This window comes from Pituophis catenifer, unplaced genomic scaffold (assembly GCF_029215685.1).
Source record: "Pituophis catenifer annectens isolate HBS135680 unplaced genomic scaffold, rPitCat1.0.hap2 SCAF_5, whole genome shotgun sequence".
Classification (NCBI taxonomy): domain Eukaryota; kingdom Metazoa; phylum Chordata; class Lepidosauria; order Squamata; family Colubridae; genus Pituophis; species Pituophis catenifer.
The window spans coordinates 52,447,284-52,519,372 of record NW_027256885.1 but is presented as its reverse complement, the minus strand read 5'-3'; the positions used below and the strand labels follow the sequence as shown (position 1 = coordinate 52,519,372).

Below are 72,089 nucleotides of genomic sequence, written 5' to 3'. Positions count from 1 at the left end.
ATCTGGAGACCCATTCCTCAATGTCCTTGTCCAGTGATGGCCACCAGATGTAACTCCGTGCCAGGGCTTTCATGCGGACGATGCCTGGGTGCCCGTTATGCAGTGTCTCTAGCGCTTTTCGTTGCAGAGTGCTTGGAATCAGCACCCTGTCTCCCCATAGCAAACAGCCCTTCATGGTGGACAGCTCCTTTTGCTTCCTGACGAACGGGCTGAACTTCTCCTCCGTCTTCTCTGTTGGCCACCCTCTGAGGATCCAGGATTTCACTTGGCGGAGTGTGGAGTCCTTTTGGGTGTGGACGGCCACATCTGCGGAAGAGACTGGACAGCTGGCGTCGTTGTCTATGTGGAAGAGGTGGAGCGTGGGGGCTGGGTCTTCTACTGGATCCTTCAATGGGCATCTACTCAGCGCGTCGGCATTTCCTATGGCTGTGCCTGGCTGGTGCACGAGCCTGTAGGAGTAGCCGGCTAGGAAGATGGCCCATCTCGTCATCCGCGGGGACATGAAGGTCGGGGTGGGTTGGTCGCCTGCGAGGAGCCCCAGGAGTGGCTTGTGGTCGGTCACTATGGTGAAACTCCTCCCGTAGAGGTATTCGTGGAAGCGTTTCACTCCTGCGACGATGGCCAAGGCTTCTTTGTCCAGCTGGCTGTAGTTGCGTTCTGCGCCGGACATGGTCTTGGAGAAGTAGGCTATTGGGGCTTTGGCGCCATTGGGCAGTTCGTGGCTGAGGACTGCCCCCACCCCGTAAGGCAACGCGTCGCAGGTTAGCCGAATTGGGAGCGTCTCGTTGTACTGGATGAGGACGCTTTTGGAGGTTAACAGTCCTTTTACAGCCCGGAATGCTGCTTCCTCTTCTTGGCCCCACTTCCAGGAAGCCGCTTTCCCCAGCAGGTGGTGGAGTGGCTCAGCAACTGTGGCTTTCTGTTTGAGGAACATGGCATAGAAGTTAAGCAATCCAAGGAATGCCTGAAGTTCCGTTTTGTTTTTGGGGCTCGGAGCTTCATGGATGGCTTTCACTTTTGATTTGGTGGGGTGGATGCCAGTGCTATCTATGAGATAGCCCAGGAACTCGACTTCCTGTACTCCTAAGATGCACTTGTCTCTCCTGACTCTCAAGCCCTTGGCCTTGAAACGCTGCAGGACAAGCCTGAGCCTTTCAAGGAGTTGTGCCTGTGAATCTCCGGAGATCAGCACATCGTCAAAGTATGGCACCACCCCGGAACGCCTTGGAGAAGGCGTTCCATCATTGATTGGAAGATGCCGGGGGCAGCGCTGACTCCAAATTGGAGATGGTTGCATTTGAATGCCCCCCTGTGTGTGACTATTGTTTGTGCCTCCGCTGTTTTTTCGTCCACTGGCAGTTGCTGGTAAGCCTGGGCCAGGTCCAGTTTGGCAAAAATTGAGCCAGTCCCCAGGGAATGCAGCAGTTGTTGCACCACTGGGACTGGGTATGCGCTCTGTGCCAACGCCTTGTTGATGGTACAATGATAGTCAGCGCAGATGCGCACAGACCCATCATGCTTCAGTGGGGTCACAATGGGGGTCTCCCATGAAGCATGATCGATCGGTTCCAGGACGCCCTGGGTGATCAGCTTATCCAGCTGCTCGTCTACTTTTGGCCGCAGGGCAAATGGAACCCGGCAGGGCTTCAGCCTAATTGGGGTGATTCCCTTGTCCAGATTAAAGGAGATTGGCCTCCCCACGAATTTCCCAAGCTTACCATCGAAGACTTCCTTGAACTCTTCGATGAGGTTGTCGAGTTCATCCCTGCGAATTTGGTGGATGCCTCCGATGGATAGCCCCAGCAGCTTAAACCACTCCACTCCTAGCAGGTTCGGTTGGCTGTTCTCCACGACTGTGATGGGAAGCTTGCCTTGGAACTCGTTGTAGGAGACTCGGATGTTGGCTCTTCCTAGGACTCCGATGGGGTTTCCCCCAAAATCAACGAGCTTGGAGTGTAGTGGCTTCAGGTCTCGTTTGGTGATGCTGGGTTGCAGGCGCTTCAGCTGGTGCCAATCCATAATGGAGTAGACCGAGCCCGAGTCTACCTCCATTGAGCAGGGTGATCCTTCCACGTGGATGGTCACGTGGAACTTGGTGGCATTGTCTGAGTTTGTGTGGGCGATGGTCGTCTGGTGGACCGCTCCGCTCCTGGGGAATTTGTCATCTCTGCGTCTAGATTGGCCAGAGGACCGTTTGGATGATCTCTGGTAATCTTTTCGATTTTCGTGGGGACGGTGGCTGGAGGGCTCTGGGGCTGGTTCCTCGGCTCTGCAAGCTTCGGCGATGTGACCCCTTCTGTTGCAGCGTCTGCAGGTCGCATCTCTCCACTTGCAGGTTGCCCTGGCATGGTCCCCTCTGCAGCTGGCACAGCGCTCCCCCTTGTAGCTTCTTTGAGCGGTTTCCCGCCTTGGGGGTCTGGATACCTTGTGGATGGTGGCCTCTTCCTCCGACTCTGATCCAGCTGTGGAATCCTCCGTTGATGATTGCGTGGCACTGCAAATCTTGTGGATTCCCTTTGCCCTGCTTACCGTGGCTGCCGCTCTTTCTGAGATTTCGGATGCGGTAGCTTCCTCCACTACATCCTTGAGCACGAGTTTCTTCCTGCTCAGGAATTTCTTTTGCAGGCCTCTGTCCCTCATGCCGAAGACCACGCGGTCAGCAATGGCGTTGTCCACATGGTCAAACTCGCAGCTGGCAGCAATTTGGCGCAGGGCGGCCATGAATTCTTTGATGGTCTCACCTTCCTTCTGGTCCCTCTGATGGAAGGTGAACCGGTTCGCCACTGGTGTTCCTGTTGGGGCATAGTGGTCCTCTAGGATCTGCAGCAGGTCCGTCCATGGTACTTCTTCAATGTCCCGTGGTGCCACGAGGTCGATGGCCATGTCAAGGACTTCTGAGCCACAGTTGGCGAGGAAAATGCCCTTCTTGCGGTCATCATCGGCATCCCTGATATTGTTGCCTCTCAGGTATTGCCGAAATTTGACCACGTAGGATTTCCACTTGTCCTTCCCTGGGCGGAATGGAGCAAGGGCTGGCAAAGTGACTTCAGCGGATGCCATGCCTTCGGAAATGCCTACTGGTGGTTCAGGTGCCGGTGGCTTGGTCTTGTTGGCTTGGCGCCACGAGGTTCGTTGCTTGGTTCTAGTCCTTCGTCGTCAGTGTTAGATCGGCACAGGAAATGGAAGACGCGACCAGCTCGTTACATTAATAACTTTTATTTGCAACAGTAGCAAGACAAGACTGGCTGCGCGCTGCCGGAGCTCTCCTTATATTCGCTCCGGCAGTCGCACCGCCCCTGACAGTGATTCAAACTTTCCTGCCCGATGGCTGGCAGCCAATCCGGGCGGATGTCCTTATAAGGACATAACAGAAGCTAAGCAGAATCACATCAGATACCTGTATAATTAGCACAGTTGCCCCCCAAGGCTGTGTGCTCTCTCCACTTCTCTTCTCTCTCTATACCAATGACTGCATCTCAAACGATCCATCTGTTAAACTACTGAAGTTCGCAGATGACACAACAATGATTGGTCTCATTCGAGACAATGATGAATCCGCATACAGATGGGAGGTTGAACAACTAGCCTCGTGGTGCGACCAGAACAATCTGGAACTGAACACACTCAAAACTGTAGAAATGGTGGTGGACTTTAGGAGAAACCCTCCCATACTACCACCTCTTACAATACTAGACAACACAGTATCAACAGTAGACACCTTCAAATTTCTAGGTTCTACCATATCTCACGACCTAAAATGGACACCCAACATCAAAAACGTCATCAAAAAAGCACAACAAAGAATGTTCTTTCTGAGCCAACTCAGAAAACTCAAACTGCCCAAGGAGCTGCTGATCCAGTTCTACAGAGGAATTATTGAGTCTGTCATCTGCACCTCTATAACTGTCTGGTTTGGTTCTGCAACCCAACAAGACAGACAAAGACTTCAGAGGATAATTAGAACTGCAGAAAAAACAATTACTACCAACCTGCCTTCCATTGAGGACCTGTATACTGCACGAGTCAAAAAGAGGGCTATGAAAATATTTACAGACCCCTCGCATCCTGGACATAAATTGTTTCAACTCCTACCTTCAAAACGACGCTATAGAGCACTGCACACCAAGACAACTAGATACAAGAACAGTTTTTTCCTGAATGCCATCACTCTGCTAAACAAATAATTCCCTCAACACTGTCAAACTAGTTACTAAGTCTGCATTACTATTAATCTTCTCATCATTCCTATCACCCATCTCCTCCCACTTATGACTGTATGACTGTAACCTTGTTGCTGGTATCCTTAAGATTTATATTGACTGTTTCCCTATGACTATCATTAAGTGTTGTACCATATGATTCTTGACGAAAGTATCTTTTCTTTTATGTACACCGAAAAAGTATGCACCAAGACAAATTCCTTGTGTGTCCAATCACACTTGGCCAATAAAGAATTCTATTCCATTCCATTCCATTTAGTATAGTTAGACCATGTATAACTGACAGACTGGATTTTATCATAGACTAGTTGATAACCCGGCGTTGGCCGGGTATTTATTTATCCCAATCCTGTATTAGACAGGAAGACCAACTTCACCCTGAGCCCTGATTTCAGCGAGAATTAAATTAGTTAAAAATGTTTTCCCTGTGCCCCCAGAAGTGTCAAGTAAAATGATACCAACTTGTTGTTTTGCTAGCTGATCCATGATCATTTGGTATGCTTTTTTCTGATCTTGATTTAGAAGTGGCTTCTTGTCTGCGATATATGCACTAAGCTGTTCAACATTGTAGTTCTTTTCTCGTATGTAATCTGTGTGAAGTACGTCATGTCGGTCTTGTAGTGGTGCAGGCCGGCCAAGTTGCAGTAATGTTTTATTGATCATCAAAGCCTTGTTGAAAATGTCCGGACCAAACATGATTTCTAATGTTGGATTTTCCCCCTTACCAGAGGGAGCCCCCTTGTGGAGTACTGTGAAGCCGTTACCATGGCAACTCCACTGTGCTGTACAGTAGAAGCCATTTTAAGGCAGTCCAGTAGAAGCCATTTTAAGGCACAACAGGCTGTATCTTAACAGAACACACACACACCGAGGGGCGTTAGGGGTGTCTTACCCCCACAGTATTTCTTTCCAGAGAGTAAGCCATCTGTGTAGCAAGTTTGGTTGAAATTGTTTGAGGCGTTCCAGAGTTATGCTGGAACATACACACACATCCATTTTTATATATATATAGATTTTATCTGTTATTTCTTATTTTATACTAGAATTTTTAATTGTATATTTATTGAGTGTTTTTATTTGTTCTGGTCTCTGGTCTATGACTGTAATGAATTGATTGATTGATTGGCTTATGATCATTTTTCAGACTTATGACCATTGCAGCATCCCCATGGTCACATGATTTGCATTCGGATGCTTGACAACTGACTCACATTTATGATGGTTGCAGTGTCTGAGAGTCATGTGATCCCCTTTTGCGACCTTCTAACAAGCAAAGTCAGTGGGGAAACCAGATTCACTTAACAACCGTGTTACTAATTTAACAACTGCAGTGATTCACTTAACAAATGTGGCAAGAAAAGTTGTAAAATGGGGCAAAACTCACTTAACAAATTTCTCACTTAACAGAAATATTGGGCTCAATTGTGGTTGAAAGTTGAGGACTACCTATATAGAATCAGTGGTGGGCAATTCTGGAGCTGAATGTTAAACTTCTGCAGGTAGTCCTAGACGTAGACTACAATTGGGACTGGAATTTCAGTTACTAAGCAATGTGGTCATTAAGTGAGTCATCACATGACCAGACCTAATTTTATGACCATTTTAAATGAAATCACATGGTTGTTAAGCAAATCCAGCTTCCACAATTGACTTTTCTTGTTGGCTGGGAAGTTCACAAATCAAGTTCACATGATTGCATGACACTTGAATCATCTTAAATGCGGCCTGGTTGCCAAGCACTTGAATTATGATCATGTTACCACAGAAGTGGTACAACAGTTGTAATTTTGAGGATGGGTCATACATCACTTTTTCCAAAGCTGTCGTAACTTTGAACCAATGTTCAATGAATGGTCGTAAGTTGAGGATGACCTGTACAGATGGAATGTCATTCTCAAAAGGTAGCAGTACTTCATCCTCCCATATGAATTACCATGACTTTCTAACTTGGTGCCCATGACGTATGTTGGGACTGCAACTTCCAGAATTTCAAGCCGGCATGAAGGGGACAAATCTGAGCAAGAGAAAGGTGATTCCAGGACTGTTCAAATGTCTATATTGGAAGGTGGAGCCAATGCCGCAGCGGCAAGATGAACTCTTTGGAGCTCCCAAAGAATTGTCGATATCCCCGCTGCCCGAGGGTCCGCTGTGACCTAAGTCGTCCTGTAGGGATGACCACCAAGAAGAGCACATACCGATCAACCTAGGGAGGTGGCAAACTCCCAGGAGAGGTTCAGCATTGCAGGTACAGGAAATCTTCATTTAGTGACTTCCCTTGTTTAGCAGTTATTTGCAGAAGTAACTTTGTGATCAATTCGTACATTTAAAAACCTTCACAGGTCTGCAAAGCTAAGGACAGCTGAAGTAAGATCATAACTCAGAGTTTCATTTAGCAACCATTTCACTTAAGAACAGTTGCTGGTCCCAATTATGCTTGCTAAACAAGGACTTTATATAGACTTCATAAACAAGGACTTCATAACACTATATTTACTTCTGTAAAAAGGAAGAACTCCTTTGACTCAAGATCAGATCTTAATAACTTCATGGTCATATCATGTACTTTTTGTGACAAAAATACGAAAGTGGCTTACCATTGCTTTTTCTGGGGTGCTTTTTGACTTCTCACTCAACCTGCTGCTTGGAGATTTCCTGTTGGCTTCTCATCCAAGCAGGTTTTATCCTGCTTAACTTTTTCAAGAGCAGCCAAACCTTTTAATTTATTGGTACTTATTTGTTAACATAATTTAACTTAACAAGTAAATGCAAATACGTTTATAAAGTTTATTTGCAAATAATTTACCTTAGTAAATGCAAATTATTTTTAAAGCTTATTTTTATTTTAAAAATGCATTACAGTTTTTGAACTAGTATTTTTCATAATTTGTAACTTAGGTTGAATTTATTCAACCTATTCATGTGTACCTGAATGAGTTTTATATTTATTGATATGATATTATGTTGTATAGGATGCTTTGGGAGCTGAAGTTAGTATATGCCACAAAGATGTGGTTTGTTATTGCTTCAATACATATTATTGTCCTCTGCAGAATCTTTGTCTTGTACCTTTTTTAATGTTAACCTTCTCTGTCATATCTCCATTTACCATCACCTTTGCTGTTTGTTTATATCGCCTTAATCATATTGATAAATCTCTCCCCAAAATCCATATCTTTTAATTGTGCTAGCATAAACTGCCAGTTCACATTATCAAATGCTTTCTGTGCATCTATAAAAATCAACGCCATTTGCTTTCCTGGATGTGCTTCATAGTACACCAGTGTGTTTAAAATTATTCTCATATTGTCTTCAATTTGTCTCTTAGGTAAAAATCCATTTTGATCTGAATGTATAAATTGGTTTAAGAACCTTTTTAGTCTTTCTGCAATTATTGAAGCATATATTTTATAGTCAGGATTCAGAAAGGATATCAGTCTGTAATTTTTTATCCATTGTAAGTCTGAATCTTCTTTTGATATGAGAGTAATATATAGTTCCGTCCATGAATTTGGTACTTTTGCTTCTAGCAGTACTTCAATGAACACTTCCAACATTGGTATACTTAAAATATTTTGTAAGTCTTTATAGAGTTCTGCTGGTAGACCATCTGAGCCCGGTGTTTTACCATTCTTTGTCTCTTAATTGCTTCTGTTATACATTCATTAAACATAGCTTTCACTGTTTCAGGTATTTTAGGTAATTCCGCTTTTTCTAAATATTTTTTTATTTTATCTTATCTTCTGAAACTGTCTCTTGATCATATAATTTTTCATAATAGTTTTGGATCACGTTCTTTTTATTGTCATTTTGATGATGGTTTCCTTCCTCGTCAATTAATTGGTATATCAGGTTTTTTTTCCTTCTCCTACAGTGATTTCACCAACTTGACCAGATGTGCTGGTACCACCTCCCCCCCCACCCCCGGTCTTGTAGGGCTCTCAATAGTGTTTCATGATCAACACAATCAAAGGCTTTCTTGTAGACAATAAAGCACATGTAAATGATGTTACTGTCAGGTTTCGATGCTATCTCAAAAATAAATGAATTTCCAAACTGCCGATCTTTAAGGAAATTTTCTCTTTATTCGAGCACAGCAATCTGATCCTGACTCTTTCGCGGTCAGTACTGACCTTTGCCCCCCAATCCCTCCCTTTCCGATCCCCAATTCTCTGCTTCTCATTGGCTATCTTCCAAGTCACTTTCCTGATTCCTTCTTTGTCAGATCACAGGAATGTCTCCCCCCTCCCCATCTCCGAGGAGACCGAATCTTCAAAGGGATTTAGCAGGCAAAAGTTCAGGCTTCTCCTCCCTTTTCTATGTCAGTGCTGGGACGCTGACATCTGGCCCCTCTCCCTTCACTCTCCCAGTGAGGCCTGCACGAGACAAACAACAAGTTTAGTACCTTTACCCCGTCCGAGGGTGTGTCCCACCCCCTCCCGGCTTGTCTGGGTGATCTGCATGGAATTTAGCTATAAGGCGGTCAGCTTGAATGTTTGTGCTCTTCACCCAGGAAGCTTCTGACAAGGGGTAACCCTTCCACTTAATTAAGTATTGGAGGTGCCCTCTGTGCCACCTCGAATCAAGAATTCGCTGTACTTCATAGTGGGTGTGGCCTCCAATAATCAAGGGTCCTGGGGGATCACGTGGCACCGGCCTCAAAGTTGACCCTACCACAGGCTTCAGGAGGCTACTGTGAAAAACAGGGTGTATCCTCCCTAGTAACCGGGGCAACTGCAATTGTACTGTAACCGGGTTGATTATTTTTACTATCGGAAATGGTCCTATGAATTTCGGGCCCAGTTTCCTGGTCGGGAGTCTGAGTCTTAAATACTTGGTGGAGAGGTAGACCTTCTCTCCTACTTGGAATGGCCTTTGGGGGGCTCGGTGCTTATCTGCTTGTTTCTTATAAGACCGTGCCGCCTTGTCTAATGCCTTCTTGATGTTCTCCCAGGTTTCTCTCAGCATTGCCATCCATTCGGTCAAGCTAAATGAGGAAGGAGGTTCCCTTGGGTACTCTGGCATGGGGACGAAATCCATGCCGCTCACTATCTTAAATGGGGTTAGTCCTGTACTATTGTGGACAGCATTGTTATATGCGACCTCCGCAAATGATAAGAGGTCCGCCCAGTTCGATTGTTGGTAGTCAACGTAGCACCTCAGGTACCGCTCTATCATGGCATTCAATCTCTCCGCCCCCCCCCATTGGTGCTCGGGTGAAATGCTGAGCTGCGGCCTTGGGATGATCCTATGGATCGAAGGAATTCCCTCCAGAACTTCGCTGTAAACTGGACACCTTGATCGGAGATGATTCTTCTGGGTACTCCGTGCAGGCGGTAGATGTGTTTTATGAACAGTTTGGCCAATTGGCGGGCTGAGGGTAGTCCACTGCAGGGTATGAAATGTGCCTGTTTGGAGAATAAGTCTATTACAGTCCAGATCACTGTGTTTCCGCCGCTCCTCGGCAGTTCGACTATGAAGTCCATAGCAATCTCCTCCCATGGCCTTGACGGTTCAGCTACTGGCTGCAGCAGCCCCGGGGGTCTTCCTGGTCGGGTTTTCATCGTGGCACAGATGGTATAACTTTTTACATAGCTGTCTACGTCTTTTCTCATGTGGGGCCACCAAAACTGTCTCCGTGCTAAATGCAGAGTCTTTAGGAAACCGAAATGCCCCGCTGGTTTAACGTCGTGACTCCTCTTTAGGACCAGGGTGCGTAGAGTCTCTGGGACATAAAGTTTCGTCCCTCTCCATGCTAGGCCATCTCTCTTTGTCAAGAGATGTTGATTGTCTCAGAACCAGGGGTCCGCCAATGTTTCTGCCTTGAGTCTTGTTGTCAGGTCACTTGCTGGTTGCCCCTGCTGGTCGTGATGCTGCTGTCTGGTGGTTACCTGACCCACTCCTTGGGCAGAGGGGATGATGGCATTCACCACCTGCTCCCGTTCACTGTTGTATTGGGGCATTCGGGAGAGGGCATCGGCCAGAAAGTTCTTCCCCCCTGGGATGTGCTTCAGCTCGAAGTTGAAACGATTGAAGTATTGGGCCCACCGGACTTGCCTGGGCGATAACTTCTGTGGGGTCTTGAGGGCCTCCAGGTTTTTATGGTCAGTCCAAACCTCGAACGGTGTTTGGCCTCCTTCTAGCAGATGTCGCCAGGTTAATAGCGCCCACCTCACTGCGAACGCTTCTTTTTCCCACGCTGCCCATCGTCTCTCTGTGTCGGTGAGTTTGCGGGATGTGTAGGCACAAGGTTGTAGATCCCCCTGGCTGTTCTTTTGGAGTAGGACTGCCCCCACTGCCGCATCGCTGGCATCTGCTTGGATGATGAAGGGTTGTTCAGGGTCAGGATGCTTCAAGACCGGTTCTTTTGCAAACATTTGTTTTAGTGTTTCGAATGCCTGTTGGCAGGCCGGGTCCCACTGTAGAGGTTGTCCCGGGCGGGGTTTCGTTGTTGGACTCCCTGTCTTTAGGAGGTCCATCAGAGGTTTGGCAATTCTTGCAAAGGAGGGGATGAATTGCCTGTAGAAATTTGCGAACCCCAGGAAGCTTTGCAGTTGTTTGCGGGTGCGAGGGGGTCACCAGTCTAGGACTGATTGTACTTTAGCCGGGTCCATCTCTATCCCCTCGTTTTACACTCGGTAGCCAAGAGCCTTGGTAGCACAGTGGTTTAATGCACCCTGTAATTAACACAGCTGCCTGCAATTTCTGCAGGTTCGAATCTTACCAGGCTCAAGGTTGACTCAGCCTTCCATCCTTTCTAAGGTAGGTTAAATAAGGACCCAGTTTGTGGGGGCAATAAGCTGACTTTGTATAAATATACAAAAGTATGAAGGCTATTGCTTAACGCATTGTAAGCCGCCCTGAGTCTCCGGAGAAGGGCGGCATATAAATCAAATTTAAAAAAAGAAAATAGTCTAGCCGCAATTGGTGGAACTCACATTTTGACAGTTTGACATAGAGGTTCACTTTCAGCACTTTTTCCAGCACTTTGCGGACGAGGGATATGTGTTCGTCTATGGCAGTGGTTCTCAACCTTCCTAATGCCGCGACCCTTTAATACAGTTCCTCATGTTCTGGTGACCCCCAACCAGGGGTGGGCTCTAAATTTTTTTTACTACCGGTTCTGTGGGCATGGCTTATTTTGTGGGCGTGGCTTGGAGGTCATGTGACTGGGTGGGCATGGCTAGCTGGTCATGTGACCGGGTGGCCATGGCTATGTGTATAGGGACTACTCAGAGGGCTGAAAAAAGTCATTTCTGACAGGTCCTCACACTTTTGACTGGTCCTCACACTTATGACCATCCTCACATTTATGCCTGTGCAGCATTCTTAACAACCATGTCACTCATTTCACAACTGCTTCTCTTCAACATGGTGATAAGATAGGGCAAAAAACGCAAAATGTGAGGACAGTCGTAAATTCGAGGACTGGTCAAAAGTGCGAGGACCAGTCAAAAATAACTTTTTCAGCCCTCTGAGTAGTCCCTGTGCACAAAAGGACTACCCAGAGGGCTGAAAAAAGTGATTTCTGACAGGTCCTCGCACTTTTGACCGGTCTTCGCAGTTATGACTGGTCATCATTTATGCCCATTGTAGCATTCTTAACAACCATGTCACTCATTTCACAACTGCTTCTCTTCACCATGGTGACAAGATAGGGCAAAAACATAAATTGTGAGGACAGTCGTAAATTCAAGGACTGGTCAAAATTGCGAGGACCAGTCAAAAATAACTTTTTCAGCCCTCTGAGTAGTCCATATGCACAAAAGGATACAGCAATAGAGAGGGATGAAGGAAGGGAAGGGAAATTAGAGTAGGAGTGAGGGTAAGAGATGGTGGAAGAGAGGAGGAGAAGGAGAAAGGAAGAGGAAGGAGGAAGGAGAAGAAGAGGGGGGAAGAGAAAGTAAGAAGGAAAGAAAAGAGAGAGATGGTAGGTTTGAGGAGAAAGATTGCTGTACAATAAAAAAGATGAAAGGGAAGAAAGCCAACCCCAAACAAATATAAAGATATTAAGATAAAGAATGAATTGTTAAACTTTAAAGAATAAAAGAGAACAAATATGAACAAATAGCAATAATTAAAAACACACGTACAAACATACAATGTATTTTCTTTGAACAGAGTATTTGGCCGGTTCACAAATTTAAACAGTGTTTAGTCATTTCAATTAAATTTACAATTTCTATATTTCCTTTTTGCCATATTTATTCCTCATCTATTTTTTTAAAAATCCAATATTAGCCTTCATCCTCATCTCTAATCTTAATTAAATTCAATTTTCCCTTCTATTCTATATTATACCCCTTCCCATTGTCATCTATTTTTATATCCATCCTCACATTGTTTAATTATGTAATTATGTAATACAGTTGTTTAATACAAATTCAACATTTTAATATAAATCAATTAGTTATATAACTATCTTTTTTGTATATTAATCAATATGAACATGAATATTCCAATTATTTCCATGCAATCCAATTTCTTACAAATCCATTAATTATATTTACCAATAATAATAAACCAAATAATTTCCCCCATATATTCCTCCAAACCACAACTTAACCATTTCTGCTTTCAACACAATATACAATTAATAGTATCTCAATTATTACAATTCCCTAGTTAAATTTCTTTTGTGTTTTAAAATCTTGAATTCTCCTCTTTTGCCCTAAATTTCCCATTGTTTGCACCTACCTTTTTTGGTGAGCAAAAAAAAAAAGAAATCTCATTTTGTCACGTTGCAGCAAAGACCCTTTCAGTTTCGTTTTAGCTACGGAAAAAAAATTGCTCCAGCACTTTGCAGCTAATCAATTTATGCTAATTAACCTATGCTGACGCTGAAAGAGGCTGTTTTTTCTATTTTTGCAGGCACCAATCTTTTCATTTGTTTTCTGTTAACACTGATCACCTGTAGGGTGGCCCTTTGAAGCCCTGCAGCAAGAATTTAAACAGTTTTTTTCCCTCTAGCCATCAGCTGGGACTCCGGAGGCAGCAATAGATTGGGGGTGGGCGGGGTAAGCGAACGGCAACCGGCGATCCAACAGAGGCAAAGGGTGAGGGTGAGTGAAGGCGTGGGGGGGAGGCGAGAGAGGGCTTTGGCGACCCCTGTGAAATGGCCGTTCGACCCCCAAAGGGGTCGCGACCCCCAGGTTGAGAACCGCTGGTCTATGGTCTCCGTGTAAATGAGAATGTCATCTAGGTAGACGAGGACCCGCTTATAGAGGTGGTCATGTAGAACTTCATTTATTAATTGCATGAACACCACTGGGGCTCCCTGTAGCCCAAATGGCATCACCTTGAATTGGAAACTTCCCAGGGAGCAGTTGAATGCTGTCTTCCACTCGTCTCCTTCCCTGATGCGTATTCGGTAGTAGGCTTCGCGGTGGTCTAGTTTGGTGAAAATCTTCCCCTTGGCCAGGTGGGCTAGCATGTCTTTCATGAGGGGGAGGGGATATAAGTTGTGTACGCAGACTGCATTAATAATTCGAAAGTCAACTACCAGACGCATAAAGCCGTCTTTCTTCTCTTTGAAAAGGACCGGCGCTGCGACTCGCGGTTTGGCTGGCTCAATGAAACCCCTTTGTAGGTTCTTGTCTATGTAGTTTTGCATTTCTTGCATTTCACGGGGCATCATGGCATACAATTTAGGTTTAGGTAGTTTTGCCCCAGGGATGATTTCGATGGCACAGTCGGCATCGCGGTGGGGGGGTAGGACGTCACACTCGGCCTCGCTCAATACCTCTGCTAGGTCTTGGTACTCTTTTGGGATCTGTTCTGCTTCATGGGAGCTGTTGGATGTGGCCCCCAGCTGCTTCACAGTGCCTTTCAGGAGGGGCCCTTGTGTCGGCGCCATCTTCTTTTGTTCAGGCGGGAGAAGTTGGGGCTCGAGTGTGGGGGGGGCGTCTCTCCTGGTTGGAGCGGCAGAGGTTGGGGCCCCTTTGCTATCCTCAATCTGCTTGTCCCCTCTTGCCACCAGATGATTGGACCCCACTTGTCTAGCCAGGAAAGTCCAAGTATGACTAGATTGGTCATCTTGGGGGCTATTATGAACCGAATCGTCTCCCAGTGATCCCCTAGTTCTAGCTTCACTGGCTTGGTCAGGTGTGTGGCGTAAACTCCACCTACTAGGGTCCCATCAACTTGCTCAAATCGAATTGGGTGGTTGAGCTTCTTAGCTCGGATCCCCAATTTTAGGACTGTGGGTAGATTAATCAGGCACCTAGTGCAGCCCGAATCTATCAGGGCTTGGAAAGTCTCTTGGGTCCCTGTTTTTGGGGCTGTTAGGCGTATGGGGAAAAGGAAAGGGTGGATGGGTCCACTCACCATTGGGTCGTCTTCACCATCGTCCTCGCTGTCATACGAGTCGGGGGATTGGTCTCCATCATCTGGGACTCTCCTTGTTTCGGTCAGGTGGGCGAAGACCTCTGTGCCTGGGGGGAGATTTCGTGGTGCATCAGTGGCTCGCTTGGGGCCCCGTTCCCATCGTGCCTTTGGCTGTGGGTTTGGCCTCGGGCCCGGGGTTCCACACGCTGCTGCTAGATGGCCCATTCCCCCACATCTGTAGCACCTCATTGGGCTCCGCGGAACGAAGGGCCTTTGGGTAGGCCGTAGTGCCGTGGTTCCTCGTCTGGTATGTGGTCTCAGGTCCGATTGGTATCTTTCCCTGACCTCTGGTTGCTTTAGCATGTCGTTGGCGCGCAGCCCCCTTTCAACTTGCATCGCCACCCAGAACCATTTGGAGAGTCGGTTCGGGATGTCCCGATAAGCGGTCACTTGGGCGATCTGCTTATCTAGGCTTGTTCTGAAGAAATACACTAGTAATCGCTCTGGTGGGGGAGGTAAGGTGCCAACGACTCTTCTGAACTCACGAATGTGCTCCTTGATGGGCTTCCCTCTCTGCATTAGGTTTCTGAGTTCATCTTCCACATAGGGGTCCTCCCCTGCCTCCTCGAACCTAGCCCGTAGTAGTTGCAAGAATCCATCTGCGTCTTGCAGTTGGGGGGCTCTATTCTTGTAGAGGGCTGCTGACCAACTCTTTGCTTCTCCCTCTAGCCCTTCTGAAATGGCATTGACTAGGGCTCTGGGGAATGGATAAAGGTGCCCATAGCGCTCAATATAGATCTCAGCTGCATCGAGGAACTGCGCTGCCTGGTCTGGATCCCCATCGAACTTCCCTCTGAACCGGGGTGGCTCCGCCCTCAGTGGCCCCTCCTCCCATAGCGGGGCTCTGTGAGCCTGTCTAGGGTGCCGTTGGACTTCTTCCTCATCTCTCATTCGGGGGCGGGGGGGCGATGCCTTGCTTAGGCTGGTATGCTTGATGGACAGAGGAGGAACCCATGGATGTACACTGGGATTTTCTTTCCTTTTGCTGTGGGAGGGGGGAGGGCTGTGCTCCCATCTATGGTGACTTAGTTCAACAGGGTCGGCTGGCCTTCCCCTTTCTTTGGGCCTGCAGGATGGACCCTCTTCCAGTCTGACGGCACTTTCAAAATCTTGCTTTAATTTCTCCATGGGGCTCTCGAGTGGCAGCTTTGAAGCTTTCTGCTGTCTGGCTTGCTGCCAGTCCCATAACCAGTCCGCCCTCCCCAATTCACTCAGAGGCTTCCCCTTACCTTTAGCGTCTGGAAAGGGGAACTCAGCTTCTGCAGATTTTGGCAAAGTCCACCAAGGTTCTGTCAGGGCGTTGATTAATCCCATCCTGGCTATGAGATAACTCACCCTGATTACGAGGAGTGGATCGAGACCTTTCCTTGCGAGTATACCTTAAGAAAACAAAACCCAAAGATATTTCTTCTAAGAAAACTCATTTATTTGTTATAAAGAAAATAAAACATCTCACTAACTAAGAAAATTAATTGTTACATTTTGAATATAGTTCATGCCAGCTGCTTTCTCAGCAGCCGGACCTCCTGGCAAGAGAACAAAGGAAAGAGTGTGAAGGAATGTGGGTGGACATGCGCAGTTTAGCTTACTGATAACAATTCTTGGCAAGCTATGGAAAGTCTGATAATCCAGAAATGAGAGCTCAGCTGGTAAAATAAGAACGCCGTGACAGGTTCATCATTTTTTTCTTCTCTTGGGCTGGAGCATGATCGTCTGACCTTGGTAATTCTGTGGCAGTGGTGGAGGAATGGGGGGTTGCAGCTTTGCTGGGGGAGGGGGGCCCGTTACATCCAAGCTGGCTGGAGTAGGGAGGGGGGGCTGGTTCACAGCCTCTTGAAGTAAGCTTTCAGTAGAGAGTTGGCTTTCTGCCATTGTTCGGAACCTTGGCGCCACTCCGTCCAAACATCTGGCAGGGAGCTGGAGGGCTGGAGGTTTGCCAGTTTGGCTTGGAAAGTTGTGAGTACTGACCGTCTGTCAGGTTTTGATGCTATCTCAAAAATAAATGAATTTCCAAACTGCCGATCTTTAAGGAAATTTTCTCTTTATTCAAGCACAGCAATCTGATCCTGACTCTTTCGCAGTCAGTACTGACCTTTGCCCCCCAATCCCTCCCTTTCTGATCCCCAATTCTCTGCTTCTCATTGGCTATCTTCCAAGTCACTTTCCTGATTCCTTCTTCGTCAGATCACAGGAATGTCTCCCCCCTCCCCATCTCCGAGGAGACCGAATCTTCAAAGGGATTTAGCAGGCAAAAGTTCAGGCTTCTCCTCCCTTTTCTATGTCAGTGCTGGGACGCTGACAGTTACTGTTACTGATTACTCCATTCCTAAGAGGTCTATAAGGGGCGTGCATAAGTGCACCAGCGTGTCTACTGTCCCTGTCCTAATATTCCTTTTTTACTTACTCCTTTCATGTATTCCAATTATGTTTATACTTTTACCTGTTATCTTATATATGCTTGACAAATAAACTTATGATTATGATTATGATATTCCTGAGATTTTTCCATGATCCAGTGCCGATCTGCAATATGGTGTTTGCTTCTGTGGTGTTGCAATGGGATTTGGCTCTCCTGAACAGTGTTCTGATGCAGCTTTGTTTACCACTCAAAATGTCATAAACAAAGCTGCGTCAGAACACTGTTCGGGAGAGCCGAATCCCATTGCAACACCACGGAAGCCAAATCAGCAGAACAAAAGCACTTGTACAAAGTCTTCGAGAGAAACGGATACCCACAAAACTTCATCCAGAGATGCCTACATACAAACAACACAAACATGCAAAGCAACACAAGAACTACCACAAAAACAATGACCAGACATATCACAATCCCCTACGTGCAAAATGTTTCAGAAATGATGGCAAGATTGCTGCACCAACATGACCTCACAGTAGCCCAACCTCAAACCAACCTCAACCCTCAGACGGACCCTGTCATAACCAAAAGGACAGACAGAAACAAACCAAAGATCAGGCGTTGTATATCAGATCCAATGCACCAACTGCAAGAAGAACTATGTTGAACAAACAGGAAGAAAACTATCAACCAGACTGCACAAACACTTCCTGGCCATCAAGAGACATGACCCTCTATCCCTCATGTCCATCCATGAAGACTCAAAAGGACACAAATTCGACCTAACCAGGACCACAGTTGTAACCCAGGCGAAGTCAAGGAGAGAAAGGGAATTCCTGGAAGCCTGGTTTTCCACCAATAAATCAATAAACAGACACATTGACATCAACCCAATCTAGCAACCACTTAGAACAGGGGTGTAAAATTCTATTTCGTTGAGGGCTGCATCAGGGTTGTGTTTCACCTTGGGGAGCCAGGGTGGGCATGGCCAACTTGACGTCAGTCATGCCAGGGGCGCCTGTGGTGGCCCGAGCACTCTGCCAGCGAAAATGGGGTCCCAACCTCCATTTTTGGCTGCAACGACCTCCTGCAACCCTCTGTCAGCAAAAACAGAGCTCTGGTTTCACTGGCAAAGGCACCACAGGCCAGTCCTTCACTGCTTCCAGGGTGGCTGTGCAGGCCAGATCTAAGCACCCCGCAGGCCAGATGTGGGCCACGGGCCTTGAGTTTGACACCCCTGACTTAGAACATCAACCATGATCCCAAAGGCAGCATCTAAAGACCAATGAACAGCCACACTGCAAACAAAGTTATAACTCGACAGATCACAAGAAATCAGACATCACACACAGCCGATAAAATCAACCCGAAACCAGACCATGACATCATCAGAAGACAACCAAACAACAACAGCACTAATTTACATCACACAGATGGTACTTAAAACCAAGGACTATGACTCAGCAACTACAGCCAGCCAATCACACAACCCGAAATCAGACCAGGACTCAGAAAGGTAAAGACCAGTGCTCCCCCAGAGAAGCACAAGCCAAAGCACACTGAAGATGTCTCCTCGAATGGGGACGAAACGTTTGCAACCAAATCGTCAAGCTCGGAGCTCAAATCAACAACATAACTACCAACCCGAGCTACTAATATTTAAAGACATTTCATTGTTGTATAATTTTAAGCAGAATCTTGCTGATGTGAAGGATGAGAGCAATTGTGCGATAATTGGAGCAATCTTTAGAGTCACCCTTTTTTGGTAGTGGAATGAACACTTAAGTGTTTCCAGTCCTGTGGCCGAATGTTGGTTTCCCAAATTTTCTGGCACAGGTCTCTTAATGACTGTGGGTGATACAGGTCTCAGTAATTCTGCAGGGATAGTGTCAGCACCTGGACTCGTGTTGTTTGGTAGTTGGTTCATCGCCCATATGATCTCTTCCTCAAGGATGGCCAGTTTTATTTCTACTTCTCTTTCCTCATCATCCCGAGGCTGGGCCCCTTCACTACCTGTGTACAGCTCTTCTGTAAATTCTCACCATTGCTTGATGCTTTGTTGGTTGGACAATTCTTTCCCTTGCTTGTTTTTAATGATGCCTTTACAGGCAATAAATTCTGTTCTGATCTTGTTGGCTTGCATAAATGCATTCCTGGTATGACCCTTCATGTAGTCTGCTTCAAGTTGTTTACATCGCTTATCCCAGTAAACGTCATTGCCCGTTCTTGCTGCCCTCTGGAAAGCTGCATTCAGTCTTCTTACTTCTTCCTGTTTGCCTGCCACCTTGGCTACTTTTCTTTCCTCAGCTGTTTTGATGGTTTCATCTGAGAGCCTGTGATGACCCGGGACAAGGCACGAAGGCAACACAGCCAGCTGATAGTTCAAACTCCCTTTTATTGCTCCAACTTTCCCCCAAACACTCCCTCATTTATGGCAAGTCCTGGAGCAAAGCGCTCACACACATACACAGCAGCCTCTGGCTGTGAGTAGTCCAGTAAAATGCTGTTAGCACAATGGCTTCAAAGCAAGAAGTCCCGCGAGGCAAAGGAACAAGACAATGAATTCACGAAGCTAGGAATAAGGCAAGCAGTCCTGCAAACTCCAGACAACGGCAACGGCACACAAAACTCCACAAATTCAGTGTTTGTTCCCGACAAACGCCCCTCCCCACAGCGTCTCCTTAAGTCTCAGTCCCCAGATGTGCCTTGTGAAGAGGGGCGGGGTGCTCTCCTCCTGAGTCGTCAGGTTGGCCTGCACTGTTCCCGCCTCCTCTCCACTCTCTGTGCTTGGGGATCAGGAGGGGGCGGTCCTTGCTCATCACCTGAGCTCCGTCGCTCCTCATTTCCACTGCCTGCCCTCTTGGTTGTCTTGCCCCCATTTCTCCCTGCTGGCAAGCTGTCCCAAGCCTGAGGGGCCCAAGGTTGCCTCGTCATGCTCCTCCCCGTGTTCCTCCAAGCCAACGAGGCCACCCCCTCGACCTCCGTCGGCCCCAGCTCTGGCTCATCCTCCTCCGACAGGGGCATGACAAAGCCACTTGTACTTATTCTCTGGCTTCTTGTATGGTATGCGTTCTTCTGCAATTCCAATAATGGTCAATTGAATTTTCTGCCACAGTTTATCAGGCGTCTTCTCAGCAGTGTCCAGTAGTTCAAATCTGTTTTTCACCTCAGTTGTGTATGTAGTAAGGATTTTAGTGACATCAAACTTCTTTGGAGGCACTGCCTTTTTGATGGTGCATAGCTTGACTTTAATCTTTGCCACCAACAATTCATGATCTGAGCCACATTCAGCACTTGGATATGTCTTAACAGCAAGGACTGAACTGGTCCATAGATCGCTGCATAGGACATAGTCAATCTGATTATGGTGAAGTCCATTTGGTGAGGTCCAAGTCAGTGGTGGGTTGCTACTGGTTCGCACCGGTTTGGGAGAACCAGTAGCGATAATCTGTCGTCGCTTGCCGAAGCGCTGGCAACGGCTGGCTGGCCATGCCCCTGAACCGGTCGCCCGCTCGCCACCCGCTCGCCCTGCCCAGTCACTCCTCACCTCCCGGGCAGCAGAGCACACTGTGTGACACTCGCGCATGCGCAGTCTGCTCTGTGGCTTGCCTAAGCTGCCTTCCCGTGCGGTGCCTGCCCTGCGTCGCAACTGACCTGCCTCCTCCTACCTACAGGTAAGCATGTGAGTTGCACTAGCTCCCCATCCCCGCTGCTTGCCTTGGCCCCCCTACCATCCCCACCATGCTCGCATGGCTTGCTAAGCTGGCATGGCCCAGCCCAGCTCCATTCCAGGCCGCGCTGCCTGAAGCCTAGCTTGCCGCAGCCCCCCTACCGTCCCCGCAGGGCTCACAACCGTACCTTCTTACTCCTACGGCTGGTGGTAGAAGGGAAGGCAAGCCAGCACCCACAAGGAACTGCTCCTCAGCCCCAGCCATGGATTTTCAAGCCCGGGCTATTGCAATAGCTTTTCATTCCAAGCAGCCCGGGCTTGGAAATGCATGGCTGGGGCTGAGGAGCGGTTTCTCATGAGCGCTGAAAGTACCGGCCTTCAACCTGGCTGTTTCTCTGTGCCTGGCTTTCTGGATGGGTCCCCAAAGCACAGTGCTGCAAAAAAACTCTCTCTCTGTCCCAGCAAGAGAGCAGGGGAGAGAAAACAGAGCACTGGAGAACACGTGGAGGGCTCCATGTGGTCTCCATGTCAGTGGCTGCTGCTTCTGTCCCCTGCTGCTTCTTGCCTGGGAGAGAAAGTCTTTCAGAGCACTGCGCTTTAATCAGACTCCTGTAAATCCCATGCAGAAAGCCTGCACTTTCCCAGGGCCCCGAGGGCCACTCCCCTCCATGCCTGCCACCGCCTAGAGCTGTTGGGAAGGTGATGCTTGTGGCAGATAGGAGGTGGCAGCTGCGGCTGACTTGGGATGGAAAGTTGGAAACACAGAGAAACACCCGGTGAAGCAACTGCCTTTTCCTCTCTGACTTCTGTTAGCAGAGAGAAGGAAGAGGCAGAGGCAGTGGCAGTGGAAGGGGCCGATCGCTTTGCAGCCAGCGTGCTCCCTTCGCCTGGCTTGCCTCACAGTGCTGCCACACACACATACTCACACAAGGAGGTTTCTCTTGAGAGGCTTCAGAGGCCGAGACATTTTTGTCACAAGTAAATGCCTTATTCTCCATTATGTAAATAGTACATGAACAGGGTATCAGGGGTTAACTTATTCTTCACTTCTTAATGTATTCATACTTCACCACTCCCATATCTAGCTCCACCCATTGTATATATAAGGAGCTGCATACATCCCTTCTTTGCTTCTATCTGTGAATATTCAGTGAATATAGAATGCCTTATGTAAATAAAGAGAGATATATTTGAACTCTTAATTCTCAAATTATTTATTGAGTCTGATCCTGAAAATATCGCAACAATCTGGTAGCAGAGGATGGTTGAATTGACTCAATAAAAACTTAAATATGTCTAAAAGAGATAGGCCCAACACCAGGGCATACAGCAAAGAAATGGAAACGGATAAAGAAATAATCGATGAGTCCACGAACGCAATTTCGAGAGAATCTGAAGAATACACCACAGAAGACGAAGAAATAATAAATGAAAATGATGACCAAGAGGAAAACGAAATAGAAAACAACGAACTCAGGTCAGAGATACTAAAACTTTTAAAAAGCCAAAAGAGCGATGAAAGCCTCATCGCGAACCTCCAAGATATACTAAAAAACAACGGAGCAGCGAGAGAGAAGCACATCGCTACTGAAAAGCCAAAAGATTCAAAAATAGTGAGTGATATGCTTACAGACAAAAACGCAGTGAAGAAGAAAAACAACGATCCCGCGCAAAATTTCGAATGGCAGCCATCTTGGTTTCAACAGACCTCCAAGGTGAGCGAAGCAGAGCCAATCAGAAAGCTTGATTCAAAATTTCTGGCGCGAAAGGCATTACTCGATAAAGAAAGTGAAAAAGAAAAAGTATATACCTCAGAAGAATCAGAATCAGAGAACGAAGAAGATTCAACAGACATGCAAATAAAGTCAGCAATGAAAACGCTTTTTGCTGCATTTGGACCGAAACTGAAGATTACTAAAAAATCAGCCAAAAAACAAGCAAGCAAGCCAACGCCTCAAAATCTACCCGCTCCTATCCAGACGACGAGAGCACCGACACCTGAACCCAGAGAGCCTTGCAGATACCACCCCACGCCGCAGACCGATCCAAGGACCAGCGCTTTCAACAGAAGAAAACGAGCACCCGCTACCACCAGGACTCCCAAGATCGAGCCGGAGACCGATTCATCGGAAGAAGAACAAAGCGAATGAGCCGCAGCGACGAGAACCTCTCACGACGACTCCATGAACGAAATGAGCAACGCGCATGCGCAAGACTACGCGGACGGCCCAGGAAGACATGAGACGCGGAGAGAATCATGCAGACTCGTTGCGAGCATTCCCACGCCATTTTGTAACTTCCAGCATTTACGAGACCACGGACTACCCCCGGTTGTAAGTAATGGACCCAACAATGTTGGAAATTTACCCAGTGACTTCCCAAAGCTGAGAATAGATGGCATTAATTTGCAAGAATGGTATCAGCAGCTCCAGGTTGTCTTTATGAAAGAAAACTTACTGTTTTTTATCACTAATCCCCCAAAAAGACCTTGGACTCTAAAGTTAGATTACTTACACCATAGAGCATTTTTCTTATTAATTTCCAGTGTATCTCCTGCAATGTATCACAGCATTAAGCAAAATCTGACTGTCTCAGAAATTATTCAATGCATGTTCAATTTGTTTCACAGTGATAGTGTAGCTACTACCACAAGAATGTCTAAAGATTTCTTCTCTTCTAGGATAAAACCAGGGGTTACCATAAGTGAACATTTAATATCCTTAAACAAAATTAGAGCAGAACTGCATTTAAGGGGGGAGGTGATTTCAGATCAAACGATGAAAAGTGTTATCATCAACTCACTTGACCCATCATGGGATAATTATATGTCACATTTAGACACAATCAATCTAGGATACTTATCCATAGAAAGTCTATCCAATAAGTTAATAGCTGAAGACAATTCAAGGAGGAGTCGCTCTAACACAAACTATATAGAAAGGTAGCATTTCAAGAAAGATATCATGAAACATTTAGATGCCACAATTGTGGGTCCAAAGAACATAATAGGAGGGATTGCCCTAAAATTCCAAAAGAAAGACATAGATCAGAATATAGAAATAAGTACAACAACAGACAGTCTTCCATTGATAGACATAGGTATAGAAGTCCACCCAATTATAAAGAACATAGAGGGGGCAGAGATAATTCAAAGGATAGAAAATCTGGTTCACTGAATGGACTAAACAAACAAGACAACACTAACATACAACAACCAGAGAACAATAATTGGCTTATTGATTCTGGAGCAACTAATCACACTACAAATAATAGAAATATATTGTCTTCATTTGTAGAGGATAAATTTGTAATAAAAGTAGCTAACCAAGAAAAAGTCCAAGTAATAGGTAGAGGGAATGTAACCTTACCTGGCCTAGGAAAAATAGAGGGGGTATTACTAATACCTGAGATACCTCATAACATACTTAGTGCCATAAAACTAAGCAGAGATTCCGATATTAACATTGTGTTCTCAAAGGGAAAAGCAACATTAGAGAAAAATAGAATAGATATAGGTACAGTAATAATCAAAGGAGGCCTACCTTATTTAATAACAAAGGAGAAATGGTTACACAACATTGATTCAAATATGGAAGATAGCATTGAAATAGATAATGGAAACAATAGTAACAGTGACAATGATGAATGTAAAGTAACTCATAATCACAAAGATACACATAATGAAAAAAAACCTAAAATAGGTAAGCCAATTCACGATGAGTGTGCTCATGTTTTACATAGGAAGTTAGGACATGCCAGTTTTCCTGTAGTACAAAAGATGACTGAACACGCAGAAGGTGTTAAAATAAAAAATTGTGAAAACTATTTGGAATGCTCAGTATGTAAGTCTACAAAGCTTAAAACTAGTCCCAGACCTAGAAAATCAACAAGGTCAACCAACAAAATTTTTGATTTGGTACACATGGACCTAGTTGGTCCACTAACACCATCAATTACTTATAAAAAACGTTACTTTCTAACCATTGTGGATGATTATAGTCGTTATGGATTTGTTTACACATTAAAACATAAAGATGAAACCTTTCAGAAATTTAAAGAGTTTTACAAACGTATAGAAACACAGCACAATATTAAAATAAAGCAAATCATGACAGATAGGGGATGTGAATTCATGTCTAAGGAATTCTCCCAATGGCTAAAGGACAAAGGAATGTTACATTACACATCTAGCCCATTTTCCGCATTCCAGAACGGAGTGGCAGAGAGAAAGAACTCAACATTACAAACCATGATTAGATGCACATTAGAAGATGCTGGCTTAGGCAAACAATTCTGGTCAGAAGCCCTACAATATTCCAATTACACACAAAATAGAACTTGGTCCAGCATTGTAAATAAGACACCATATGAAGTAATGTATAATAGGAAACCAAAATTAGCACACATGCACATATTTGGAGTCACTGCAGACGTACACATACCCAGACAATTGAGGCGAAAAGGAGAAAACGTATCCAGAAGACTTAGATTTATGGGATATGAGACAGGTACAAAAGGATACAGATTCGTCGATAATAATAACAAATTTATAGTTTCCAGAACGGCTGTGTTCCATGAACAGGCCAACTGGTCTAAAATACATCTTAATGAAATATTCCCAAACACCAACACAGATACCAAAATCCAAGGAAGAAGGACTATAGAAGAACACAGTAACAACATGCATAGAAACAAAACCAAAACATGGACAAACAGTCAACACAAAATAAAGACAGATTCATTAACGAAAAAGGAAGCAAGGTATTTACATGACAATGATAGTAAGCCTGAAAAAGCAATCAGAAGTACCAGAAATCAAATGCCAAACAAATACAAGGATTATGTAATGCATATGGATGGAGAATCAACAACACCTAGTACATATGAGGAAGTGTTAAAACTTCCTCCTAAAGAAAAGGAAAAATGGGAATCAGCAATGACTAAAGAGATGGATAGTTTACGAGGGCTAAATGTATTTACACCTGCAATTGCACCAAAGGACAAAACCATCATTGGCACTAGGTGGATATATAAAATTAAAAATTTAGAGGGAGGCAATACCCTATACAAAGCTAGATTAGTTGCACAAGGTTATGCACAGAAATATCCCGAGGATTATACAGACACATACTCTCCCACAGTAAGAACTGAGAGTGTCAAAACAGCTCTAGTTATAGCATCAGCACTCAATCTCGATGTGTTCCAATATGACATACAGACTGCGTATTTACACGCAAAATTAGATAAGGAAATATATGTAAGAGCACCTCACAGTCAATACACAAACAAAAATGAGACTTGGTTATTAAACAAAAGTTTATACGGGTTGAAACAATCTGGTAAACGATGGTATGATTGTTTAGTAAAAGTACTTAAAACTATGGATTTCAGTGCCACTACTGCTGATAACTGTTTCTTTGTAAAAAAGGATGATGATTCCATAGAATTTGTATTAATCTATGTGGATGATATTTTGTACATAGGTAAACATAAAGAGAGGAGAGAAACATTTGTAACAAAACTAAATGAACATTTCTCACTGAAATCTTTGGGCAAAGTAAATAAGTATCTTGGTGTTCAAATCAGTAAAACCAGAAGGGGATTCAAACTTTCCCAAAGAGATAAGATCATAGAGCTCTTGAATAAATGTAATTTAAGTGATGCTAAGCCCTGTGACACTCCCATGCAAACTGATTTTCTAAAGAATGCAGACGAATCATCCCCTGAATTCAAAGATAATACATTTTATAGGTCAATTATAGGTTCCCTTCTTTACATTTCCAATTGGACTAGACCTGATATTGCCTTGTCTCTCAACTTATTGTCCAGACATGTCAGCAAACCAACACTATACCATTGGGAAGCTGTCAAAAGAATATTAAGATATTTAAAGAATAGTTTAGACTTTTGTTTGTTATTGGAACCTAATAATGTCAAGGAGCCCATTCTCACATGTTACGCCGATGCGGATTGGGCTGGCGATACTTCATGTAGAAAAAGTACATCTGGTTATATATTCCTCCTTAACGGTTGTCCAGTTTACTGGTACACTGGCAAACAAGATTTAGTGGCCACTTCAACAACAGAGGCAGAATATGTTTGTCTATCTAAAGCAGCAAATAACCTTGTATGGTTTAATGATTTACTTTCTGACATTTGGAAAAAACCCACTTTGCCATTTATCATGCATGAAGATAACAAAGCTGCTATCGAAATATCTAGATCTGATGCTATTGGACAAAGGTCCAGACATATAGATATAAAATTTAAACATGTGAGACAGTTATCTCAGGATGGATTTATCAAAGCAGTTCATTGCGAAACATCAGAGCAAATAGCTGACATATTAACAAAGCCTTTGCCGTCTAAGCAACATAAATACTTGACTTCTAAGTTATATGTTTTATATTGTTCTGAATCTGAATGTAATTGGTGTAGTATATCGAATCGGCATTTAGAGGGGGATTTGTCACAAGTAAATGCCTTATTCTCCATTATGTAAATAGTACATGAACAGGGTATCAGGGGTTAACTTATTCTTCACTTCTTAATGTATTCATACTTCACCACTCCCATATCTAGCTCCACCCATTGTATATATAAGGAGCTGCATACATCCCTTCTTTGCTTCTATCTGTGAATATTCAGTGAATATAGAATGCCTTATGTAAATAAAGAGAGATATATTTGAACTCTTAATTCTCAAATTATTTATTGAGTCTGATCCTGAAAATATCGCAACAATTTTTTTTTTCTTTTCCCCCTCCTGGCCTCGAGTGCATTAAAGAAAGGTAAAAGGGAAGCGGGGTGGGGGTGGGGAGAGAGAGAGGCTTTAATTTGCTTCGCGTCGGAGGCTAGAGGCTTTTTGTTTTCGTTTGCTCCGTGTTCCTCCTTCATGCAAAAAAAAAAAAAAAAAGCCCAATCTGATCTGGAGCTGAATGTCATTGGAAGCAGTGCTGTCAGCCTGGAGCATTTTATTTCAGTCTTTAACTGGGCGATGAATTGAACCTCCTCCCCTAAAACAGATGCGATGTGGGTTGGGTTTTTTTTTGGTTTTTTAAGCGATTGTTCCTCTAGGTCAGTGGTCTCCAACCTTGGCAACTTTAAGACTTGTGGGCTTCAACTCCCAGAGTTCCTCAGCCAGCTGCTGGCTGAGGAACTCTGGGAGTTGAAGTCCACAAGTCTTAAAGTTGCCAAGGTTGGAGACCCCTGCCCTAGATCACTTTAGGAACAAAGTGGTGGGTTTTGCTGGCGTTTCAGGAGGAAGGGAAGGGAGGGAGGGAGAGGGAGAGGGAGAGAGAAGAGAAAGAGAAAGAGAAAGAGAAAGAGAAAGAGAAAGAGAAAGAGAAAGAGAAAGAGAAAGAGAAAGAGAAAGAGAAAGAGAAAGAGAAAGAGAAAGAGATAAAGAAAGAAAGAAAGAAAGAAAGAGAAAGAGACAAAGAAAGAGAAAGAGAGGAAGAAGGAAAGAGGAAGGGAGAGAGAAAAGAGACAAAGAAAGAAAAAGAGAAAGAAAGAGGAAGGAAGAGAGAGAGAGAGACAAGGGAAGGAAGGAAGGAAGGAAGGAAGGAAGGAAGGAAGGAAGGAAGGAAGGAAGGAAGGAAGGAAGGAAGGAAGGAAGACAAACCCTGGCACTAGACGTGGCTTCAGAAGATGCATTGAAACAGGACAGCAATCTAGGGCTGGAAGGGACCTTGGAGGCCATCTAGTCCAACCCCCTGCTCCAGCAGGAAACTTTATATCATCTGGATTATTTTGGTGCCTCGAACGGAGAGGAAAATTGCCAGAAAGGAGAAGGAGTTTACTAGGACACGGCTGCCATGCAGAGGAAGGCACAAATAGTCCTTGACTTATGACCACAATTGAGCCCAAAATTTTAGTTGCTAAGCAAGAGCTTTGTTAAGTGAGTTTCACCACATTTTACTCAATCCATGACCTCTCCTGGCTCTAACAGTCATGTGCAAGCTAGGGAAGAACATCTGAAGGTGTGTGTAATGTTCTAAATGTACAGAAGTTATAGTTAAATGTGTGGCAGAAAGTGGACTCTGGGTGTGTTTTTCCAAATGTAGTAAGTGAGGTTGAATGTTTATAGTTTTAGAAGAGCTGTGTGTGTGTGTGTGTGTACATACACATACAGTATATATAGTAGATAATGTATCTTTTTGTGTGCCTATACACACTCTATACTATGTAATATGTATGTACACATATGACATATATACATAGGATTAAATAGTATATTTTGGATGTTCAGCAGCAGTAAATAGACAGTGAAATTGTATCTCGTTGAGGCTTTTGAGGCAAGGAGAGGCCAGGCACCCTAACCCTTGATGTGAGTGACGTCAAGTTAGCCACGCCCACCCAGTCACATGACCACCAAGCCACACCCACCAAACAAGCCACGCCCACAGAACTGGTAGTAAATAAAGTTGGAACCCACCCCTGGTCCAAGTATATAAGTGGTGCTTGTGTAGTTTGAACTATGTATTCATGATCCTAATTTGGGTTTTTAGCAAAATTGTACCAAACTCCTGCATCATTCCTCTCACCTAGTCCAAAACGACCAGTGATGCCTGTCTCTGCTTGTTTGCCAACTTTTGCATTAAACCAACTTATCCAGTCAGTTCTAAATCTATAAAATCCATATTTCTTTCAGTCTTCTCTACCGAATCTGCCAATTTCAAACCAAGTTCCTTTTGAAAATCTGCTTTAACTACAGTTATTTGCATCTGGGCATTCTTTGTTGTCATTATTGTTTTGTCGGTAAAAAGTCTTAAAAAGTCTTCAAATTGGATTTGTATGTTAGAAAGCAGTTATTGCTCAAATTCAAGCCACAACTTCTTGTCTGTAAGCTGATACATTCTTTTCTCTTGTAACTTAGCAACTAGAGATAAGAAAACTCTCCAAAGACAGGGAGCAAAGAATGTTGAAGTGATATTCCTCTGAATAATGAACTGGATAGAGAAGCAGGGAAGATATTTTTTTGATATTTCGACATAAAATTAAAATAAAATTGGAAAAAATAGGTTCAAAGTTTTTTGCAAATTAATAAAATGCAGATTCCCTGTAGTGAAAGACCAATATAGATGTAAATCAGGTCAAATCAAAACACTTTCACTACCCAAAAGCACACCATGACTTCCTTATGCAAGAGTTATTCAAAGCAGCAAAATAGATCAAAGGAAAGAGACAAAAAAACCAGATAAAGTCCAGCAGGGGGTTAAAATAAATCAGCATTCAACCAGCTGGTTAACTTTTAGAGATAAAAAGCAAAGTAAAACAAAAATTTCAAAAAGTGTAATTAAAACCCAGACATGCTTGAGAAAATGAACTCCCAAGAGGAAAGATGAATGACCAGTGTCTTTACGGCTGCTCCCACTGGGAACTGCAATCTTCAGGGTTCCTCTTCCCAGGTGGGTCCATCTTGGGTCATTCCTAAGTGCTCCCATTCAAATCCAGGGAGCAGTGCTGTGAAAGAACCAGCTTTGGCAGCAAAATCAGCAGATCATCAACAGGAGAGAAAAAAGTTCCTGCCATTCAACAGCCATCTTGGGGGAGTGAAAAAGCCATTGTCTGACCAGAAGTAGCTCACTGACACCAAGGAGATCAATTTCCAACCTGATCTTTTCTCATTTGACAACATCTAATTTACCCCAACTCATTCCTCTGACATTCCATGTGGCTATCTGATGTATTTCTGTACAATGCAGACATTTGCTTATGCCACTGGCTGCCTGAGCAGCTGGGATTCCTGTTGTCCTATCATTGGGCACCCTATCTGTCATGATTGAGACCCTTTCCATATAATTTTTTGTGGAGTAGATTGCCATGACTTTCTCCAACCCTGTAACTCACTTTTCAACAGCTGCCCAGGGACAGCAACTACTGTGGTTCTTGTTAACCACAAGCAACGACTGATCCGGTATGGGATTCCTTTTCGGTTGTCTCATCATGGTTAATGGGTTTGTGGATACTCTTAGTCTGGCTCCTCTGTTGAAACCTGTCTGACTTGGGTGACCCTTCTAGTATACTTTCTGGTGGTATATCTCCAGCATAGCTCTCATCATTAACAGAACACACAAGCCTGTCCCTCACAACAAGGGGGTATCCACGTGGAGACGTTGAACATACTAAATGGTTTCGTTTTGCTGTTGTTCCAATAATATTTTGAAATGCATTAAGGAAAACTGGTACTGAATATATTTAGGGTGTGTGTGCTAAATCTGGTGTAGCATAGTGACAAAATTATTGACAAAACTTTAATAATTTTGAAATTGGGTGTGGCATAATAAAACTAGGACAAAAATTCCAACTTAGAATATCACTCCTGCCATGTGATCTCGGGGTGATCATAGACAGAATCCCTATTATCTCAGCCTCCAGAATTTTGGCAGTTATGAAAGGTGCCATTTAAGTGAAGCGCGATACATAATTATTACCCTGTTTCCTGCTCTTGCTGATGTTGCAATTCAGACTAAACAAGACTGCTCTTATTTGTCCAGCTCCACCCTTTCCTTTCCTTTTTTCTGCAGACCGGAGGGAGCATGGTTTTACATGCTGCCTGCATCCCACAAATGGGGCTTCACTTCTTTGTGCGGCCTGTTTTCTTTTTTATATATATAATTTTTTATTATTATTTTTAAATCAGAAACATAAAACACATCTTTTCAAAACGAAGCTTTTGCTCCGGTCACAAATTAATACCAATCACCAACAAATCTTAATTTTCAATTAACACAACTTAATATTTTACGCAAATATTTCCCTCAGATCTGTCAATTTAACTATGCCATTATCCCCAAAAACCCGTTACTTAAATCTTAAATCCTAACCAATTATCATTCCATTTTTTTTCTTTCATTTGCTTAGATGGATATATTTTAACAATATAAGTCATACAATTATGATAAACATTCATAAAGTATTTAATTTCAACATACTCATTTTATTTTTACTATTAAACTCAAAATTTATACTCTTTATTACTATTATTAAACCTAACTTATTCATTTTATTTTAACTGTCACTCTCCACATACACATCCTCACTTTAATTATCCCACCTCATTTTATATTTTACTAAAAAACCCAGCATTGTTATCTTTATCTTTGTTGTTAAACCAATCATTTTTATTTCTTGGCTGTAAAACACAGCATAACCATTCTATTTTTGGCTGTTGAACACAGCTTGCCCATTTTTATTTTTTGGCCGTTACACAGCATGCCCATTTTTGTTTGGCTGTTAAACACAGCATATTCATATTTATTTTTTGGCCGTTACACGGCATATTCAGTTTTGTTTTGGCTGTTACACAGCATATTCATTTTGTTTGGCTGTTAAACACAGCATATTCATAGTTGGTTTAACTATTGATCCCTACTTAATCCTTTCTTTGTTGTTTCCATCCATCTATGCATTGCTTATTTTCACTTAATCATATTTATCTTTGTCCTTTTTCATGACATTCATGACATTTTAACATTGAGACATGGTTCTTGCTTAAAACATATCTTTAGATGTATTTATAAATTCCTTTTAACATTTTCATTTAATCATATTTATCCTTATTCTTTTTCCTAACATTTTAACATTAAAACATAATTCTTGCTTCAAACATACCTTTACATATATTTATTAATTCCTTTTAACATTCTTAATTTCTATAGAAACCTCCCTTTTATTATTACAATCCACCTTTACTTTATTTTATTTTTGATCACATTGTCTTCGTTTCCTCGCCTGCAAATGTATATTTCCTTCCATTTTCCAAGTTTTAAATTTTGTTCTCCATAAGTCAAATTAATTATCTTTCTTATTTTTATTCCGTATATAATGTATCAAATCTCTTTCTTTTGAGCCTGCACTTAATCCTTCTTCTGTTCCTGCATCAGTATTTGAATTATTATTATTTCAACTATAGGAGTTCTGTTGTAGATTCCTTTTCTTTTCACCAAAATCAAGCTGCCTGCAGACAGGAAAAAAAATCCTCCTCCACAAAATCCAGTAACTTTTATCTGTAAAGCTCAGAGTTTCCCATAACAAAGAGAAGTTACAAAGTTCCTCTTTAGGCCAGATGGTGTCTCTCTATAATCCACATTTCCCATTAGTCATGCAAGACTCCATTTTGCTATTATATAACCATCCAATTTATTTCTTCTTCTTTTAATTTAAAAAGTATCAAATCTTCTTTTTTTTTCTTTTTAAAATCCAATTCAAGTTTTGAAGTGTTTAATCCTTTTACCATATCTCCATGATTGATTCCCTTAGTTCTGTTCCAAAATTAGTTGTTTCTTGGGTCTTTGTTTCTTTAAGGTTGCAGTTTAAAAAAATTTCCAAAGCCCCTTTGTTGCATAGCCGCTGTTTTAGGCTAGGGGTCTTCTAAATATTAATATTGCTCCAAACGTTGTTGCAAGCCTAGGTTGTTGTCACTCACCCAGCTTCAAAGAGCTCCGTTTTACTCAGCTTTCCTCCAGCACTTTTCTTGCCCGGTTGTCCCAGCTTCGTGGCAGCTGCCATGGCTGCTGCCCCCCGCCGCTGACTCACAGAGTCTTGCCTGTTCCTCTCACTTGTCCAAGGCACCCCTCTTTCTTCCCCATTCCTGCAGGATGGTTCCGGTCCGAAGACCCATCGGCGGCGGTTCGGCAGCCAGGGTTTTTGCGGGGCTCGTCAGAGCCCGCTATTTCCTCGACTGTCTCGCCGCGATGCCAAACCGGAAGTCCGTGCAGCCTGTTTTCTGGCATGCTGTCAGTCCACGGACCAGGGGTTGGGGACCCCTGCTTTACATGGTCCCATCCCCTTGCCTGTACTTTATTCCTTGATCTTACTAAATGGCCTTTTTAATCTGATAGCTTCTGGATGAATTGACCTTCAGTTCCCAGAATTCCCAGTCTGGTTGTGGAAGGCTGCAGTACAATGTGATAAAATGTAAAATAACAATCAGGATTTGTGGGGGGAGGACTCCCATTCTTTAAAAACCCTTTAAAAGGCTTTAAGATATTATTGCTCCTAATAAATGTTAACTAAGTTCAGGGGCTCCTTCATTGTGCAATTGGGCTATCCATTCAGTTGCTTCTCCCTCCATCATATTGTCAGCAATTACTGAGACTATATCCTGATCTGTTTGGTATTGATCCCCATAGCAGTCAAGGTGGGACCAAATATAGTTCAGGAAATAAGTCAGCTTTCCTGGGGTCCCGTCGAAAGACGCTCTGAACTGTGGGGGAGGGGCAGCTGGTGGTGCCAGCTGTGGAGCCAGGGCAGGTGGCGGGACTGGGGCTGCCATCCACTGGTACTGCACCCATCCCTGGCTGGGGTAAAAGGGCCATCCAGGGGGGTTTGGTCTGCCGGGGGCAGTCGGGTGGGTGGCTGGTGAGGAATATTTGGTCTCGGCAGCTGTAACGTCTCCCTCAGCAATCCTGGGCTGGATTGACTCAGAGGCCCCTGTTGCTGGCTGGCACCAGTTTCCGTTGGAGCTGTCATCCCAGTAGACCGGGCCCGGTGGGGAAGTTTTTGGCACGATCTGCTTTGCACCGAGTGAAACTACGGTCATGCCGCCTTGGCCTGGGAAGGTGAATGTTGGCTGAGTCAGAACACAACCAGGCTGGCTGCTTGGAGGGAGTTGGGCGATGCTGCCCACTGTTGTGGTCTGCCAGCAGCCTGCAGAGCTGGCAGCAGAGTCGGACAGCAATGAGGCTGAGGAAGAACATGGGCCAGTCCTGGAAGCTGGGGAAGGCCCGGATGAGGGCTCTGCGTCGGAGGCAGAGATGGGGCCAGGGCCATCGGGGAGTGATGCGTGGACTTCGGAGCCTCCAGAGGCTGACAGTAGAGAGGCAGAGGAACAGGAGGAGCCTGTTCCTAGTGCACGTATGAGAAGAGCTGCCAGAAGGCAGGAGCAGCTAAAGCAGAGAGGACGACTCGGGAGTAGGGCCAAGAGATGATTGGCCCCTCCCATAAGGCTTAAAAGACCAGCAACGGCTCTTGGCCTCTTTGCCGGAAAACAACCATTGAGAGATTTGCTTCGTGTTTGGCTGTATTTCTTTCTTGTCAGTGTCTTCTGTTCCTGAACTGTTGCCAAGAAAAGCCTTTGGCAGTTTGCCTAATTATCCCAAGGTCAGGGATAAACTGAAGAATAGTGTTTTGAGGACTTTGCTTTCATTTAATTTGGAATACGCTGAGAATGAGTTAATTCTCAGCTGTTTTAATAAAATCTGATTGTTTTTTGGAACAGTTTTGCATTTAATATTAACTAAGTGGGCCTGGGTCACAACAGTTTGTTTTCCGTCCTAACGAGGATAATTAGTAACAAACCTCGATCATAATGAAGCAGCTCTGCCGAAAACGCGCAGCTTCAGCAGCAAGTAACTTTGTTAGCTGCACAATGGCTCAGCTCCAAGCTCCAGCTTCTCCCCCTCCCCATAGAAGATGTCATGTTGCTGTGCAAGACAAATTTGACAGCACTCAAGCCATGTTTCCTGCTTTTATGGGACAATGGCAGCTTTTTATCAGCCTGCGAACGGAGGACTTCCCCACTGACCGGGATAAAGTGGGGTTTATTTTCAGCCTTCTCTCCGGCTCTGCAGCTTGCTGGGCCATGCCCCTGCTGCTCCAGGCTAGTCCTCTTTTGGATGATTTCAGGGGGTTTTGTGAGCATCTCCGACTCATGTATGAGGACCCCATCAAGATGCAGACAGCTACCAGACGACTGAAGACCTTGAAGCAGGGCCGGAAACCACTGCAGGAATATATCAGTGAGTTTCGACCCATGTGGTTCCAGTCCAGCGTGAGACCCCGGCTCCACAGGAGGAGCCCATGGAAATAGGTGCAGCCAGACCCCGTCTGTCGGTGCCCGAGAAAAATAGACGACAATCAGGGGGGTTGTGTTTGTATTGCGGGGAACCCAGGCACATGGCAGCCTCTTGCCCAAAGAAGCGACGAGGGGAGTCGGCTCCTGGGCCTGCCCCAAAGCCACAGAAAACCATGTCGGGAAACGCCCTGAGCCCAATCTAGGGGACACCCTGGTTCGGGCGCACACCAATACCAAGGCATGCCCAGCGGACATGGTGGCCGGACCCCCCCCCCCCGGCATTTGATTTTGGCAGCAAAAGTCTTCTTGGCCAATAGTCTGCAGGGGATTCCGGCTCACGCCTTGGTGGACTCCGGAGCTACAACTAATTTTATGGATGCGGCGTTTGTAGCCAAATATGCAGTCCCTCAGTGTCCATTGGATCCTCCCATGCTCGTGGAGACCATTGATGGCCGGGTGCTTCTGTCTGGGTCTATTACGGCCGTCATGCAACCCTTGCCTCTGACCATCGGGTCTCATGAGGAGGCCATTCAGTTTTATATTACCTCCGGCCTGCATTTTCCCGTGGTTTGGGGTTTGGCTTGGCTCCGGACACAGGACCCGCAGATCTACTGGTCCCAGAATTGCATCTCTTTTCTGAGCCTGCAATGTGTAGACCACACCTGCCAAGTCTGCGCAGGCCAGCTGCTGGGTCCAACCAGGGTGTCCTTGCCTTCCGACCTCAAGGATTTTGTAGATGTTTTCAGCGAGCAGGAGGCGGACCAATTGCCACCGCACCGGCCATACGATTTCCCCATTGATTTGATTCCGGACGCGCCACTCCCAGTGGGGCATTTGTATTCGATGTCGGACCCTGAGTTGGCCGCATTACGGGACTTTGTGGATAAGAACCTGGCTCGGGGTTTTATCCGGCCCTTGTCATCGCCTTTGTCCACCCCAGTCCTGTTTGTGTAAAAGAAGACCGGAGACTTGCAGCTTTGTTGCCACTACCGCAAGCTAAATGCCATCACGGTGAGCAGCCAGTATCCTCTGCCCCTTATTCCCGAACTTTTGGAACGGCTTCGGGAGGCTACTGTGTTCACTAAATTGGACTTGCGAGGGCCTTATAATCTTGTTCGGATCCATCCTGGGGATGAATGGAAGACGGCGTAAGGCACCCGTTACAGACATTTTGAGTATACGGTCATGCTATTTGGGCTGACCAATGCTCCTGCCGTCTTCCAACAGTTCATGAATGACATTTTTAGGGACCTCTTGGACAAGTTTGTTGTCATTTACTTGGACAACATTCTGATCTACTCTCCTTCCCGGGAGAGCCACCAACAGCACCTCTGCCTGGTCCTTCAACGTCTTTGGGAGCATCATCTGTATGCTAAACTGGAGAAATACCAGTTTTTCCAGTCCTCCATCGAGTTCCTGGGGCATCGCATCTCTCCCAAGGGCATTGCCATGGAGCCGAGCAAGGTGGAGTCTTTGTGTAGTTGGCAACCTCCTCAACAAGTGAAGGATGTCCAGTGCCTCCTTGGATTCGCCAACTACTATCGGACTTATATCCCCGGCTTTGCTGCCTTGACCGCACCCCTCACTCGGCTTCTGCAGAAAAAATTCCCATTCTGGTTGGGTACCCCCGAGCAGCAGGCATTCCAGGCCTTGAAACAGGCCTTCATGAAGGAGCCTATCTTGAAGCATCCTGACCCCCACCACCCATTTGTGGTGGAAGCAGGTGCATCGGATGTTGCTGTTGGTGCGGTGTTGCTCCAGGCTTGCGTGTCCGGCGGTACCCTCTTCCCTTGCGCACATTATTCACGGAAGCTCAACCCTTCTGAGCGCAATTACACCATTTGAAAGAAGGAGTTACTGGCCATTAAGATGGCCTTTGAGGCCTGGAGACATCTTCTGGAGGGGGCCCGGCATCAAATTAAAGTCCGGACGGATCATTCATTTTCATTTTCATTTTCATTTTATTGGATTTATATACCGCCCTACTCCCGAAGGACTCAGGGCGGTGAACAGCCAAAGAGATAAAACATACAGACTACAAAATTTAAAAGACAATATAAAACCCAATTAAATCGTTTGGCCCGGAACAGATTAAAATACCCCTAAAATTTTAAAACAGATTTAAAATTTACAATTAAAAAGGGAAGTTAGGCCAGGCCAGCCTGTTGAAATAAAAAGGTCTTGAGGGCACGGCAGAAGGTGCGTAAATCCGGGATCCTCCGTATCTCTGGGGGGAGCTCATTCCAGATAGCAGGTGCCCCCACAGAGAAGGCTCTCCCCCTGGGGGCCGCCAGTCGACACTGTTTGGCCGACGGCACCCTGAGGAGCCTTTCTCTATGAGAGCGTACTGGCCAGTGAGAGGCTACTGGTGGCAGCAGGTGGTCCCGTAAGTACCTGGGTCCTAAGCCATGGAGCGCTCTAAAGATGGTAACCAACACCTTGAATCGCACCTGGAAGACCACCGGAAGCCAGTGCAGCTCACACAGGAGAGGTGTAACATGGGAGCGCCAGATCGCTCCCATAACAACCTGTGTGGCTGCACTCTGCACCAGTTGGAGCCTCCGGGTGCTCCTCAAGGGGAGCCCCATGTAGAGAGCATTACAGTAGTCCAGGCGGGAAGTGACGAGGGCATGAGTGGCCATGTGTAAGGAGTCCCGATCCAGAAAGGGACGCAACTGGCAGATCAGGCGAACCTGATAAAAAGTCCTCCCGGCCACGGCTGTCAAGTGCTCTTCTAAAGACAGCCACGAATCCAGGAGGACACCCAAGTTGCGAGCCGTCTCCGTGGGGGCCAACGACTCGCCCCCAATAGTCAGTGATGGCACCAACTGACTATATCGGGACGCCAGAAACCACAGCCACTCAGTCTTGGATGGGTTTAGCCTGAGTCTGTTTCTCCCCATCCAGATCTGCACGGCCTCCAGGCACCGGTACATCACTTCAAGGGCATCATTGGATGGTCCGGGGTGGAGATGTACAGCTGAGTGTCATCAGCGTACTGATGGTACTTCACTGCGAAACCACGGATGATCTCACCCAGTGACTTCACATAAATGTTGAACAGAAGGGGCGAGAGGACCGACCCCTGTGGCACCCCACATATAAGGTGCCTCAGGGTCGACCTCTGCCCCCCTGCCAACACAGACTGCGACCGGTCGGAGAGAAAGGAGGAGAACCACCGCAACACAGTGCCTCCCTCCCCCAACTCTTCCAACCGGTGCAGCATGATACCATGGTCGATGGTATCAAAAGCCACTGAGAGATCTAATAGGACCAGGACAGAGGAACAACCCCTGTCCCGAGCCCTCCAGAGATCATCAACCAATGCGACCAATGCCGTTTCCGTGCTGTACCCAGGCCTGAAGCCCGACTGGAATAGATCCACATAAACCGTTTCATACAGGTACTGGGGAAGCTGTCGCACGACCACACTCTCAACAAGCTTCGCCACAAAGCCAAGGTTGGAGACTGGACGATAGTTTGCTAACACTGCCGGGTCCAGGGAAGGCTTCTTGAGGAGAGGCCTCACCACCGCCTCTTTCAAGGTGGCGGGAAAGTCACCCTCACTCAACGAAGCATTTATAATCCCCTGGAGCCAGGCTCGTGTCACCTCCCGAGAAGCCAGCACCAACCAGGAGGGACACGGGTCCAATAAACATGTGGCTGCGTTCAGTCTACCCAGAATCCTGTCCACGTCTTCAGGAGTCACAGAGTCAAACTCTTCCCAGATAACATTCTCAAGACCTGCCTCCATCATCCCTCCTGAATCTACCCAGTCAGAGTCCAAGTCTTCCCGAATCTGGGTGATTTTGTCATACAGATACTGGACAAAGTCCTCGGCCCTACCCTCCAAGGGGTCCTCCCACGCTCCCTGATGGAGCAGGGAGTGGGTCACCCTAAACAGGGCAGCCGGGCGATTATCTGATGATGCAATAAGAGCAGCAAAATAGTTACACTTTGCCGCTTTTATTGCCACTAGGTAAGTCTTAATATGAGATCTTACCAGTGTTCGGTCAGATTCAGAAAGGCTGGCCCTCCAACTGCTCTCCAGGCATCTTTTCCAGCGCTTCATCTCCCTCAGCTCCTCAGTGAACCAAGGAGCCAGGTGAGACCGGTGCCGGGTCAGAGGCCGCAAAGGCACGACCCAATCCAAAGCTCCAGCGGCTGCCCTATCCCAGGCGGCCACTAGGTCTTCAGTCGAGGCGTGAGCCAGAGCCTCAGGGAATGGCCCAAGCTCTGTCTGGAACCTATCAGGCTCCATCAGGCACCTGGGGCAGAACCATCTCATCGGTTCCGCTTACCTGCGGCGAGGTGTGGCGGTTCGGAGGTCGAAGCGAAGGAGAGAGTGATCCGACCATGACAAGGGCTCAATCGTTATATCCCCTATCTCAAGATCACTCAACCACTGACCAGAGACAAAAACCAGGTCTAGCGTGTTTCCCCCTGTATGAGTAGGGCCATGAACTAACTGGGTCAGGTCCATAGCCGTCATGGAAGCCATGAACTCCCGAGCCATCTCAGACATCTCACCGACAGATGGCAAGTTAAAATCCCCCATGACCATAAGTTTGGGGTTATCAACCGCCACCGCGGCTATAACGGATCATAAAAACTTGGAGTTCCTACAGACCGCCTGGAAACTGAACCAATGGCAGATTCGGTGGTCGCTCTTCTTTGCCAGGGTCAATTTCCACATTACGTACATCCCCGGTGGTTGCAACCAAAGGGCGGATGCGCTCTCGCGGAAACCGGAGTATTCCCACATTGAAGACCCGCTTCCGCTCCGGACAGTGTTGCCTGTAGAGTCTTTCTCCCTGGTTCAGGAACCAGTGGATTTTCGGGCTCAGATACGGGAAGCGCAGCGGCACGATGCTTACGTAGAGCAATGGAAAGAAGAAGTAGGTCCCGCCTCTCCGTGGACATTTCACGAGGAACTCTTGCGGTACCAAGACAGGCTCTACGTGCTGGTGGGGCCGCTCCAGGGACTTATCTTGTTGCAGTGTCATGATAATCCTGTGGCGGGGCACTTCGGCCTCTTTAAGACACTGAAACTAGTTTTTTGCACTACATGTCAGGTGTGCTTCCTTCAAAGTTCAAGAAAGAATGACCCCAACTCCATGGTTTATAGAGAAAGGTACTTTTACTGAAAATTGAAGTGATCACAACCAAAGAAAAGCAGAATCTGAGGCAAAAGCACAAAAATTACAGATAGAAAGCATTCCCTCCCACTGTCCATCGTAAATCATCCAATCCAAAGGTCTCCCAGAGGTCAGGTGGGAGCACACGTCTGGCAGTGTCATCAATCAAGAATGCTATGACTGTTGACCCGATAGCAGCTTCAAAGATGCAGCACAGTAGCTTAAGTCTCACTTTTGTTTCTCCTCTCCAGCACGCTTCTCCTCCCTATGCTAGCTCCCCCTCCCCCTTTACCATGGCAGCCAAAGCAGTAAAGGCGGAGGCTGACAGTGGCCCCGATTGCGACACGATGTCCAGGCTTATGTCACGTCCTGTGTTCGCTGCCGTCAGGCCAAGTCGGCAACGGGAGCCCCTCCAGGGCTGCTTCAGCCATTGCCGACATCAGAAAGACCCTGGGGTGCCATTTCCATGGACTTCTTGACAGATTTGCCTCCGTCTTCTGGATTCACGACCGTGTTCGTGGTGGTGGACATGCTGATGAAAATGGTGCATTTCATCCCATGTTGGAGGTTACCCACAGCTCATGCCACCACCCGCATGTTTATCCAACACATCTTCTGGCTGCACGGCCTACCTGATAGGGTCATTTCAGACAGAGGGGCTCAATTTGGTCATGGGTGATTTCAACTTGCCGTCCGTTGGTGAAACGTCTGAGATGGCTTGAGAGTTCATGGCTTCCATGACGGCCATGGACCTGACCCAGTTAGTTCATGGCCCCACTCACAGGGGGGGGACACACTCTGGACTTGATTTTTGTCTCTGGCCAGGGTTGAGTGGTCTTATTATAGGGGATATAGACATGGAACCCTTGTCATGGTCAGATCACTCACTCCTTCGCCTGGACCTTCGAACCGCCATACCCCGCCGCAGGGAGGCGGAGCCAATAAGATGGGTCCGCCCCAGGCGCCTGAGGGAGACTTAGTGCAGCCACATGTTTACTGGACCTGTGTCCCTCCTGGTTAGTACTGGCTTCCCGGGAGGTTACACGAGGCTGGCTCCAGGGAATTATCAATGCTTCGCTGAGTGAGGGTTACTTCCCCACGGCCTTGAAAGAGGCGGTGGTGAGGCCTCTCCTCAAGAAGCCTTCCCTGGACCCGGCAGTATTAGCCAACTATAGTCCTGTCTCCAACCTCCGCTTTGTGGCGAAGGTTGTTGAGAGTGTGGTCGCACGACAGTTTCCGCAGTACCTGGAGGAAACGTCTTATCTAGATCCGTTCTAGTCGGGTTTCAGGGCTGGGCACAGCACGGAAACGGCATTGGTCGCGTTGGTTGATGATCTCTGGAGGGCTCGGGACAGGGGTTGCTCTTCCGTTCTGGCCCTGTTAGACCTCTCAGCGGCTTTTGATACCATCGACCATGGTATCATGCTGCACCGGCTGCAGACCGGTCGCAGTTTGTGTTGGCAGGGGGGCAGAGGTCGACCTCGAGGCCTCTCATATGTGGAGTGCCTCAGGGGTCGGTCCTCTCGCCCCTTCTGTTCAACATTTATGTGAAGCCGCTGGGTGAGATCATCCGTGGCTTTGGGGTGAAGTACCATCAGTACGCTGATGACACCCAACTGTACATCTCCACCCCAAGCCACCCCAATGATGCCCTTGAAGTGATGTCCCGGTGCCTGGAGGCTGTGGGGATCTGGATGGGGAGAAACAGGCTCAAGCTCAACCCTTCCAAGACTGAGTGGCTGTGGTTCCCGGCATCCCGATATAGTCAGTTGACTCCATCCCTGACTATTGGGGGCGAGTCTTTGGCCCCCTCGGAGAGGGCTCGCAATCTGGGAGTCCTCCTGGATACGCAGCTGTCCTTGGAGGAACATCTGATGGCTGTAGCCAGGGGGACTTTTTGTCAGGTTCGCCTGATCTGCTAGTTGCGGCCCTTTCTTGATCGGGATTCCCTGTGCACAGTCACTCACACCCTCGTCACCTCTCGCCTGGACTACTGCAATGCTCTCTACACGGGGCTCCCCTTGAAGGGCAGCCGGAGGCTCCAACTGGTCCAGAATGCGTCCGCGCGGGTAGTTACGGGAGCTGCATGGCGCTCCCATACAACACCTCTCCTGCGTGAGCTGCACTGGCTCCCAGTGGTCTTCTGGGTGCGCTTCAAGGTGTTGGTTATATCCTTTAAAGTGCTCCATGGCATAGGACCTAGATAAAGTTTTACTTTATCACTGAACTGGAGAGAGGCAGGATCATTTAGGATTCACAAAACAATGCTTCCATGAGCCCCATACTGTCCAAGGCTGCTGTCTCATTCTGCCAAATGGCAGAGTCAGTGCTGAACTGAGTCTTCCTTTTCATATACCTCTCCATACCTGTTGCTGAATGTAGAGAAGAGGAAGTTTCTCTGTCCATTATGCTGTGTTCACAAAATTCTCAAAGTGATTTGGTTTGGCTGTTGTGTGAGATGAGCTTTGATTTTGATCGGGTTATTTTTTTTCACATGCCACATGTCATTTGCATATGCTGTTTCAAAGAGGCTTGTTCCATTGGCTCAGACCATTGAGTTGAAAGTTCTACATCCACTTTCCAATTTAAGCACAGGATATATTACAGCTGCCAATGAAATACCAAAGCTGGCATATAAACCATATATTTCACTGCTGTTGTTTAGTCCAGGGGTCCCCAACCCCTGGGCCGCGGTCCACTACCGGGCTGCAGCCTGTTAGAACTGGGCCATGTAAGCAGCGGGCGAGTACACTTGTGCAAGCAGCGGGTGAGCATGCACACATGTGAAGCTCCATTTGCACGAGCAGCAGGTGCACATGCATGCAAATGGAGCTGCGTGTGCCCACCACTCATGTGCGGAACCTTCCCCCCGCCAGTCCTCAAAGCCAGAAAGGTTGGGGACCACTGGTTTAGTCATTATCCAGATTTTTGGAGCCAAGTCCTGGGAAAACTAATATTCTTTATTATATTATTAATATCATCTGAGTCACTACGATTCACTCATAGTTGGACTTTGACTGGACTATTTGTTTATTAAATTTATTTGCTGCCCATCACACAATTCAAGGTGACCTTGAGCGGTTGTTCCCATTGAGGTGACTGAAACACGGCTTAGTTAAGAGGGACAAGTTTGCCCCTGTGACTCCCAATGAAGGGGACAGGATCTTCAAGACTACTAACCCAAACAACTACTTGTTTATTATATCCTGTCCCCTCCTGGCTTAAAGGTGGTATGGAGTTGGTCCATGCTGTATGGTCAGCTTCTTTGAGGTAGGATGTGGTTCTGCCAGTATTAAAGGAGGAGGTGGTACACCCTTCTCAAAAACCTGTTGTTGGACTCAAATGATCTGGGCAATTTTTGTCCAGTTTCCAACCTTATGTTGATGAACATTCTCAGTCATCCAGGTAGAGTTGTCTGGAAGTTGAGTTGTGGCAACTGGACTTCTTTTCTTGTTGGTTTGAAACATTTTTCTGCTTATCCAAGTAGCTTTTTCAGTCTGAGCAAGTTGGTTAGAGGAACCCCATATATGTCCTCCAGAGAGGTTTCATTTCTCACCTAATCTGGATAGGCTCATTAGGTGAGTAGGCAGAAAGTCGTTGGGATGTAAATGTTCCAACTCCTAAATCCTTTACCCTAGGTGGGTAATTAAGTGTGGTGTCCCTGGTGAACCTGTGAAGTGGTCTTAATCTTCATGGGGACTGATGAAAGAGAAGCATAAAAACATTTTGAACCAACAAGAAAAGAAGTCCAGTTGCCATGACTCAACTTCCAGACATTTCCAACCTTATCTTTCTAGGAAAGATTGAGAAAGTGGTTGGGCTGCAACTTGAAGGAAATGGATTATCTAGATCACTTTCAATCAGATTTCAGATGAGGACATACCACTGAAATGGCACTGACTGGTTGTATTTTTTGATTACCTTTATGGAGCCAGACGGGGTGATGCAACTGCCCTTGTTCTCCTTGATCTCTTAGTAGCCGTCAATGTCATTGCCAATGGTATTCTTCTGGATGACGTGTGAGGTTTGGGAGGCACTATGCTTTATTATTAGTTCTCCTGCTTTTTCTGTGGTCAGTTCCAGTTGATCTTGATGTGGGGAGAAGATTGAACCAGGCACTCCTGACATGGGGTGCTACAAGGCTTTGTGTCTTTAACCTCTACATAAAGCTGCTGCATGACATCACCTATTGGTTCAGGTTTAGGTTTCACCAGTATGCTGACAATACCCAGTTGTATATCTTAACCCCAGGCCATCTAAACAATGCTGTCAGTGAGCTGTCCCAGTGTCTGGAGGTTGTGTAATGTCTGAATGGAGAGAAGTAGTCTTAAGCTGAACCCTGGTATGTCTGAGTGGCTGTAGTTATTTGGATCTAGGACATTTGGCCTCCACCACATGCACACACCCATTTCTTCCTGGGCCTCCCACCACAGCCAACCCACCAGAAGCATTCCTCCTTGGCTGGCCCTACACCAGTGCTCTTCTGCTGCCAATAGACCCCTGGCCCTCCACCCCAGCCACTTGTTCTGCCCAATTCCCTGAGGCACATTTGTACCCCGGCGATTCGCCCCAAGAGACAAATAGCCGTGCCTCCTGGCAGCCAATCTGTAGGCCGAGGTGTGGGCCTCTGCCGAGCCATGGAGGCAGTGGTGAGGCAGTGGTAAGAGGTGGGGCAGCACCAGCAGCGGGATGGTTGGCCAGGGATCGGAGCCTCTGTGGAGGTGGGGGGGGGGAAGCAGTGGGAGGCAGGGCACACCAGCAGCAGACATTCAGCCCTGGATTTGAGCCTCCATGGAGGCGGTGGGGAGTGCACACTGGATCAGTCTCTTCCTTCCTTCCTTCCTTTCATACAAAGGAAGCCACAGTCAACTCCTGGTCTTGTTTTTACTGACTGTATCTTTGGCTGCAGAGCACATAGTCAATCTGATTTCTGTGTTGACCGTCTGGTGATGTCCATGTGTAGAGTCGTCTCTTGGGTTGTTGGAAAAGAGTGTTTGCTATGACCATCGTATTCTCTTGACAAAATTCTATCAGCCTGTGCCCTGCTTTATTTTGTACTCCAAGGCCAAACTTGCCTGTTATTCCAGTTATCTTTTGGCTTCCTACTTTAGCATTCCAATCCCCCATGATGATAAGGACATCGTTTTTTGGTGTTAATTCTATAAGGTGCTGTAGGGCTTCATAGAACCAGTCAATTTCATCCTCTTCAGCACCAGTGGTTGGGGATAGACTTGGACTACTGTGATATTGAATGGTTTGCCTTGGATTTGAACTGAGATCATTCTGTCATTTTGGGGATTGTATCCCAGTATTGCTTTTCCTACTCTTTTATTGACTATGAAGGCTACTCCATTTCTTCTGAGGGATTCTTGTCTGCAGTAGTATACCTGATGGTCATCTGAATTAAATTCACCCATTCCTGTCCATTTTAGTTCGCTGATTCCTAAGATGTCGATGTTCAGTCTTGTCATCTCTTGTTTGACCACATCTAGCTTGCCTTGATTCATGGATCTTACATTCCAGGTTCCTATGGAGAATAGATCTTTACAGCATCGGACTTTCCTTTCACCACCAGATGCATCCACAGCTGAGCATCCTTTCAGCTTTGGCCCAGTCACTTCACTCTTTCTGGTGCTACTAGTACTAGCCCTCTGCTCTTCCCCAGTAGCATATTGGACACCTTCCGACCTGAGGGGCTCATCTTCCAGCATCATATCTTTTTGCCTTTTGGTACTGTCCATGGGGTTTTCATGGCAAATATACTGGAGTGGGTTGCCATTTCCTTCTCCAGTGGATCACGTTTTGTCAAAACTCTCTGCTATGACCTGTCCGTCTTGGGTGGCCCTGCACGGCATAGCTCACAGCTTCATTGAGCTACACAAGCCCCTTCACCACGACAAGGCAGTAATCCATGAAGGAGAAGGATAATATAACAGGAACAAACTGGAGGTACGCTTTATCTCTCCTCTTGCCTGGGGTTATATCTGAGGGAAAGCGAAAAAAAACTGCCCCCCCCAAACTGGATGGGGTGCAATTCTAAACTGCAACTTCTTCAGAGACGACTCAATTGCAAGAAATGAGGCTGGTGGAAGGGCAGAAAAGAACTTTTATTGTCTCCTCTCTACTCCCTGCATGGTGTAGTTTTGACTGTGTTTAATATGGCATAAAGATCTCGACGGGGGGGGGGGGGGGGCAGCTGGACAAGGTTGCTACCTCTGTCAAAAAAACTTCACCTGTTCACTCAAGTTCACTGAAGAGACAAGGAACCCGCTTCCCACCGCTGCAACCTCCACCGCCTCCACGGAGGCTCCGATCCTGGACCGAGTGTCCCACTGCTGGAGCTCCCCGCCTCCCACCCCTGCCCCACCATTGCCTCCACAGCTTGGGAGAGGCCCACTCCTTGGTGCACAGATTGGCTGCCGGGAGGCGTGTGGAGTGAATCACCAGGGTACAAATGTACAAATTGGGCAGGATGAGGGGCTGGGGGTGGAGGGTCAGGGGTCTATTGGCAGCGGAAGAGTGCTGGCATAGGGCCAGCCAAGGAGGAATGCCTGTGGTGGGTCGGCTGTAGTGGGAGGCCTGGGGAGAAAAGGGCACGAGCATGTGGAGGCCAATTGTCCCATTCCGAGTTATTTGGACACCTGTATATGGAGTTCATCCATCATTAGACCTGAATGGAGTGGTGGTACCCTACTTGGGGTTTATTCAACATTTTGGAGTCTCTGTGGACTTACAGTTCCTGCTCAAGGAGCAGGTAGCAGCTGTGGCTGAGAAGGCCTTCACACAGATTCACCATATGCACCAATTGCACTCTTTTCTGGACTAGGGGACCATTTAGACCAGGACTGTCAAACTCCCAGATCGCGGTCCGGATGCATCATGTGCTGGCCATGCCCATGCTCGGTTTAGTGAAAGGGGAAAAAGTCCCAATATATCATGTGACGACGCCGTGACAACGTGAGTTTGACACCCCTGCTTTAGACAGCCACTCACGTTTTGGTCACCTTACAAATGGACTGTTGCAGCATGTTCAGGCTGAACCTGAAAACCACTTGGAAGCTGCAACTAATCCAAAATGCAGTGGCTTAGGTAATTATGGGCGTGTCTCAGTATACCCATGTAATACCATTGTTTTGAGAGCTACACTGGCTACTGGTAGTCTTAGAGGTGCAATTAAGCCTTTTGGGGCCTAGGGCCTAGTTATTTGAGGGGCCATTTATTTTCTATAGTGTCTACCACAGACATATAAAACTTGAGGCCCATGGGCCAGATCCGGCCCATGATGTGGTTAGATCTGGCCCATGGGGCTGCCTTGGAGATGGCAAGGGGCCAGCCTGCACCACTTCAGCCCTGGCAAATTCCAACCCAACTGGGCGTTCCCCCTGGGTGCGTGCACAGGAGGCAGCAAGCGCGCGGGGGCTAGTGGTGCCTGGCAGCAGCTGCAGCTCATTGGCCCCTCAGCCGTTCATTGGCCAGCAGTGACAGGCAGGTGGATGTGAGCCCAGGGCATCCAATAAGCCGCACTTGGCCATGCCCTGCCCCCTGCCTTGCCTCACCCCGCGGTGGTGCCACTGGCAGTGGCAGCAGCCCCGTCTATCAGGACCTCCGCCTCTGAGGCTGAAGCAGTGGAGCTAAGGGTGCAGCGCCAGGTGGATGCAACACTTGTCTGTGCCAGAGACAGCCTGGGCGAAGTAGGAAAGGTGGTTCTTGGTGCTTGGAGCGTTTGATTCCTTCCACCTCTGCAGTGGACTGGGCTGCTCCACCACACCCCTTGCATGACTGCCCTTGCTTGCAGGCACCAGCGCTGTCAAGCCTCTCACTTCCCTGCCAGCTGGCTTTGTCTTCCTGCTTGGGCTCCACAATCAGCTGCCAGTTTCTGGCGCACATGCCTGGCCAAGCCTCAGCGGGATGGCTGTCTGCACAGGAGCGTGGAGAGCACGCCAGGTACCAGCTGGCAGGTGGCTTCCCCTTTTCTGGCCACAGATATCATGCTCCCCCCCTCAGCCAATCCACTCCCCAAGTAACTTGAAACTTTTTCTTCAACCATCCCACCCACTTGCCAACAGCTTGCTTTTAGCTATCCCTTTGCCCTGGGCTAATTTGGATGGTAGGGTCCTTCAGAGAGCTCTTGCCTGGGGCTGGGGCAAGGGATTGTTGTTTTCACATCTGCCTTTTCCAGGAATCTCACTCTTGGCCTTACAACAAAGAAGTTCAGAGAAGAGCAACTAAGATGATCAAAGGCCTGGAGACTAAAACATATGAAGAACGGCTGCAGGATTTGGGTTTGGCTAAAAAAAAGAAGAATTAGGGGTGACATGATAGCAGTATTCCAGTACTTGAGGGGTGCCACAAAGAAGAGGGGGTCAAATTATTTATTTATTTATTTATTTATTTATTTATTTATTTATTTATTTATTTGTTTGTTTGTTTGTTTATTTGTTTCCATTTCTATACCGCCCTTCTCCAAATAGGACTCAGGGCGGTGAACAGCCAAAGTAAAAAACAGAGCATACAAAATTTAAAAACAGTATTAAAATAATTAAATATTTTGGCCGTAAATTAAAACAACCCAATTTAAAATCAATTTAAAATTTAACTCAAGCCAGCCCAGCTAGTTGAAATAAATAGGTTTTCAGGGCCCGACGAAAAATCCGGAGGTCTGTTATTGTACGTAACTCTGGGGGAAGGTTGTTCCAGAGGGTGGGCACCGTCACAGAGAAGGCTCTCCCCCTGGGGGTCGCCAGCCGACATTGTCTGGCGGACGGCACCCTGAGGAGGCCCACTCTGTGCGAGCGTACTGGCCGGTGGGAGGCTATTGGTGGCAGAAGGCGGTCTCGTAAGTACCCCGGCCCTAAGCCATGGAGCGCTTTAAAGGTGGTCACCAACACCTTGAAGCACACCCAGAAGACCACCGGGAGCCAGTGCAGCTCGCGCAGGAGAGGTGTCACATGGGAGCACCTCGTCCCCCCCATAATCCCCCGCGCGGCCGCGTTCTGGACCAGCTGGAGCCTCCGGGTGCACCCCAGGGGGAGCCCCATGTAGAGAGCGTTGCAGTAGTCCAGGCGGGAAGTGACGAGTGCCTGAGTGACTGTGCGTAGAGAGTCCCGATCTAGAAAGGGGCGCAACTGGCGTATCAGGCGAACCTGATAAAAAGCCCCCCTGGCCACGGCCGTCAAATGATCTTCTAAAGACAGCCGTGCATCCAGGAGGATGCCCAAGTTACGAGCCCTCTCCGTGGGGGCGAGTGATTCACCCCCAATAGCCAGCGATGGCGTCAGCTGGCTATATCGGGACGCCGGAAGCCACAGCCACTCGGTCTTGGAGGGGTTGAGTCGGAGCCTGTTTCTCCCCATCCAGGCCCGCACGGCCTCCAGGCACTGGGACATCACTTCAAGGGCATCGTTGGGGTGGCCTGGGGTGGAGATGTACAGCTGGGTGTCATCAGCGTACTGATGGAACTCCACCCCAAAGCCACGGATGATCTCACCCAGCGGCTTTACATAAATGTTGAACAGAAGGGGCGAGAGGACCAACCCTTGTGGCACCCCACAAGCAAGGTGCCTCGGGGTCGACCGCTGCCCCCCTGTCAACACAGATTGCGACCGGTCAGAGAGGTAGGAGGAGAACCACCGCAGAATGGTGCCCCCCACCCCCAACCCCGCCAACTGGTGCAACATGATACCATGGTCGATGGTATCAAAAGCCGCTGAGAGGTCTAACAGGACCAGGATAGAGGAGCAACCCCTATCCCGAGCCCTCCAGAGATCATCCACCAACGCAACCAATGCCGTTTCCATGCTGTGCCCAGGCCGGAAGCCGGACTGGAGCGGGTCTAGATAGACAGCTTCATCCAGGTACCAGGGAAGCTGTTGCGCTACCACACTCTCAACAACCTTCGCAACGAAGCGAAGGTTGGAGACTGGACGATAGTTACCCAAAACAGCCGGATCCAGAGAGGGCTTCTTGAGGAGGGGCCTCACAACCGCTTCTTTCAAAGCAGCCGGCAGGACCCCCTCACTCAAAGAAGCGTTAACAATCTTCTGGAGCCAGCCTCGTGTCACCTCCCGGGAAGCCAGTACCAACCAGGAGGGACACGGGTCCAATAAACATGTGGTCGCGTTCAGCCGTCCCAGGACCCTGTCCATGTACTCGGGAGCCACAGGATCAAACTCCCCCCAGATAACACTCTCAAGACCTGCCTCAGTCATCCCATCCGGACATACCCAGTCAGAGGCCAGCCCTTCCCGAATCTGAGCGATTTTGTCATACAGATACTGCACAAAGTCCTCAGCTCGGCCCTGCAAGGGGTCATCCCGCACCTCCAGATGGAGGAGGGAGCGGGTCACCCTAAACAGGACGGCCGGGCGATTATCTGATGACGCAATAAGAGCGGCAAAATAGCTAGATTTCGCCGCTTTTATCGCCACTAGGTAGGTCTTAATATGAGACCTCACCAGTGTTCGGTCGGATTCGGAGCGGCTGGTCCTCCAACTACTCTCCAGGCGTCTTTTCCAGCGCTTCATCTCCCTGAGCTCTTCAGAGAACCAAGGAGCTAGGTGAGTTCGGTGCCGGGTCAGAGGCCGCAAAGGCACGACACGGTCCAAGGCCCTGGCAGCCGCACTATCCCAGGCGGCCACCAGGTCCTCAGCCGAGTCATGAGCCAGAGTCTCAGGAAATGGCCCAAGCTCCATCTGGAACCTATCAGGGTCCATCAGGCACCTGGGGCGGAACCACCTGGTCGGTCCCGCCTCCCTGCGGCGGGGTGCAGCGGTTAGAAAGTCCAGTCGAAGGAGCGAGTGGTCAGACCATGACAAGGGTTTGATGACTATATCCCCTGTATCAAGGCCACTCGACCACTGACCAGAGACAAAAACTAAGTCCAGAGTGTGTCCACCCGTGTGAGTAGGGTCATGAATTAACTGAGTAAGGTCCATGGCCGTCATGGAAGCCATGAACTCTTGAGCCACCTCAGACGTTTCGCCGACAGATGGCAGGTTGAAATCCCCCATGACTAAAAGTCTGGGGGTACCAACCGCCACCTCAGCTATGACGTTGAACAGCTCGAGCAGGGCCGTTGCCACGCGGCAGGGAGCCAGGTACGTGATCAACAAGCCCATCTGTACTCCACGACCCCACTTCACAAAAAGGGACTCACATCCGGCTATCTGTGGAACAGTGGTCTCCCTCGGATCAAGACTTTCCTTTATAATAACCGCCACCCCCCCCGCCCCTGCCCTGAGCTCTCGGCTGATTATCCAAATAACCAGAGGGCAGGACAAGAAATAATGGTTGGAAACTAATCAAGGAGAGAAGCAACCTGGAATTAAGGAGAAACTTCCTAACAATGAAGACAATTAACCAGTGGAACAGCTTGCCACCAGAAATCGTGGACACTCCATCACTGGATGTTTTTAAGAAGAGTCTAGGCCAGGGGTGTCAAACTGGATTTCTTCGAGGGTCAGATCAGCGGGGGGTAGACGGGACAGACGACTCCTGCAGCACCCTGCCGGCCAAAACGGGGCGTGCCCCATTTTCGGCCTAAACGTCCTCCTGCAACACTTTACCATCCAAAACGGCCTCCTGCAGCAATGGGCTGAAAGCGGGCCGGCAGAGGCACCACAGGCTGGTCCTTTGATATTTCCAGGCCAGCCGTGTGTGCCGGATTTAAGCACTTTGCGGGCCTTGAGTTTGACACCCCTGGTCTAGACAGTCACTTATCTGAAATAGTATAGGTTCTGCTTGAGCAGGGGGCTGGGCTAGAAGACCTCCAAGGTCCCTTCCAGCTCATTCATTCTATTCTAAACAGGTCTTTCCTCTCTACCAAGATAAAATGCTATCCACCCATCCTTGAACATGGAGATGAGGCAGTAATTTAAAGCATTTGTCCAACTCTTTACAGAATGAATAACAGTGAAGAAACTAATTGAAAAGGTGGGAGTGTCAAACTCAATTTCATTGAGGGCCACATCAGCATTATGGTTGCCCTCAAAAGGGCCAGTTGCATGTAAGACTGATGACTCACAGTGGCCAGGTGGGCATAGGAGTGGCTGAGTGGTCACAGCCGTGTCACCGCAACTAGGTGGGTGTGGCCGGCTCAACACCGCTCACTGGGTGCAGCTGGGTCAGGATGGAACAAGTCGCACTGGCTAAAAGATTGTTAGGTAGGAATATTATTTAAATGAGATGCCACTAGGAAATATCAGGGATGTAGTCTAAAATGAAAAACTGCAAAGACATCTAGAAAGAAGCCTGTGGCAGATCACTTTTGCATTGTTGCCAATAACATGTCTATGTATTCACCAGGAACCTTTATCCGAGGGGTGGGGAACGATGACCCCTTTATGACTTGTGGACTTCAACTCCCAGAATTCCTGAGCCAGCACCGTTCCCCACCCCTGTTTTATCCTTACATCTTTTAAAATTAATTCCCAACATGTTTGCATATTCATAGGCCATTACCAAGGATAAATATTGCATGAAGACATATAGGTAGTCCTAAATTTATGACTGGTTGCTTAGTGATTGTTCAAAATTATGATGGATCTCCCCAGAAATACTTATGACCGGTTTGGAAGTTCTGACAGCTTCCCCATCACATTATCACATTTTGGGTGCTTGACAACTGATCTGCTTTTATGGCTTTTTGCACAATCTCACAGTCACATGGCTGCAATATTTTTGGCATTTTTTGCTGGAAACTTGAGTTTACTTCTGGTTTCCAGCAAAAAACGCCCATGGATTATAATGGGTTTATTTACTGATCACAATATTTGCTTAACAACTGCAGCATTTGCTTAACAACTGCCGCAAAAAGGTCATAACATCAGTCAGGGCCACATGGTAACCTGGTGACTGGTAACCACCATGACTTACAACCATAATACTGGTATCAATTATGGTTGTAAATTGACTACCTGTATTTTAGGAGATTAAATAATATGAAAATATGAACACTTTCTCTCAAAGTCGAGAGAGGCCCCCATTAATGTGATTGCATATGCCATCTGGGCTGTTGGTTCTAATGGAGAAAATCCACTTTCTTTACGCTTTCAAAACATGGGGATCTTAATATTTATAGGAATGCATGTAGACCTACAAGATCTCACCAGCAGATTGTAATTTGAGGAGGCGTGCAAGCAAACGTAGCAACTGCTAACATTCTATCCACATTGACTCACTAGATTTTCCCCGTCTTCTGAGCCATAGTATGGTTGGAGGTCAGTTGAATGATTTATCATGTACCAGGATGTGTGTCTTGTGGCAGGGATATTTTGTTTAGTGGCATATATGACTCTATTGTCAGGAATTATTTATTAAGCTATTGTTGAACAAACTATAGCTAAATATAACACACTAACTTAGACTTAAGAAGGAAATGATTTACTGAAAGGGATAGCTAAAAGCAAGCCATTAGCAAGTGAGCAGGATGGTTGAAGAAAAGATTTCTTTTTTTTTTTAAAAAAAAATTGATTTTATTATAACATATAGTGATACAATCGGTACATTTTCGGTTCATTGGTGCAGTTATATACATATATACATCTACATACATTATTGCTTGTCTTTTGTTGATATTGTTTCTTGAAGCTAGATTTAATTTCAAACACTTAAAAATAATAGTGCTCAACTCCCTAAGACTAAATCTAATACTATTCATATAGATTTTGTTAATTAGTTAAAATTTAATCTCTATTACCTTCTTTATTTCTTTCCCCCATCCATTCGTACCACATGTCCCACACGCTATAAAATTCTGAATCTTCTCTGTCATTAATTTCTGAAGTCAATTTGTTCATTTCGGCGCACTCCAATATTTTTCCAATAACATGTTCTTGAGGTGGTATTTGTTTTTCTTTCCAATACTGGGCAAAGGAAATTCTAGCGGCTGTCAGAATATGTATAATTAAATACTTTTTCTTTTTTGCATATTCAGTTTTCAAAATTCCCAGGAGAAAAGCTTTTGGGTCAAAATCAAAATTTTCTTTTATTATTTCTCTAATCCACACCCATATCATCCTCCAGAATTTTTGTGCCTGATTACATGTCCACCAGCAATGATAAAAAGTACCCTGCTGATGGTCACATTTCCAACATTTAGGGCTCGAATTGGGGTAGATCTTCGCTATCCTGGCTGGGGCCATATGCCATCTATAAAACAGCTTGTATTGATTTTCCTTATAAGCCGTCGCCTTTGTCATTTTAAGGTTATTATTCCATATTGAATCCCATTCGTTCAAATTTATATTCTGTCCTATATTTTTGGCCCATGCTAACATCGGTTCTTTAACTACTTCCTCTGCCATATCGTACTCCAATAAGTAATTATATAATTTAGCTAAAATTTTGTCGTCCGTACCCATCCATATCTTATCAAATCCATTTATGCTCATTTCAATGCCAAATTCCTCCTTATCTTTTTTATATCTGGATTTAATTTGGTTATATGGCCACCAGTCTATAGAAATACCTTGTTCCATCAATTCTTCCCTTGTTTTAAGGTTCCCTCCCCCATCTAATAATTCATTGTATCTGAACGTTTTACCCATTTCTAATACATTTGGATATATTATAGCCTCCATGGTGGAAAGCCATCTCGGAATTTTCCTATAGTGCTTCTGTCTCATCTCTCCCCATATTTGTATCAAGATCTCCCTTATTTTATGTCTATGGAAGTAAGTTTTTATCTTCTTCCCAGTATCCCAGAGATATGCATGCCAACCCTTCTGGAGATCATACCCTTCTAGAGTTAACAGTCTTTTATTTCTTAGGGTTGCCCATTCTTTCAGCCATACTAGGTTTGCAGCTTTTTGATATAACTCCCATTTAGGTAATCCGAAACCCCCTCTTTCCTTCTTGTCCTGTAAATTCCTAATTGCTATCCTTGGTTTCTTTCCCTCCCAAATAAATTTCCTGATGATGCTATTGAGCTCCAGAAAGAATTTTTTATCTAATTTAACAGGGACCGTTCGGAATAGATACAATAACTTGGGTAATATGCTCATTTTTATTGCCGCGATTCTGCCTAATAATGATATCTGTAGTCTTCCCCACTTTTCCAGATCCTGTTTAATATTTCTAATCAATGGTAAATAATTATCCTCTCTGAGGGCTGAGCACCTTGATGAAATCCAGACCCCCAGGTATTTTACCTTCTTGGCGATTTGGATCTCCATTGATTCTTCCAGTACTTTTTTCCTTGCCTCCGTCATATTTTTTGTTAATAATTTAGTTTTGGATTTATTTAATTTAAGGCCTGCTACCTCCCCGTAATTGCCCAATTCTTCCAGAATTTTAGTGCCTGATTCTAATGGTTCTTCCATGATTAATACCACATCATCTGCAAATGCCTGTGTCTTATATATCTCTTTTCTGATTGTCAGACCCTTTATTTCATTATTGTTCCTAATCTTTCTCAAGAATACTTCTAGTGCTAAGATAAATAGAAGTGGGGATAGAGGGCACCCTTGTCGGACCCCTTTTCTAATTTGAAAAGCCTTAGTTAGTTCTCCATTCAGTAATATATTAGCCTTTTGTTTTTGATAGATTGTGGATATCGTATTGACAAAATTTGATCCGAATTCCATTTGGATAATTTGTTGTTTCATAAATTGCCAATTAAGATTGTCAAATGCCTTTTGGGCGTCGACAAAGACCAATGCCATTTCTTTGTTCGGGTGTTCCTCATAGTATTCCAATATGTCTATTATCATCCTTGTATTATTCCTGATTTGCCTCCCAGGGAGGAATCCATTTTGGTCACTGTGTATTAATTTATTCAAAATTATTTTTAGCCTTCCTGCTAAAATACCCATATAGATTTTGTAGTCCGTATTCAGGAGGGATATCGGTCTGTAATTTTTAATTAATTTTGGGTCTTCTCCTTCTTTTTGGAGGAGAGTAATATACGCCTCTCTCCATGATTCAAGATTTCAAGTTACTCGGGGAGTGGATCGGCTGAACCGGCTGTCCCCGATTGTGGCTGCTGATTGGCTGCAGGCAGCTGGGGCTGCTGCTGCTGTTGGTTCCTCGGGAACAAAAGGTCAAAGAGGAGCGGGGGGGGGAGCACGGTATCCATGGCCAGAAAAGGGGAAGCTGCCTGCTAGCTGGTATCTGGCACACTCTCCGCACTCCTGTGCAGACAGCCGCCCCGTTGAGGCTTGGCCAGGCATATTTTTTTCTTCCTCCTCATTTTTTTGCATTTGAGATATAAAGTATACTATTCAGAATAAGCAGGCATGAGCAAAAACTGTATTTCATTCATATAATTCATCCTGCATTTTTTGTGCCTTTGATTTGCAAAAATTAAGAGTTTAGGAGGAAAGATTCAAAAATTATGTAATGTCATAACCAGCATATTACATGAATTATTGTGGTCACTGAATTAGAATTTTCTTTAATTTTTGTTCCAAAGTCAGGGGAATGGGAAGGAGTCAGCATAACAATATGAATAAGAAATCTGTTCTTGCTTTTTATCTTTATAGGGTCTCATCCTCAAGCCTTTGACCCAGAATGCTTGCAATTTGCCAACAGTGAAGGAGACCACAGTGGGGCTTGCCTCTTAGCAACAGCGTAACAGTCCCTCCTCTCTCAAATCCCAAAGCCACATCTGTTGTGGTGACCGTGGAATGTTGCCTCTGGGGGTGGAGCCCACCTTGGTCTCACTTTATTGATTCTGGATGGAATTGCAGTGAATGGAACAGACGCCCAGCACGCTGGAGTGCCTCTCAGAGCCAGAGGACACCCGGTAAGGCCATCAAATTGATGGCAATCTACAGAGCATTAGAGAATTAGGAGAATATTGGAGCTTTCCTTCTATGGTAGTTTCAAAACCTCTATTTAGTTCTGAATTTGTTCTGGAAATGCATGTGGTAAAGAGCTCTGTTCTTATTGATGGAACACACTAATAAGCAGCTGTATGCCAAATAGTGCATGGTCTTGTCCATGTTTCAAGTTAGCTAGCCATGCCTTCCAGAAGGACATGATAAACAGCTTTCCTCATTCTAGGGCCCCCAGAAGTATTATCTAGAAATATGTGTGTTTTAATCCAACACATCTGGAGGGAATCAACATTCTTTACCTACTAAAATTCAGTAAACATGCTGAGTGTTTATCAGTTTGTTGTCAGGGGTGAGTTCTATCTCCACTGAGATTTGTTTTTCATTTAAAAATTATATTTCTACAAATCTTGGGGCTCTTTCAAAGTATCTTTGAGTATCCTTGATTCTCGTTTATCCCAATTTGACTCATTTCTGATGGTCCAGCAATACTGCATTAACTTTTAGAGGGAGCAATGGAGTGTACATAGCTGGACCTGTATGATTTTAGAGTGCTTTCCATTTGATGCCAGCTGTCCTGTTTTCTGCATTTACATCATGAAACATGTAATTTAGCATTGTATATAGCATTCAGCATACTTTTCATTGCTTTTTTAAAAAGAGTAGGTCTGAAAATTGAGCAATTTTCCACCTATAATTCTCTTATTTTTACTGTCTTTCCTCATGTCTTAGAGCCGTGGTGGCACAGTAGTTAGAATGCAGTACTGCAGGGTAACTCACTGCTCACTCCAGGAGTTCGATTCTGAGTAGTTCAAGGTTGACTCAGCCTTCCATCCTTCCGAGGGCGGTAAAATGAGGACCCAGATTGTTGGGGGCAATATGCTGACTCTGTAAACTGCTTAGAGAGGGCTGCAAAGCACTATGAAGCGGTATATAAGTCTAAGTGCTATTCAGTGGTGGGATTCAATTTTTTTTTACTACCAGTTCTGTGGGTGTGGCTTGGTGGGCGTGGCATGGCTTGGTAGGCATGGCATGGGAAAGATACTGCAAAATCCCCATTCCCTCCCCACTCCAGGGGAAGGATATTGGAAAATCTCCATTCCCACTCCACTCCAGGGGAAAGATAGCACAAAATCTCCATCCCCACCCCACTCCAGGGGAAGGATACTGCAAAATCTCCATTCCCACCCCACTCCAGGGGAAGGATATTGCAAAATCTCCATTCCCACCCCACTCCAGGGGAAGGATACTGCAAAATCCCCATTCCCTCCCCACTGTTGTAAATCAGAGGTCCAGGCTTTTGCTCTGTTCCAAGATGTCTCTCGTAGACAGCTTTATTTTTATACACTTTTACACAGGCAGATAAAAGACAGGACAGTAAGAGTGTTCTAATTGGATAATTTATTCACCCCCCTCTCAAGATGCCATCCTCTCTAGGTAAGATGAGATAATACAGATCAGAGCCAAGAATGAAATCATCCAGGAAGAAGATAGAATGACACCAGAAACGGAAGCAGTGTGCTGCGTTCTGCCCGACGTCACTCTTCAATTCCCTACATCCCACTCTTTTTTATCTTATTTGTGAAGCCATCCTCTTACGAGGGGCCAGAAAAGGGGTTATTATCAGGAGAGGAATATCCTTGCAGTTGCTTATATAAGGCATAACTTTGAGACAGTGTAGGAAGGGATTTAAAGCAAAATGCAGTTATACATATACAAAAGGAAAAAATGCACCGAACAAAACAGCATCCTCCAATTAAAATAACACAAATGATAGGCCAAATTATACAAAATTTTAAGTTGATGCTGAATGTTTCTTGACTCATCTAAAATGTTAAAGCAACAAAGTTACATTTTCAAGAACTGATACAAATAAATTGCGTTAGGGGGTGAATAATATACAGCTTCCCCCCAACGAGCTATATTCTTCTAATCAAAGTTCCGTTTAAACAAATGCTCACTCAAATCAGTAAAGTTTTGAATTACTACAGCAGGTGCATATAAAGGGATTAAACATGTAGAAAGCAAATTTTCCATATCATAAGCTTCAGACAAACAAAAGGCATCCATTTTTGTGATGTTTACAAGCTGCATCCACAAGTTTTGTTTCATCTGTTGTTCGAGAGAATGTTTAGGTGGGATGACAGCTGCTGATGCCAAAGTACAGTTATTAACAATCAAGCACAAACAAATTATGACTAAGGAATTGGCAGTTAAAACCGCAAAAATGGCAACGCACAAATTCTCGGATGTTTGTTCCACTTGTTGCTGCTGCAGTACTGCCTGTGCTTTGGTGGTCAAATTCTTCACATCTCCCCATGTCACTGGATGACTGGCATGACGGGATCGGGTTGGTCGCTGCACCGTCTGTAAAGTCACCTTTGCCATCTCTGGAATAGGGTTCAAGGGTTGGTGCCATGACATCCTTGGCTGGATGAACACAACATGCTGGGATCCACAAAGGTCCTGTAGAAGTAAGCACAGCAGCATAGCCCCACCCCCAAGTAATTAAAGGGACCGGTCCTAACCATGTTTTGTCTGGTAATGCTCTATAATATACCAGAGGAGGAGGCAAACTTGTTTTTTTTTATTGAAAATGCCTCTGATAAGCAGTTGAATTAGAAATTGAAAAATTAAAAAGATGAGAAATAACATGATTAGCTGTTTCCCCTCGTTGAGGGGTAGCCCAAATCACTCCAGAATAGGTATCAATAGATAAATGAATATATTTCCAAGGAGCCAAAGAAGGAACATGGGTAAAATCCATCTGCCATAATTGATTAGAGGTGAGACCATGGGGATTAACTCCCGTGTCCCCTGAGGGGGATGCCCCAGAACACTGGGGACAGGATGAAACTATTTGCCTAGCTTGCTCTAGTGGAATATGGCAAGCTTGCGCCAGCCCCCTGGCATTTTGATGGAAAAAAGAATGACTAAAAAATGGATCTGTAAACAAAGTAGGTAAAACATGAACAGCAGCATCAGCATGACTGTTGCCTTCAGAAAGAGGCCCAGGAAGGGATGAATGACTGCATATGTGAGAGACAAAATACAAATGCTTCTGGTCTTGTAGTAATTGCTGTAAAGTGAGAAATAAGGCCATAAGATTGGAGTCAATTCTGGGCGTGATATAAGCACCTGGAAGATTAAAAATAAGTTGACACACATACTGAGAGTCAGAGATCAGATTAAAAGGCTGTTGAGAAAAAGTGTGGAAAGCTAAAATAACAGCAGACAATTCTGAGTATTGAGATGAAGACTGTCCTGCAGTTTAAGATACTTTCCAGATGTCGTCATGAGGATCTTTGTAAGCAATCGCTCCTCTTGTTCGTCCTCCATCAGAAAAAACAGCAAGAGCTTACGATAATGGAGAAGGAGAAAGCAATGAGCGAATAGGAAAGGAGGAAGTCATTAAGCAAGTAAACCTAGGATCTTTAGGCAGATGATATGGAATACAACCAACCTAGTCAGTTAGAGCACACTGAAGAGATAAATTATTCTGAAAATAAAAGTGAAAGTCAGATTCTGAAATAGGAAGAACAATATTTATTAAATCAGTTCCATTTCTACGACAGGCTCGAGTTCACCCCAAGGTTATGATTTCAGCAATGGCTTGAATAAAGGGCAAAACATTTTTAGATGGTATATGAGACAAATAAAGCCATTCAATACAATATACTTTTTGCTGTTCTAAAACAGCCAATACTCCTGTGGGCAGTTTACTAGTAGTAAATATTAACAGAGATAACTGACAATCTCTATGAGGGATTCGATCCACAAACTGAGTACTCAAGATGTTATTAATTTTCTCAACTGTAGCACATACTACAGATGGAACTATAATTAAATCTCCTGGCCTTTTTCCTTTAGTCAATAATTCAAATAATGGACTAAGTAAATGCGTAGGTAAAGAAAAATATGGGCAGACCCAATTAATAGTACCCAGCAATTGTTGCAAATTTACTAAAGAAATAACTTTGGGTAACTTTAAACAAGGAAAAGCCAGAGCAGAAAAAGACTGCAACATTTTATGTCCTAAATACAGATAAGGAGCATGCAGCTGTACTTTTTCTGGGGCAATTTGCAATCCATAGACACATAAATCATTTTGTATTTCAGAAAGCCAATTAGATTGTATTTTTTGCGCTCCAATTAAGATGTCATCCATACAATGATATACCAGGGTTTTGATCCCTGATGAAAGAGAGGGCGAGATGTTACAGATATACCCCCCCTTGGATTTTTACACTCTCTTTTAAAATAACCAGGTTTTCCACAATTATAACATTTTCCTTGCGGTTTGCTGCCTGGTGATAAAGCAGCTGCTAACAAATTAGTTTGTGTCACATATAAATGCCTAACCTATATGCCCACACCACGAGGCAAAGACCTGTGAGGGTTAACTTCCACAGGCCCCTTCACCTCTTGACCCCTCCTCACCTTAACTCTGCTTCCAAGGTATATAAGTTCTATCCATGCGGTCCAGAGTCCAGTTCCAGCTGACCACCTGTAATAGATAGACATGTTGTAAATAAATACTTGCTGATCCAACATCTGTTTTGTGTGCTGGAGTTATTGGGCCAGATCCTCGAAAATAAGTAACAGTTTGATAGGAGAATGTTCCTATATCCTGACATGCTTTAATCATATCTGCCAAATCAAGATCTTTTCCCAGCCCAACAATTGCTCTTCGGCATTCAGAAATGGCTTTGTCTTTAGCCTTTTGCCTGATGTTAGAGAAGGCTTGCTGATGCTTGCCAGAAACAGGCACTTTTCCGAAGGCTTGATAAGCACATTCAGAAGAAACTTGCAAAGTTGCAGCCAGTGGACAAACAGAAAGCATATCAGCAATTTCTTCTATATCCCCCCCCCCTTTTGTCTAACTGTTTCTTTAAATTCTGCCTAATGGGGGTGTAACTAGCTCCTTCAGAAGGAGCTGATGATTCAATTAAAGATGGTTTTGGGGTGACAATTTTAACTTTATAATCAGGTGGCGGGCTTGTAGTTAATTGTTGCCCTTCCAAAGCATCAGAGCCATATTTTTCTATTGCTTGATGACATTGATACCATTGATGTAATATTTGCACTGAAGCCTTAGGTTCAAGATGTAAAGCTTGCCCTATCTTTATTATATCTCTCAAACAAGGCATCCTCTGTTCCGGATAAAAGGGACAATGTTTCCCTGTCTCAACTATCAGTTCCTTTTGTCAGTCTGTACATCGTCATGCCAGACTTGTCCAATTCCCGCACATGAGCTTTCTGATATTGAGACAGATTGCAACCAACACTCACCATTAGGGATCCACATAGGATGAAGATATAAGGGTCTATTTCCAGACGATGATGAGTATCTTTGGTTGTTGCTTCCTGCGAAGGGCCGTCCCTGCTTTGGGCGCCAGATGTTGTAAATCAGAGGTCCAGGCTTTTGCTCTGTTCCAAGATGTCTCTCCCGCTTTCGTGGAGAGCTTTATTTTTATACACTTTTACACAGGCAGATAAAAGACAGGACAGTAACAGTGTTCTAATTGGATAACTTATTCACCCCCCCTCTCAAGATGCCATCCTCTCTAGGTAAGATGAGGTAATACAGAACAGAGCCAAGAATGAGATCATCCAGGAAGAAGATAGAATGACACCAGAAACGGAAGCAGTGTGCTGTGTTCTGCCCGACGTCACTCTTCAATTCCCTACACCCCACCCCACTAACCTGCTTTCCAGCTCCGTTCTCCTGTGCAGGGCAACAAAAGAAGACCCAGCCGATCAGCTGAGACTCAATCAGATGAGACTCGGGAGGCAGCGAATAGATCAGGGGCGGGGCCAGCCAGAGGTGGTATTTGCCAGTTCTCTGAACTACTCAAAATTTCTGCTACTGGTTCGCCAGAGCCAGTCAGAAACGGCTGAATACCACCTCTGGTGCTATTGCTTAGTTAAAATGTTACCCACTCATTCCTGAACCAGCAGAAAACTAAACCAGCATAAAATTTGCTGACTCCTATCCTGCCTGTCTATCCTCTGTTGTGGTGACATCCTGATTTCATTGTACAGGCATGTTAAGCAAAGCCTTTGGCTAAACCTGTTTTTGACAATCTTCTCTTTTCTGAACATCACCAGCTGGCAGCAAATGATGACAGCATTGCTAAACACCACATATTTAGTCATCTGTCAAAACCTAGTACTTCCCCACATTCACTAGATGAAGCAATGAAACAGGAGAGATATTTTCAAACCTGCCCCATCTCAGACTCCATAGATCAGTTATTGGAGACACTTGTTTTGAGAATTAGTTTAACATTTTTTTTCAAAAGCGCACTAAACCCACTTGAAAACAAGCCTGTGGGCAACTAATTTATGGGATGGGATAGCTACTTGATAAAGTGGGGGAATCTTCTTGCAGTGACAAGCAGCCAGCAGCTGTGCCTTGCTCTTTTTACACAGAGAAAAAATGAATGGGAGCCATAAGGGACCAAAGGGAAAGGTTTGTGTATACAGAAACCCAAAGTAACCCATAGGTAGTGGGCTCATCCTGTCCTTATGGGTCAACTAAGTGCACTGTTGCCAACATGGATGATTAAGTTTAGCAGATTGTATGCACCTGGAAATTACTACTGGTTCCTGTCAACTTAAAGGAAAACATTAATATCTGTACAGCTAACCATGACTTAAGGCAGTCTTGTGCATGAACTGAGAACAAGACAAAGCATCATGGGGACATAGCAGAAACAGAGATGTTGCCAGGGAGTGAATTGTAGTTTGATAAGAAGTAAATGTGGAAAGGCATTAAGTCTCATTCATCTTGAATCACTGAGTTGTTCTTGTTCTTATTTTAATTAAAATTAATTATTAACTAGAAAAAACAGTAGGCCGCTCCTAATTGTTAGTGTGAAGATAATATTGCATTATATTACTACAATGGTTCTCAAACCATTGCTTGTGCCTCCCTGTGAGTCATGAACAAATTTGAGGGGCACCATACTCTTCCCCCACTTTGCCCAGATGTAATAATATTTTACAAAGTTGCTGGCTCTGGACTGGCTGTGCAGAAGGTCCAGATACTTGGACTCTCCTTCGGTATCCTTTGCACTCACAGCAGTGACTCCTGCAAAAACCCTGACTTGTTTCAGAAAGCTATCCAAGAGGATCATCAAGATTATTGTTCTCCTTCCTTCCTCTGTTTCTAAAGATAGCTGTTCCTCAGCATCCTGGGGCTGTATGTTGGGTCTTGGCATAGAATGTAAGTCCTCTCTTAAGCAGCCAAAGCACTGCATTTCTGCTTCTTGCAAAAAAACAAAACAAAAACCAAACACTTTGTGACAGGAGGCCAGCATACTCAATTATTAATCTTTCTGGAGTCCATCCCTTAGGTGGGGGAAGTGCCTCACACAAGCAGAAAAAAAGTGATATTGCCAGGAGGGACTTTGTCTTTACTACAGGGGGCCCCAGTCACCTGACAGCCAAGTGCCCTGCTAAGAAAAATGACACTGGCGGGAAACTCCAGAAGCCCAACTTAGAAGGCTCTCAAGGTCAGGCAGCCTTAGTGGCGGGCGGGAGGAGGGGCATACAACCTTGTTCGGATTACAGAAAGGGATGAGTGGAAGATGGCATTCCAAACACTCAGTACAGACACTTTGAATATAAGGTCATGCCATTTGGACTAACTAATGTCCCTGCAGTGTACATGCACTTCATGCATGATGTGTTTTGGGACCTCTTGGATAAATTTGTGTTGCTACAAGCCCTGGGCCCTTCTGGAAAATTGTTCCTGTGTGCCTACTACTCATGGAAGTTGAACATCGTGGAATGCCACTACACTATTTGGGGTAAGGAACTCTTAGCCGTGAAAGTGGCTTATGAGATGTGGCGACACCAACTGGAAGTGCGCACAGACCACCAGAATCTGGAACATCTTCAAACTGTGAGAAAACTGAACCAACACAGATCTGATGGTTGATCTGTCCCCGTCCACACACACACACAAACACAGCCAGCCGAGGGTTAAGGAAGCACTTGGCACACACCCAGGTCTTTATCTCCAACTTGGCAGCGATATACACACCGTCTGCCAAGTGCTTTTATTTCCACAGAAAACAGAAAGATAATATACTCAATGTACAAGAGTCCAACAGAAATAAATATTCCTCTCAGCAGTTTCGGACGATGCTTTAGTGACTATCCAAGGTTTATTTTTGTTTGTCACAGGGATCACTGGCCTCCACCCTCTATTATATAATCTCTGGGGTGTGGTCCAGTGACTCAGTTCTAATCCCTAGCACGCCTCCTGAGCTGCTGCAATCGTTTATCACGCCTTCGGAGGCGTGCGTCCAGGAATGATGTCTCTCCTTCACTCTCATCCGAGACACCTGTCTCCCTGCTAATCTCCTCTCCCTCGGCCGGCACCTGAGACAGTGCCAGAGGGGAGGGGCCTGGAGAGGGAGGCCTGGCTGACTCCTCTTCCTCATGCTCAGAACTTTCTTCCTCCGATGGGATAGGCTCAGAGGGCGGGGCCACAACACTATCCCCCACCGCAGGGCCCTTCCCCCGGGTCTGACGGTCGGGATGGGGTCGGGATGGGAACTGTTCGTGGAAAGCCCGCACCAGGTCAGGGGCCTGAACAGCAGACGCGTCCACCCAGGTGAAATCTTCGGCCCCGTACCCCTTCCAGGCGATGAAGTATTGGAAGCGCCCTTTCAGCCAACGGGAGTCCCGGATACTGTCCACCTCGTACGTCGAGGCGTCGTCCTCGTCGGCTGCGGCTGGGGGGGCAGGTGTCGGCGGGCGGCGGAGATGGCTCGCGGGGGCCTCAGGGACCAGGAGGGACCAATGAAAAACGGGGTGGAGCTGCATGGAGCGGGGTAGAGTCAACCGGTAGGCCACCGGGTTGATGACCGCCTCGAAAGGGAAGGGACCGATAAAGCGGTGGGCCAGTTTCCTCACCGGCCGATCCGTGGGGAGGTGTTTCGTGGACAGCCACACCCGATCTCCTACTTCCAACGGTGGCGTCGCCCGGCGGGCGCGATCGGCGAACCATTTATAATCCTCTTTTGCCCGGATCAGCTGCCGCCGCACCAGTTGCTGCACCGCCTGCAGCTCCGAGAGGAAGTCCCGGGTCTCGGGAACAAGGGAGTCCATGATGGTCAACGGGAAAAGCCGTGGATGGTATCCGACATTGGCATGGAACGGGGTCATCTGGGTGGAGGTGTGTTGGGAGTTGTTAAAGGCAAACTCCGCCAGGGGAAGGTACTCGGCCCAGTTGTCCTGCTGCTGGTTGACAAAACAGCGGAGGTACTGCTCCAGTATGCCGATGACCTTCTCCATGCCCTCGTCAGTCTCCAGATGGTGCGACGACAACAGGCACACCTGCACCTCCAGCGCGGCCATCAGGCTTTTCCAGAAGCGGGCCGTGAACTGGGCCCCGCGGTCCGAAACCACCCGGTCCGGCAGGCTGTGGAGGCGGAAGATGTGTTGCAGGAACAGGCGAGCTGTGGTGCGGGCCGAGGGCAGGCCGCGGCACGGGATGAAATGTGCCATCTTCGTGAGCACATCCACCACCACGAGGACGGTCGTGAACGTAGCGGACAGGGGCAGGTCTGTCAGGAAGTCCATGGAGATGGCTCCCCACGGTCTCTCTGGTGTCGGCAGCAGCTGGAGGAGTCCAGGAGGGGGGCCGGACGTGGCTTTGGCCTGTCGGCACGTCACACAGGACGTCACGTAGGCGTGCATGTTGTGCCATACCCGAGGCCACCAAAAAATCCGCGTCACTAAGTTCAAAGTCTTAAAGAAGCCGAAGTGCCCCGCCGCAGGGTTGTCATGGCACTGGTTCATGACGAGGGCTCGGAGCGGACTCGTGGGCACGTACAGCCGACCCCGGTGCCTGAGCAAGCCCTCCTCCACGGTCCATGGGGACGTGGGGCCGACGTCCGCTCTCCGCTGCTGCGACCAGTCGTCCCGTCGCTGCGCTTCCAGCACCTGAGCCCGCAGGTCCACCGGTTCCTGGACCGCGGCCAAGGAGTCCTCTGGCAGCACCGTCCGGGGGGAAAGGGAGTCCTTGGGGCAAAAGTATTCTGGCTTACGGGATAGCGCGTCCGCCCTCTGGTTGAGGTTGCTCGGAATGTATGTGACGTGGAAGTTGAACCGGGCGAAAAACAACAACCACCGGATCTGCCGCTGGTTCAACTTCCTGGCCGTGGTGAGGTGCTCCAGGTTCCGATGGTCCGTCCGCACCTCCACCTGGTGTCGGGCCCCCTCGAGGTGATGTCGCCAAGCCTCGAACGCGGCCTTCATAGCCAGCAACTCCTTTTCCCAGATGGTGTAGTTGTGCTCGGAAGGATTGAGTTTCCGGGAGTAGTAAGCGCAGGGAAAAAGAGTGCCGCCATCCACCGGAGCTTGTAGCAGCACCGCCCCAATCGCCACGTTGGACGCGTCCGTCTCAACCACGAACGGACGGTGTGGATTGGGGTGCCTCAGGACTGGCTCCGTGAGGAAGGCCTGCTTGAGGACCTCGAAGGCCTGCTGCTGCGGGGGCCCCCACTGGAACGGGACCTTCTTCCGAAGGAGCTGGGTCAACGGCAAGGTCAGGGTGGCGAAGCCCGGAATGAAGGTCCGATAGTAGTTGGTGAATCCCAACAGACGCTGAACGTCCTTCACCCGACGCGGGGGTTCCCAACTGCGCAAGGCCTCCACCTTGCGCAGGTCCATCGCGATGCCCTCGGGGGTGATGATGTGCCCGAGGAACTCTATGGAAGTCTGGAAGAAGTAGCATTTCTCCAACTTCGCATAGAGCTGGTGCTCCCGCAGGCGCTGCAGGACCTGGCGGACATGCTGGAAGTGACTTTCCGGGGTCCGGGAATAGATCAAAATGTCATCCAAGTAGATCACCATGAACCGATCCAGCATGTCCCGGAACACGTTGTTCATCAAGTGCTGGAAGACCGCGGGGGTGTTGGTCAACCCGAACGGCATGATGGTATACTCGAAGTGTCCGTACTGAGTGCCAAACGCCGTCTTCCACTCGTCCCCCTCTCGCACGCGCACCAGGTTGTAGGCCCCTCGGAGATCGAGCTTAGTGAAGATCGAGGCCTCCCGCAACCTCTCCATCAGCTCTGGGATCAGCGGCAGGGGGTAGCGATTTCGCACTGTGATGGCATTCAAGCGCCGGTAGTCGCAACACAGGCGTAAGTCCCCCGTCTTCTTTTTAACGAAGAGGACCGGGGCCGAGAGCGGGGAGGTCGAAGGCCGGATGAACCCACGGGCCAGGTTCTTTTCCAGAAAGTCCCGTAAGGCGGCCAGCTCGGGCTCCGACATGGAGTACAGGCGTCCCAAGGGTAGGGGCGCATTGGGCATCAGGTCCACCGCGCAGTCATAGGGTCGGTGCGGGGGCAAGCGGTCCGCCTCCTTCTTGCTGAACACGTCGGCGAAGGGCGTCAGCTCCGGAGGCAAGAAGACGTTTGGGGCAGAGACGTCCTGGCCGGCACAGGTGTGGCGAAGGTGGTCGACACACTGCAGGCTCGGGAATGAGATGGCGTTTCTCGACCATGCCACCTGAGGGTCGTGCGCCCGAAGCCAGGCCATCCCCAGGACCAAGGGAAAGTGCAGATCCGCCGTCACGTAAAACTGGATCGCCTCCTCGTGGTTCCCAATGGCGAGGTGCAAGGGCTGGGTAGCGAATTTGATGGGCCCCGCCACGAGTTCCCGCCCATCGATAGTCTCGACCCTCAACGGAGGGTCCACTGGAACCAAGGGGACTTTGTAATGGGCCACAAAGGCCTGGTCCATAAAGTTCGTGGTGGCCCCTGAGTCCACCAGCGCGTGCGCCTGGAGCCCCTCCGACCGGTTAGCCAACAACACCTGGGTGTTCAAAATCAGGTGCCGAGGGGGCTCACAGTCCACAGCCGCCGACTCCAGCGGGGAATGGTCACGTGCCTGACCCAGAGTTTCCCCTAGGCCAGGCCTGGCCCATTTCCCGGCTGGTCACGCCGAGACTCCGGAACAGGCTTGAGCGGTCCACTCCGCTTCCGGGGACACGAGGCGGCAAAATGTCCAGCCTCGCCGCAATAGAGGCACAACCCCCCTTGACGTCTCCGCATCCGCTCCTGGGCCGTCAGTTGAGGTCTGGCTGCTCCGAGCTCCATGGGCTCCTCAGTCGTCGCCACAAAACGCGGTGCGGTCCGGAGCGCTGTCGGTGTGAAACGCGGGGGTGCCGACGCTGTCAGTGGTTCCGGAAGAGCCCGACGGGGCCGTCGCCATTGCAGGCGGGCGTCGATGCGCAGGCATTGGGTCACCAGCGCGTCGAGGGTCTGTGGCGCCTCCACACGAACCAGCTCGTCCTGCATCTCGTCGGAGAGGCCGTCCTGGAAGGCATCCATCAGCGCCACCTCATTCCAAGCCGAATCCTGGCCTAGCAGTCGGAACTCCGCAATATAGTCCTGCAGGGGGCGCTTGCCTTGGCGGAGGTCCTTGATGCACCTCGCTGCCGTCTGCACCCGGAGGGGGTCCTCAAACATGGTGCGCAGGTGTTGCAAAAAGCCCTGATAGTCCAGGAGCAAGGGGCTATCTTGCAGCAACAGGGGCGTGGCCCATCGGGCGGCAGTGGAAGAGAGGGAGCTGATAACAAATGCCACCCGAGCCCGGTCATCCGGAAAATCCTCCAGCCTCATCGCCATGAACAGTTGGCATTGCCCCAAGAAGGCCGGGAACATCTCCTGCTGCCCAGAAAACCTATCTGGCACATTCACTGGGCATCTCGGACGGGGAGGGGGAGGAGGTGGAGCTGCAGGAGCATTTCCCAAAGCAAGTTGGGCAGTTAGCTGTGCTACTTGCTGTTGCCGAAGCTGATTGGCCTGTAGCATCTGCTGTAACTGCTGCTGCAGCTGTTGGTCCATTGTGGGTTAACGATGGAGTATGTGGTGACGAACAAGATGATCTGTCCCCGTCCACACACACACACAAACACAGCCAGCCGAGGGTTAAGGAAGCACTTGGCACACACCCAGGTCTTTATCTCCAACTTGGCAGCGATATACACACCGTCTGCCAAGTGCTTTTATTTCCACAGAAACAGAAAGATAATATACTCAGCGTACAAGAGTCCAACAAAAATAAATATTCCTCTCAGCAGTTTCGGACGATGCTTTAGTGACTATCCAAGGTTTATTTTTGTTTGTCACAGGGATCACTGGCCACCACCCTCTATTATATAGTCTCTGGGGTGTGGTCCAGTGACTCAGTTCTAATCCCTAGCACGCCTCCTGAGCTGCTGCAATCGTTTATCATGCCTTCGGAGGCGTGCGTCCAGGAATGATGTCTCTCCTTCACTCTCATCCGAGACACCTGTCTCCCGGCTAATCTCCTCTCCCTCGGCCGGCACCTGAGACAGTGCCAGAGGGGAGGGGCCTGGATAGGGAGGTCTGGCTGACTCCTCTTCCTCATGCTCGGAGCTTTCTTCCTCCGATGGGATAGGCTCAGAGGGCGGGGCCACAACAATGGTCACTTTTCTTTGCCTGGTTTGACTTTCAGTTGATGTATACTTCAGGTGGCCATAACCAGAGGGCTGATGCTTTCTCCCAGAAGCTGCAATACACCTGTGCCGAGGACAAGTTGTTGCCTCAAACGGTCATCCTGTTGGAGAGGTTTGTGGCTACTCAGCCACTGGTGGATTTAAATGAGCAGATCTGGGAGGAGCAGCATCAGAACCCTTTTGTGTAGGCCCTCAGAGCAGAACTGAACTGCATGGCAGCAGGACAGCCAAGCCCTTGGTCCTGGACAGAGGAATACTCTGCTTCTGTGGGTGGCTCTATGTTCCTAATGGCCCATTATGAGGAGTAGTGATGCATTAATGCCATGACAACCTGGCATTGGGCCATTTTGGATTCTTTTTTTTTTATTAAAAAGTTTTATCAGGTATTACAACAATTTTTTCCCATCCCGCCTCCCCCCCTTCCCTCCTCCACCCACCCCCCATCCCTCATCCCCACTCTCCCTCCAACCCCCCTCCCCCCACCCACCCACCCCGGACTTCCCAGAACAAATACAGGGTATAACATTTAACAAACATAAACTAAAATATGCTAGCTTTCTGTAGGCTCCAAATTCCCTCTTGCTCTTTAACTCCCCTTTCAATTAACAAAACATAATTCAAAAAGAAAATTTTGGTTTCATTCATAGGCTATTTGAAACTTTTTTGTCTGATATTTGTTTTGAATATAGTCAATCCATCTTCTCCATCCCAATATATATCTTTCATTTGAATGGTCCTTCAAGTATGCCGAATTTTTTGCCATCTATGCTAAATTCACTACTTTTAATGTCCATTCTTCAATAGTTGGTAAGTCTTCCTTCTTCCAATACTGTGCCACCAAAAGACTGGCTGCTGTTATTAAATTTAAAATCAGTTTAGTCTCTATAACCATACAATCTGTAGTTATACCCAACAAAAAGAACTGTGGAGTAAATTTGATCTTCTTTTTGAGAATGTTTTGGATAATCCACCATATTTTTATCCAAAATGCCTTAATTTTTTTACATGTCCACCATATATCATAATAAGTGGCATCATCACATTCGCATCTCCAACACTTAGGTTGCACACTTGGATACATACAGGCTAGCTTTTTAGGATCTACTGTAGATGCCATCTATAAAACGTTTTATAAAAATTCTCTCTTAAATTTTGGGCTTGGGTAAACTTCACATTTCTAACCCATATTTTTCCCACGTTTCCATCATTATTGGTTCTTCAATATTTTGTGCCCACT

At 46.7% G+C, this 72,089-nt stretch overlaps 1 pseudogene; it reads right to left on the bottom strand.

The window, feature by feature from the left end:
• Positions 1 to 19,701: 19,701 nt before the first annotated feature.
• Positions 19,702 to 46,266, bottom strand: LOC139317680 (craniofacial development protein 2 pseudogene; annotated as a pseudogene).
• Between the last annotated feature and the right edge of the window lie 25,823 nt (positions 46,267 to 72,089).